This window comes from Myxocyprinus asiaticus, chromosome 5 (assembly GCF_019703515.2).
Source record: "Myxocyprinus asiaticus isolate MX2 ecotype Aquarium Trade chromosome 5, UBuf_Myxa_2, whole genome shotgun sequence".
NCBI classification, from domain to species: Eukaryota; Metazoa; Chordata; class Actinopteri; order Cypriniformes; family Catostomidae; genus Myxocyprinus; species Myxocyprinus asiaticus.
Genome location: NC_059348.1, coordinates 39,376,386 through 39,448,474, shown reverse-complemented (window position 1 = coordinate 39,448,474; position 72,089 = coordinate 39,376,386). Strand labels below are relative to the sequence as shown.

General features: G+C 37.9%; 4 protein-coding genes and 1 gene segment (V, D, J or C); 2 read left to right on the top strand and 3 right to left on the bottom strand.

Annotated features, from left to right (window-relative positions):
- The window catches only part of LOC127441564 (cyclin-L1-like), a 12,510-nt gene extending 2,701 nt beyond the window's left edge, over window positions 1–9,809 (top strand). The window contains exons 5-11 of one of the 2 annotated variants that reach the window (XM_051699137.1): window positions 1,712–1,776; window positions 2,857–2,956; window positions 5,925–6,029; window positions 6,176–6,317; window positions 6,409–6,508; window positions 6,647–6,736; window positions 7,949–9,809. In XM_051699137.1, the coding sequence (XP_051555097.1) occupies window positions 1,712–1,776; window positions 2,857–2,956; window positions 5,925–6,029; window positions 6,176–6,317; window positions 6,409–6,508; window positions 6,647–6,736; window positions 7,949–8,273 (927 nt within the window). In that variant the 3' untranslated portion in view covers window positions 8,274–9,809. Of the gene's footprint in view, window positions 1–1,711; window positions 1,777–2,856; window positions 2,957–5,924; window positions 6,030–6,175; window positions 6,318–6,408; window positions 6,509–6,643; window positions 6,737–7,948 lie in introns of both variants that reach the window. The other variant, XM_051699136.1, reaches the window with a different exon arrangement.
- A 13,267-nt stretch (window positions 9,810–23,076) lies between these two features.
- LOC127441562 (kelch-like protein 6) lies at window positions 23,077–29,283 on the bottom strand. Its single transcript, XM_051699133.1, has 7 exons — window positions 28,895–29,283; window positions 28,592–28,757; window positions 27,377–27,826; window positions 25,701–25,938; window positions 25,304–25,506; window positions 24,339–24,552; window positions 23,077–24,195 (listed from the first exon to the last, which is right to left on the bottom strand). The coding sequence occupies exons 1-7, from the start codon at window positions 29,164–29,166 to the stop codon at window positions 23,894–23,896; spliced, it is 1,845 nt and encodes a 614-aa protein (XP_051555093.1). The 5' UTR covers window positions 29,167–29,283; the 3' UTR covers window positions 23,077–23,893.
- A 579-nt stretch (window positions 29,284–29,862) lies between these two features.
- On the bottom strand, window positions 29,863–58,842 carry LOC127441563 (serine/threonine-protein kinase PAK 2-like). Its single transcript, XM_051699134.1, has 14 exons — window positions 58,638–58,842; window positions 39,250–39,482; window positions 37,757–37,860; window positions 37,294–37,438; window positions 37,061–37,185; window positions 34,866–34,998; window positions 34,629–34,692; window positions 34,425–34,473; window positions 34,170–34,282; window positions 32,860–32,977; window positions 32,675–32,774; window positions 32,361–32,557; window positions 32,022–32,159; window positions 29,863–31,153 (listed from the first exon to the last, which is right to left on the bottom strand). Exons 2-14 carry the CDS (start codon window positions 39,434–39,436, stop codon window positions 31,067–31,069), a joined length of 1,560 nt encoding a protein of 519 aa, XP_051555094.1. The 5' UTR covers window positions 39,437–39,482; window positions 58,638–58,842; the 3' UTR covers window positions 29,863–31,066.
- Window positions 58,843–60,600: 1,758 nt separating this feature from the next.
- Window positions 60,601–64,882, bottom strand: LOC127441567 (inhibitor of growth protein 5-like). The gene is made up of 8 exons (XM_051699141.1): window positions 64,706–64,882; window positions 64,265–64,336; window positions 63,990–64,156; window positions 63,801–63,912; window positions 62,020–62,113; window positions 61,215–61,350; window positions 60,996–61,057; window positions 60,601–60,886 (listed from the first exon to the last, which is right to left on the bottom strand). The coding sequence occupies exons 1-8, from the start codon at window positions 64,740–64,742 to the stop codon at window positions 60,847–60,849; spliced, it is 720 nt and encodes a 239-aa protein (XP_051555101.1). The 5' UTR covers window positions 64,743–64,882; the 3' UTR covers window positions 60,601–60,846.
- Window positions 64,883–72,084: 7,202 nt separating this feature from the next.
- The window catches only part of LOC127441577 (T cell receptor alpha variable 18-like), a 1,460-nt gene continuing 1,455 nt past the window's right edge, over window positions 72,085–72,089 (top strand). Inside the window, exon 1 of the V gene segment in view lies at window positions 72,085–72,089. This exon is cut by the window's right edge and continues 312 nt beyond it.

Below are 72,089 nucleotides of genomic sequence, written 5' to 3'. Positions count from 1 at the left end.
TCTCTCTAGATCTAGGGCTGCCAACGTAATTGACATTGTTCTCACACTCTCATGCCACATGTCCCTTTTCTCTTGCGGAGCAGTAGCCTGCATGATGCTGCGAGTTATTCAGACCAATTTAGGGGGAAAGCAGCAGCACAGCATCTCTCCTTCTCTTTCATAATTTAATCTGTTAACATTTTCAGTACATCTTGTCAATTTTAAACGGCCATTTTAAGGTAACTGATGAGTTTTTATTTGAGATATTTCACTCAAAAATTAAAATTGTCATCACTTACCTTTATGCTGTTGCAAACCTGTATGACTTTCTTATTTCAGTGGATATCAAAAGGAGAGTTTCAGTCACCATTCACTTACATTGAACGAAAAACAAGATGCAGTGACAGTGAATGGAGACTGAGACTAAACGTTTTGCTTAACATCTCCATTTTTGTTCCATGGCAGAGAAAAATTCATACAGACTCAAGGGTAACCAGTGATGACAGAAATTACATTTTTAAATGAACTGCCCTTTAACTACCTGTTAAAGTATTTGTTAAAGGTATCTGCCAAGAAAAAATATATAAATGTTCTTCAGCACATGCTAGACCTTATTCACAGCAGCGGTATCTTTGATGTTTAATGACAATGACAACAAGGCTGTGTGGGATAGATGTACAGTCTCTTCGATGAGATGTACTACAGTTTAAAGTGTTTTTGGATCGTTTGGCAGACAAAACATTGAAGAAATATTTTTTCAAGGACACTCAGTAGACAAAAAACTCCAGACAACATGAGTTGTGGAAAATCAGATGGGATATTGGAGCTTTTTACAGATTTATACCATGCATGCCATTGAAGAGATGGGAAGTCAATCCCTCACAGCTTCATTTCCATTCCCATTAAAAATCAAACATGGCGCTACTGTGAATAAGGTCTATAGACCAATCCTCTTGTTTACAGAAATGTCAGCGCATGCGCAGTAAGTGGTGGCAGAAGGCCCACTGACTATTGTGTTAGATTTGACGGATTAGATGATTAAATGAAAGTATGACACAAAACCATCATAAATACAAACATATTCTTAGCGATACAATTACTATAATAAAATGAGTTAATAAATAACGTAGTCATGTTCGCTATAAATGTTTGCTGCAAAGTTGAGAGTTGAAATGATCTCCACAGTCCAGTCAGCACTGTTGATGATCTCGAAGCCACAGCAGTCAACGAGAGCCCTCTGAATTATTTCAACAATGTAATCCAATAAATTTATTTTTTGTGCATGGTTTTTGCCAACACTTCCATGTTTGACATACTAAGTGGTGACTTTGCCAAAGCATTGGTCTATTGCGTCACGTCTTGCTGGAAAGAAAGTGACTAAAGAGAAGGGTCACAATATAGGCTACATGCATTCTTAATGATTTCATTTAGAGTTTTAATGTTGTATTAACTTAACACATAAATGCACAATAAAATGTATAAAAAATTAAAAAAAAACATGTCCAGAGACATTCAAATAGTCTCAGTGGTTTTGTATTTACCAGCTAATGAATTAATGTGTTTTTATTTTTTTATTGCGAAAATGGTCTTAAATTTTTCTTTTATTTGGCCTTAAAAAGTCTTAAGTCTTAAATTTCATTCCTTTGAACCTGCAGATACCCTGCTTTTTTGTATGAGAAAAACCTGATAGTCATCCACAATTGTATATGAATTTCATTTTCTTTTATTTCAGATTGTAGTAATGTACTTGCAAGTTCTTGAATGTGAGAAGAACCAGATGCTTGTTCAAACAGCATGGTAAGTCTGTTTTTTATGTCACTGGAGCTTATGAAAATGTGCTTAAAATTATGACATTGGAATTTTACCCCCTTTTAGAGGAAAAATTGGATCAGGTTTATGGTTGGACTTCAGCTGTTTCCATTAGTAGACCCAAAACGTTCATTATTTGCTGCTAAGAGATTGAAATTGTAAGAGAGAGTACCATGCAATGCTGCTGGGTGCTTGGGTATCAACAGGATCTAGTGGAAACACTGCATTATAAAGCATGAGTTTTATTATAGTTTGCTATACCTAAAGGTAAGATAGGTTCATGTTATTCTGGAATCAATCCTTTGTTTGTTTTTTGTTTTTTTTATATTAAAAAAAGTTGGTCTCCAGGTCAAATGCTGTTAAAGTTTTTCTCACATCATAGAGGTTAAGGCTTATGGGGAACTCTTTTTAACTTTGTCCTTTCTCTACTCCTTAATTAAAGGGTAGCCCATGGTGGTAAGTGTCACAGAAAACACCCCAACTCCTCAGGCACAAGACTCAGGAGCCCTCCCACCTCATTGGCTGGCCTTTTCGAGACTGCCAGCCAATCCAGTGAGAGCTCTCAGCGGAGATTCTCTGAATGGAAGGCCTTGGCCACCAGGCGCCATCAGCCTGTTTTGCTGGGTGGTCCAGGATTTGTTTTTGTTCTTTCCAGAGCTCAAAAAAGTGCTAGTAGTCAGTAATGCACTTTTGCTCTTTATATCCAAATGGATTTTTTTTCTTTTTTTAAGCATTGAAATGGTATGTTAATTTTTTCATATGAATCATATGTTCATGTGAATTTTGGTATAGTAAGTTGTCCCCTGACCATTGATTCTTGCCTCTCCTAACATAGTTTTGATTTGGGATATGACCAAGTTCGATTTCGTCAAGCATGCACGTTATTTGCGCTGTAGTTTTATAATTGATATTACTTATTGACTCAAATTAGCTTAGATTATTTGTTTCTCTCCATCATGGCTAAGTTTAAAAGAGAGGGAAAGGACATCAAGTTAAGAGTCTCCATATGAGCCAAATGAGAGAGAGAGAATGGCAGGTGTTGCATAGGTCTATCTCTTTGTGTTATAGGAACTTCATGAATGATGCCCTCAGAACTGATGCATTTGTGAAATCTGAACCGGAGACCATTGCATGTGCCTGTATCTACCTCGCCGCTCGAGTACTACAGGTAAGCCTTGTATTTCTCTCTGCAAAATGTATCTATATTTGTTTCTCTTAGAAATGTTATTAAAACAATTAATTATATAACAAAGGCATATTTTTGTATTAGAGGTCAACAAGTGAATTTTTCCAATACCAATAGCTAAGGTGGTTAGGCTGATAAACGATTAATCTGCCAATAGTTTTTTTTTTTATTTATAGAATGATCAAAGATTTCTTAGTCTTTCCTTACTATGATGGGCACAGACATTTAGGTTACACAAGTCCAAAATGAATAAAATCCCCAAAAAGCATTTTACTATGCAGCCAAAATTCAAATAATAACAAGAATAATTAAGATTTGGTGCAAAATGTGGGACTTTTCATTGTAAACAAGACTTTCATTTAAAAAATGACAGAATTTGCTCAGTTGAAATGCTCTATATAGAATAATTTAACAAGTAATGCTTTTTATAGCATCTATTCACCAGATGAAGAGTAATGTGTATATATACATATACATTATTTAATGTATGATTTTTTTTTTTTAGTCAGAAGTTTACATACACTTAGGAAGTCATTAAACCTCATTTTTTTAACCACTCCGCAAATTTCATATTATTTCATATCTATACTTTTGGCAAGTCATTTAGGACATCTGCTTTGTGCGTGACACAAGTACTTTTCCAGCAATTGTTTACAGACAAATTGCTTCACGTTTAATTGACTATATCACAATTCCAGTGAGTCAGAGGTCTACATACACTAAGTTAACTGTGCCTTTAAGCAGCTTGGAAAATTCTATAAAATTATGTCACGCCTTTTAGGCAGTTAGCTTCTGATAGGCTAATTGGAGTCAATTGGAGGTGTACCTGTGGATGTATTTTAAGGCCTACCTTCAAACTCAGTGCCTCTTTGCTTGACATCATGGGAAAATCAAAAGAAATTAGCCAAGACCTCAGAAAATAATTGTGGACCTCCACAAGTCTGGTTCGTCCTTGGGAGCAATTTCCAAACGCCTGAAGGTACCATGTTCATTTGTGCAAACAATAGTACGCAAATATAAACACCATGGGACTATGCAGACATCATACTGCTCAGGAAGGAGACTCATTCTGTCTCCTAGAGATGGACGTAATTTGGTGCGAAAAGTGCAAATCAATCCCAGAACAACAGCAAAGGACCTTGTGAAGATGCTGGAGGAAACAGGTAGATGTATCTATATCCACAGTAAAACGAGTCCTATATCGACATAACATGAAAGGCTGCTAGGCAAGGAAGAAGCCAATACTCCAAAACCGCCATAAAAAAGCCAGACTACAGTTTGCTAGTGCACATGGGGACAAAGATCTTACTTTTTGGAGAAATTTCCTCTGGTCTGATGAAACAAAAATGGAACTTTTTGGCCATAATGACCATCGTTATGCTTGGAGGAAAAAGGATGATGCTTGCAAGCCACAGAACACCATCCCAATTGTGAAGCATGGGGGTGCTTTGCTGCAGGAGGGACTGGTGCACTTCACAAAATAGATGGCAACATGGGGAAGGAAAATTAAGTGGATATATTGAAGCAACATCTCAAGACATCAGCCATGAAGTTAAAGCTCGGTCGCAAATGGGTCTTCCAAATGGACAATGACCTCAAGAATACCTCAAGTTGTGGCATAATGGGTTAAGGACAACAAAGTCAAGGTATTGGAGTGGCCACCACAAAGCCCTGACCTCAATCTGATAGAAAATTTGTGGGCAGAACTGAAAAAGTGTGTACGAGCAAGGAGGCCTACAAACCTGACTCCTTTACATCAGTTCTGTCTGGAGGAATGGGCCAAAATTCCAGCAACCTATTGTGAGAAGCTTGTGGATGGCTACCCAAAACATTTGACCCAAGTTAAACAATTTAAAGGCAATGCTACCAAATACTAACTAATTATATGTAAACTTCTGACCCACTGGGAGTGTGATGAAAGAAATAAAAGCTGAAATAAATCATTCTGTCTACTATGATTCTGACATTTCACATTCTTAAAACTAGTGATCCTAACTGACCTTAGACAGGGAACGTTTTCTACGATTAAGTGTCAGGAATTGTGAAAAACTGAGTTTAAATGTATTTGGCTAAGGTGTATGTAAACTTCTGACTTCAACTGTGTGTGTGTGTGTGTGTGTGTGTGTGTGTGTGTGTGTGTATATGTATACACACACACACACCAATCAGCCACAACATTAAAACCACCTGCCTAATATTGTGTAGGTCCCCCTCGTGCCGCCAAAACAGCACCAACCCGCATCTCAGAATAGTATTCTGAGATGCTATTCTCACCACAATTGTGACCACAGAGTGGTTATCTGAGTTACCATAGACTTTCAGTTTGAACCAGTCTGGCCATTCGCCATTGACCTCTCTTCTCGAGGCATTTCCGATTGGCTGATTAGATAATCGCATGGATGATTGTTTGTGCCAGATGGGCTGGTTTGAGTATTTCTGTAACTGCTGATCTCTTGGGATTTTCACACACAACAGTCTCTAGAATTTACACAGAATAGTGCTAAAAAACAAAAAAACATCCAGTAGGGGGCAGTTCTGTGGACGAAAATGCCTGGTTGATGAGAGATGCCAACAGAGAATGGCCAGACTGGTTTGAACTGAAAGTCTACGGTAACGCAGATAACTGCTCTGTACAATTGTGGTGAGAAGAATAGCATCTCAGAATGCTATTCGGATGTGCGGGTTGGCGCTGTTTTGGCGGTACAATGGGGGCCTACACAATATTAGGCAGGTGGTTTTAATGTTGTAGCTGATCGGTGTACACACACACACAGTATAATATTTCACAAGATGTTTATTGATGAAGAATAAAAAAAACTATCGGCATAGATTTTTTTCTTCCGATAACCGGAACAGATTAATCTGTAAAACCGATATATCAGTCTACCTTTAATTTGTATTGAATAATTTTTTATTGCTAAGCCTTGAACATAGTATGTTATTTCCTCAGATTCCTCTTCCTTCTAGACCACACTGGTATCTTCTGTTTGGCGCTACAAAAGAGGACATCAAAGATATCTGTATCAGCACAATAAAGCTTTATTCTAGGAAAAAGGTATCTTACATACAAATAACAGAAAAACAAACTTAGTTTGTCTTTAAATTTGGTGCACATTGTTCTGGAGTATTGTAAACCTGTCCTTCCTTATTTCTGCGTTGTGATTAGTTTGCTGTCATTAATACCCATTTTGCATCTCTCAGCCAAACAGTGAGCAGCTTGAAAAAGAGGTGGAAAAAATGCGGCTGACTCTGGAGGAGGCTAGACTAAAAGCAAAGGGACAAAATCCCAATAGCACGCCAGCTCTCACTGGCATTGGTAGCTTTTCCCCAGCATCAAAACCTTGTAAGTTGTGTCAGTTTGCCTTTTTCTATTGACTGAGCTTTCTGCAAGTACTTGTTGATCAACAGAGAACTAAGGTTTTTTCCTTTTCTAGCTTCTCCACGAGATGTAAAGGTTGAAGAAAAATCGCCAAACTCTAAACTAGTAAAGGAGTCCGAAACCAGACAGTTGTTTTCCAAAAGCCCCTTGAATGGGTAAGTGTTTTAATATACACTGCTCAGAACTAAACGTTATTTAGTAGTTAATTTATTACGTTATAATGTATATTATTCTATACTATATTGTCAGTCATATTGTTTTGTATTTATGTTTTATTTTTTTTTGTATAGCAGCATTAAAAAGGAAGAGAGCAAAGTGTTTCAGAATGGAAAGAACCACAGCCGGTCTCGATCTCGCTCCCTGTCTCGTTCTCCACACAGACGGTAAGTTTACAAGATGCAGTTTCACTCATCACCAGATATATAGACAAAAAAATATTTCTCTCACATGAGATTGATCCAGTCATGTCAGTAGCCTAATAAAAGCTGATTGTAAGCTGATGGTGCCTCATTGGGTCCACTATGTTGAGATCACATGACCAGCCAAATACTCGGTAACCTCCCTATTGTCTGACGTTTTAAATTAATCCTGGCTGACTGTGAATACTGCATTTCTACAATGTCATCTGTTACGTCCCGCACCAGTCTTGGGTTGGGGAGCAGTAACAAAATGTTGGAGTTCCCTTCTCCCATCCCATCACTTTTAAAATCAAATAATACTTTAGTTCAAGAAACAGAAAAAGGAAGTATCAAAGGCTTCAGGAGTGGGCAAGGCCAAAACAACAAACAGAAGTACAATTAATAGTGGGAAGTCAGAACTAACTTGCCTAACAAAGAAAATGCAAATAAACGACATAAATTTACCCTAGCTCCCTCACTAGTTAAACACAGGAGAAAATATAAGACTAAACAAAATGGCTCCTACCTCCCTACAACTTCCATATAATTTTACTATTTATAATATATACAAAAATCACAAATTGAGTTTAAATGAAATGAGATCCCCCTCAGTTATCAAGAGAAACAAGTTACCAACAACACAGTAACTTGCAACTACAACTATTAACTGCTACAACAATTTGCAGCCACAACACTACAACAATGTGCAGCAACACATGCACACCAACAACCATCTGGAGCGAGGGAAGGGAAGCTCCTTGCAGTAGAGATCTGCCTGGGCTTTATCCTGCTTCCCTCTCCTCATCAACCAGTCCCGACAGATGAGTGATTGGCAATCATTATTGCAAACACCTGGATGTTGAGTAACCTGCAAGGGTGAGAGCGAAAGATAACAAAAGAAAAACCAAGGAGGCAAAATCTCAGTTGCAATAAGGCCAAAGCCATACATCCACAAAAAAAAAAATCTACTTAAAATACATCCTGGGACGTAACACATAGGTAAATGAAAACCTTTGCTTTTACTGTACATCCATGGCGGCTCCAGTGTAGGCAAATGCAGTATAAACAAAAAAAAAATTGCTGGTTTATTAACACCTTTAAATTTATACATGCTGGCTTCTTGTTTCGAGAACTTATAACAGAATCCCTAGTAAATGATGAATACTGATTCACTGACATGACTTCCTCCTTTCTTAGTCGGAGAAGCCACTCGGGTACATACAGCTCTCACAGCAGCCACAGCCCATCTCCACGGCAACACAAAGGTCGCAGGGCATCACCACTTACTCAGCTCAGGCCAGAGCACAGACCGAGTGATTCAAGTCGGCATAGTAACAAAAGGAGGAGATCACGGAGCCGGTCTCGCAGTAATTCCCCCGAACGAGTCCGTGAACGTGACTATGTGAAAAATAAGCCTGATCGTGGTCACCACTGGGACCATCGTGAGCGTGACCGTTCACGCGATCACGGCCGAAGCAAACACGAGAGCAGTTCACATTCTGGACACAGACACAGGAGATGAGGCACCCAACACTGCTACAAGAAATGAAGAAAACTATGATGGCATTGGACAACAAGACTAAACTTTAGATTGGGGAAAAATGCTGGCTTCAAACAGTGATTTTCCTGAATTCTGGTTATCTTGTTAGGAAGTGGATGTTCTCTCGATAATGAATTGTTCTTGCTTCTGAGTTCAGTTAGGCAAGGTAGTGGTAAATTTGTATGTATTTGCCAATTGCATTTTACCTGGACTTGAAAGTGAATAAACTGTTAAACGTCCTCCTATATCAGGGATCACATTTGCACAGAGTAAGGAGCTTAAGAGATCTGTGTGTTAATTTACAAATAATGCACAACTATGTGTTTGTTTGTGCACTGTGTGTATATATATATATATATATATATATATATATATATATATATATATATATATATATATATATATATAGCTTATTTTTATGTCAGAAATGGAAGACATTGTATTTCTATACAAAATAAAACAGCTGGTTATAACTTCCAGAATTTGTGAAGTTTATGCCTGTTGCATGTATTAAATGATTTGTTCAAAAATGTAGATGTTGTTCAGAATCAAAAGGGTTAGTTCACTCAAAAATGTAAATTCTCATTTACTCGTACTGCCATATAAGATGGCTTTCTTCTGCTGAACATAAACGAAGATTTAAAAAAAAGAATATCTTATATTTGTTGGTCAATTCAATGCAAGTGAATGGTGACCAGGCCTTTGAAGCTCCAAAAAGCCAAAAATAATAAACAGTCCATCAAACTCCAGTGGTTAAATCAATATCTTCTGAAGTGATCCAGTTGGTTTTGGGTAAGAACAGGCCAAAATGAAACTTTTTCACTGTATATCTTGACAACAGTCTCCTTGGCGATCATGATTTCAAGCTCGATTACTCATCCTATAGTGCCATCTAGCGCTCTGTGCATGCTTCAAGCACTAGAACGTGCAGTCGAGCTTGAAATCATGATTGTGCTTAGAGACTGCAATGGCAAGATATACAGTGAAAAAGGAGTTATATTTTGATATAATGACTGGATCGCTTCAGAGGACATTGATTAAAGCCTATACTATCAGGGGTGTCAAACTCAGTTCCTGGAGAGCCACAGTCCAGCAGAATTTAGCTCCAACCCTAATTAAACACACCTGAAGCAGCTAATCAAGGTCTTCAGGAGTGCTTGAAGATTACGAGGCATTTTGGAGCAGGGCTGTGGCCCTCCAGCAACTGAGTTTGACACATATAGTTTCATATTGCATATGTAATTATGAATAGATTTGTCATGTCAGGTACACAATTTTTAACACAATTCACAACACTGGATCCTAAAATTCAATATAAAATCCCCACATCTTAAGGTTTAAGTGCTTGTACTATGTAAAAAGTGCAGTGTAGCTGGCTGAATGTGACATTGTCTGATTTACCTCTTTGCTCGTGGGGAAAATGAACATTCACAGTCCGAACTTGACGAATTCTCCAACTTTAGGTGATCAGACATTTGTAGCACCTAAAATCACAAAGGAAACATAAAAGTAATCTGTACGACTCCAGTGGTTAAATCAAGATCTTCAGAAGTGATATAATAGGTGTGGGTGAGAAACAGAACAATATTTAAGTCTAAATCTTTTTTTACTCTAAAATCTCCACTTTTACATCTGAAAGTTAAAGTGGAGATTTATAGTAAAATAGAACTTAAATATTTTGCTGTTTCTCACCCACACCTATTATATCACTGAAGATATGGATTTAAACACTGGTGTCTTATGGTTTACTTTAATGTTGCTTTTGTTTTATCTACTTTTTGGAGCTTCAAAAGCCTGGCCACCATTCACTTGCATTGAATGGACTAACAGTGCTGAAGAAAGTCATACACATCTGAAATCCATGTAGGTCCGTGTACTTTTCTTTGTTTTATCTTTTTTACTTTTTAAGCTCAAAAATGAAAAAACGAAAAATGAGGTTTCTTCTTTATTGGATTTAACACTGATGAATAGAATAAGCAGATACAAACTCATTTTCTGTTGAATATTTCATTTCCTATTTAAAAATTAATAAAGAGAAAGGGGGAAATGGCTTAATTTTCGTTTTCTTTTATTGTTTAAAAAATTAATTTACGACTTGAAAATATTATATGCACATGTGAGCGGCACCGAAACGCCCCTTTTATCTGATTGGTCAACTCACCCCGTCTTCTGTACTGCCTTAATCCTATCAGCCACAGTTAGAGTTGGGATTGCTCTGAAAATGTGTCTAAATTTTCATTAAATATTGTCCCGACCCGAACCACCACTAACTGTAACATGTATGCCATATGTATTAGAATCTTGCTGCTTGGCACATCATGGTGTCGTTGCCTCTTAACCTGTTACCTTGCGCCCCCACTTTGGTGAAAAATGGGGTAAATGACATACCCAAAATAAAAAGTTTACTCAGGGTGTAGTGAAATGCACTATTGCAGTCAAAACAGACGGATGTCATCATTGCTGGATCAAAATCTACACTGCTATACCAAAAAAATTACGTACGTACTTTGTTTTTGTGTTGTCTACTGTGCACTCTTTACACAAAATAAGAAATCGTCTGAAAGTCATTTAGATTGACCAATGCTTTCATTGGAAGGAATCTGCAGCCTTAGATCTTTTAAATGGTGTATTGGTTGAACAGATTACTTAAAGAGATACTAAACACATATGCTGAATGTAAACAATTGAAAACAAGGCCTTTGCACGGCAACAGGTGAGATATGGACGACGTGTGAGATCTCGCAAGCCACATCACTTGGCCATATGCTGACTGGGAGTTGGTCTATTATATATTATTTTTAATAACATTGTATGATTTTGTAGTACCTGTGTATTCGTGTCCCATTGATAAATGTAATTTAAAAAAGAGTTCTGTTGCTTTGGATAAAAGCGAATGCTAAATTAATGTTTAGGCATCATGAACATGGATTGGAGTAGACATACAATTCTAATAGCTAAGATTCGGACACAAGGCGTCCCGACAGTAAGTCCGTTGGGACGTGGGACACGGCGTGTGAAATCAGGACTGTTCCTCTTATTGGAACGTCTAGTCACCCTATCTCCATAAGTGCAATGTTATTTCTGCAAGCCGTAGATTGCTGATAAGAGTGTGCTGCAGACCTAATTGCCTCAGCCTGGATGAACATTTAGTAAATATATTATTAAATGTCACAAATTAACTTGTGTTAACTCATATTAACTTGTGGGGCTTTTATACAAAGTTACTTTTTTAAATTATATTTATCTATGGGACGCGGCACTACAGTCACTACAAAATCATACAGTGTTATTAAAAATAATATATAATAGACCAGCTCCCTGTCAGCATATGGCCCAGTGATGTGGCTTGCGATCTCTCACGCGTCGTCCATTAGAGGCACCTCGCAACAACACCATGATGTGCCAAGCAGCAAGATTATAATACATATGGCATGCATAGTTTACAGTTAGTGGTGGTTCGGGACAATATTTAATGAAAACTGACAAATTTGCAGAGCGACCTCAACTCTAATTCTAGCTGAAGGCAGTAGGATACAGAATACGGGGCAAGTTGACTAATCAGATGAAAGGGGCGTTTCAGTGCAGCTCACACGTGCGTATCAAATATTTAAGGCGTAAATTATTTATATTTTTTAACACTGAAGGAAAACTAAAATTGAGCCTTTCCCTCTAATCTCGTTTATTCCTTTTTAAATAGAAAATGAAATTGTCAGCAGGAAATGAGTTTGTATCTGCTTATTTTATTTATCAGTGTTAAAAGCAACAAAGAAAAAAAATTTTAGTTTTCCATTTTTGGGTGAAAAAAGAAAAAAGGAATGGACACAAAAGTACACGGACCGGGTTATCTGGAATCTGTGTATCATTTGTTCATTTCATATTCAATTAAGAGTTCAAAATCGGAAAAACAAAAAACGACTTATTTCATTATTCGTTTACAAAACCAAAATTAAAAAAACAAATAATGACTTGTTTTTCGTAATTTCAATTTAATTCTCAAGTTAAAAATAGAAAATTGGAAAAATAGCCACGGGACACTGTGTGTTTTGATTATTTGATTTGACTGATATATGGCTTGAATATTTGATTTGCACATATGGGTGGGCCTGAAACGCCCCTTTCGTTGATTGGTCAACCTGCACCGTCGTCTTCCTCAATGTTGTGAGACAGAAAAAAGTTTTCTGCTGTTTAATTGTTCAGATGAATTTGTCTCAGTTAATATTAAATTTATTCTCCAAAACTTTTATTGCCACGTTTATTTTAGCTGAGCTATCTCTCTCATCATACACATAGTCAGACACAGTGCCTACACTTAACCATAAAATGTTCACTGAATGCAGACAGGGTTTCCTTGCCACATGAAACAATAGATAAGATCGACACACACACACACACACACACACACACACACACACACACACATGCCATATGCCAAATGTGTTTTTACAGTTATCCTTCTTCATGCCACACGACTTGTTTTATTCATTTATAAGTGGTACCATGCAGTGCAGCTGATCAGTTGGGCACTGGTTGTCTACACTGCACTGGAGATCGGCTGCATTTGGGTATGGCATTCGCAGTTAGGGTGACCAGTCCCGATTTTACAAGTCATGTACTGCATCATGGTGCACTTACAGTCAGGACACCTTTTGTCCTAATAATTAGTCTAAGATAGCTATAGTTCCCTTACGACTCAGTACACTTGACATTGCGTTCTGCTAACGCATATGGGGAGTGTCCTTCCACATGAACTAATTGAAACCTCTACAATAATGCCAATATTCGAATATTGGTTATGGTGTTTGAGCCCCGCCCTTTTAGGCACGAAGCTGTCCGCTATAAAAGCAGGTGCGCAAACACCATTCCTCAGAATTTTCCTCCTTCAAAACAGTGATTCATCTCTCATCGAGAACTCCACTACTGCTTTGCCGTCGACTACACGAGTCAGCGGACAGGATCTTCACGGCAACGAGAAGACTCTCTGCTCCCCTGCAGTGCTCTGGCGAACATCACTCTGCCTCACCGCTTGATGCCTCACTGGTGAACGGGCCACTTCAGCATCCTGATTCCCCGTAACGCTTCGGCAGGAGTTGTGTATCCTTATAAGCAATTTTTATATTGTGATATTGTGTGTGTATGTGTATAAATATATATATATATATATAAAAGAGTCGCTTACGTGTTCGCATCTTTTTAAAGATGTCGTTCCGTAACTGTTCCTTGTGCAAGAGGCACATCCCGCCATCAGATCAGCATGAGAGCTGCATTCACTGTCTGGGCTATGCCCACGCAGATTCAGCTCCATGGAGACAAACAGACTGCCATCACTGTGAGAGCATGAGTCTCAAGACGCTTAGCCCGCGAATCGCCCTTGTTCTGAGGGACGATTCAGCCTCCCGTGCCCTTCCACCTGCCTCTTCTGTGGCACCCGATGGATCACACGAGGAGGCCGTGAGGTCGAGCAGGATGAATTTGAGGTGGAACTTGTGCCGGCACATGCCCCGCGAGCCCCTCAATCTCCATGCAACGCGTCTATGCCGATACATTATGTGCATGACTAGCTCCGGCCCTCTCCAGGAGCCTACACATTCTCACCTTGATGAATGGTTCCTGCAGTCCGGATGCCGTCAAGCAACCGCATACCACAGATCTGCCCCGTTCTTTCCTGAAGTTCATAACGAACTGTCAAAACCCTATTCAGCTCGCCCATGCAGTGATTCCATCCTCTCTAATGTGGATCATGGGGAAGAAAATGTTAGGCCCACCTACCCCCTGTGGAGGAGGTAGTAGCGGCACATGTCTGCTTATTGAGTAGCAGGGCTTAGAAATCACGCCACACTCATCCTTCCAAGCCGTGTCGACTGACGTCCGCACTGACTGGAAGAGCATACTCGGCAGCGGGCCAAGCTGGTTCAGCACTCCACATGATGGCGGTGCTCCAGGTCTTTCAAGCCAAGCTCCTCAAGCAAATGAATGAGCAAGGCTACAATCCAGAGACATTCAAAGAGCTCTGCGCTGCTACGGACTTAGCGCTGCATGCCACGAAAGTCACTACACAGGCCATTGGCAAGTCAGTGAGCAACCTGGTGGTTCTGGATCATTACATCTGGCTGACCCTCACGGAAATATGTGACAAGGAATAAGCCGCTCTGTTGGATGCCCCAGTGTCTCCAGCCGGCGTCTTCGGCGGCTCTGTGGATAAATTTGCTGAGCGTTACGTCGCAACTCGGCAACACACGCAGGCTATGAGACACTTTATGCCGAAACGGAGTAATATATCACAGCCGGTTCACTCCCACTCCTTCGAGCCAGCGTCTGGCCAAAAGTCCCATGCCCGCTGCCTCAGTGCCACCACCTGCTGCTGCCGAGCCATTGGTGAGGCCACGTAAGCCGTGGCCCAAACGGAAGCAGCCGTATCAGCACACGCCCTTTGAAGCAGAATGCAGAGCTCCCTGTTTCCTCTGGGTCTGCTCCGAAGAAGGCTTGATTGGAGATACTGGACATAGCACTCTTCCCCATCTCCCCACTCTTGTTTGTCGTGAAAGGAATGCTGCTGTTCACAATATTGTTCAAAATGTTGTTTCTGTGTCTCACATTCAAATAAATGCAATAAAAAATGCAAAAAAGAATACAGCGTTCGTTGCACATGCACGAGACGCTCACACATTCTCAATAAAGAGCTCTTTTCCTCTTCAAAGCCCACATATTGTTCAAAAACGCTTCCCACTGGCAAGAGGGCATTATATCATATAATGAACAAACTAAATTGCCCTCTGTCCCGTTACGTGGACGCGTATCGAGCCCTTATGGGTATTTCAGATTAGGTGATAAAAAATGATCGAACATGGGTATACAATTTGCACGTCGGCCACCCCGTTTCAATGGCGTTCTGTCTTCCATGGTTTTGTCCGAAGACGTGCCAGTGTTATGAGCCAAAATACACAATCTCTTCGTGAAAAGCGCGATAGAGATTGTTCCACATTGTCAAACCCAAAAAGGATTTTACAGCGGTTATTTTCTTGTCCCAAAGAAAGACGGCGGACTTCGGCCAATCCTAGATCTGAGACATTTAAATCACGCACTCGCAAGCGACCATTCAAAATGATTACTCAGAACCGGATCTTATCGCACGTCCACCCACACGATTGGTTTGTGTCGATAAATCTGAAAGATGTGTACTTTCGTGTCCAAATTGTACAAAATCACAGGATGTTTTTGAGATTTGCATTCGAGGGAACGACGTGCCAATTCAAAGTCCTGCCCTTTGGGCTGTCTCTGGCTCATCGCATGTTCACAAAATGCATTGATACGTTTCTCAACCCTGTGAAACTGAGTGGCGTGCGCATTTTGAACTACCTCTGATTGGCTGTTACTGGCCCAGTCAGAGGCTCTGTTATGCCAGCACAGAGACTTACTGCTTCAGCATCTAAACAGCTTGGGCCTCAAAGTCAACTGGGCGAAGAGCATGCTCTTCCCCAGCCAACAAATCTCTTTTTTTGGGAGTCTGCCTTGACTCAGTGAATGGGCACGCGCACCTCACGAGCGAGCATGTTCAGGCCATTCTGCAGTGTCTGTCACAGTTCAAACTAGGGAGAACACTTCCACTGAGGCTGTTCCAAAAAGCATTGGGGTTTATGGCGGCGGCATCCGCCATCATTCCATTAGGTCTTTTACACATGAGACCTCTTCAGCACTGGCTCAACACTATATCTCGCCACTGTATAGCTGCTCTAGCACCTTGAACAGCTCCTGCCTTTTACCAGCGAGGTGTCACGCTGGGGCAGATTTTCAGGCAGAAAGTGGTGACAACGGATGCTTCCAACACAGGTTGGGGGGCGGTGGACACCCAGCTTTCGGCACCTGGACAGGTGTTAAGAGGGCGTGGCATATCAACCGCCTAGAGCTACCGGCTGTATTCCTATCCTTGAAGGCTTTTCAGTCAGAAATAGCGAACTGTCATGTTCTGGTTCGCTCAGACAACGTGACAGTTGTGGTGTATATAAACTGCCAAGGCGGAATTTATTCACCGCCATTGATGAGACTGACGCGTCACCACCTCCTGTGGAGAGAGCGTCATCTCCTTTCCCTGAGAGTGACATATGTCCCAGGCCGTCTGAATTACGGTGCGGACCTATTGTCACGCCAAGGGGTGATACCGGGCAAATGGAGGCTTCATCCTCAGACTGTCCTGAGGATTTGGGAAATATTTGGCAAAGCAGAAATCTGTTTGCCTCAATAGAGAACGCCCACTGTCCCCTCTGGTACTCTAAGTCCCAAGCCCCGCTGGGAGCAGACGCAGTGGCCAACAAATGGCTGGCGAAATGCAAATATGCATTTCCCCTGGTGTGCCTCCTTCACTCTGTCATATGCAAAGTCCGAAAGGACAAGGAAATGATTCTATTGGTTGTGCCAAAAGGGCCCAATCAGCCATGGTTTCCGGAAATGTAAGGATGTTGTACAGCTCGCCATGGGAAATATCGCTGAGGAGGGATCTCCTCTCTCAGGCTCAAGGCACAATCTGGCATCCCCAGCCCAAGCTGTGGAACTTGCATGTGTGGCCCCTGAACAGAGCACGCCAGAACTGACACATTCAGTCATGAACACCATTTTACAGGCCAGAGAGCCATCCACGAGACGCCTCTATGCGCTAAAATGGAATGTGTTCACTGATTGGTGTCTTTCACATGGCAAAGACCCAATAAACTGCCCCATACATGAAATTCTCATATTTCTTCAAGAGCGAAGAGACGCAGGACTCACTCTGTCAACACTCAAAGTTTATGTGACAACCATATTTGCGTATTACGCACCTGAAGCTGGTGCCACTATAGGCAAACATGATTTAATCATAAAGTTCCTTAGAGAAGCAAGACGATTAAATCCAACTCGGCTGGCTACAGTCCCAAATTGGAACCTAACTTTGGTCCTAAAAGTGCTTGCAGGGCCCCCCTTTGAGCCTTTGGACTCTGTTGATTTGCGCATGCTCTCTATTAAGACTGAACTACTGCTGGCTGTGGCCCCAGTAAAACGGGTCAGTGACTTATATGCACTATCAATAGACAATTCATGTCTGGAGTTTGGCCCCGGACTTTCAGAAGCCATTGTCAAACCCAGAAAAGGCTGTGTGCCTAAGGTTCTAACCACACCCTTTAGAGTGCAGGTGGTTCACCTTCAAGACTTCTTCCCTCCTCCATTTAATTTGGATGAGGAACAATCCTTGCATTTGTTAAACCCTGTGCGGATGCTACACACATACGTTGAGCGCACCTGCCAGTTCAGACTGTCTGATCAACTCTTTGTGTGCTACGGAGAACACACAAAAGGAAAGTCCGTCTCCAAGCAAAGACTCTCACTGGATCGTTGATGCGATTGCCCTGGCTTACGAGTTGCAGGGAAATATTTGCCCAATTGGTGTTAAAGCACACTCAACTAGAGGCATGCCTCCTCATGGGCATGGACTCTTCTCAAAACACATTCACAAGGTTTTGCAACCTAGATGTAACGTCTCTCTCTTCACAAGTCCTCTCTGTTTCGAGCACTTTCTATTTCGTTTGCCAAATGTATACTTATCCCCCTACCTTAAGTATGGGCTCCCCATCATTTTACACAACCGCCTGCATTCAGGCCATTGTAATTTACCATAAAGTCACAAGCACTTTCATTGTAAATAAACTTCCTTCCCGACTGGGTTTGTGAAGTGGTTAATTCATACTATATGACTATAGTTCATATATCCATTCTGAATGCTCCCCTCCTGGCCCAACATAAGGGTCACTCACTTGTGGCATACTCATGTCGGTTGCCGTCCCGCGGGACTGCAGCATCATGTTTCCTCTATGGAAGGTTATGTCGCGTAGTGCGGCGTGATGGGATTTTGTTCCCCAAATATGTTAGCAGATCGCAATGTCAAGTGTACTGAGTCATAAGGGAACATCTCGGTTACTTATGTAACCTCAGTTCCCTGAGACGAAGGGAACGAGACATTGCGAATGCTAGCCAAACTACTAGACTTAGAGTTCTTTGAGGTGCGAGCGATGCTCTCTTTGTCCCTCAGTCAGAAAATTTTGAGGAATGGTGTTTGCGTGCCTGCTTTTATAGTGGACAGCTTCGTGCCTAAAAGGGCGGAGTTCAAACACCATAGCCAATATTAGAATATTGGCATTATTGTAGAGAGGTTTCAACTAGGTCGTGTGGAAGGACACTCCCCATATGTGTTAGTAGAACGCGCAATGTCTCGTTCCCTTTTTCTCGGGGAACTGAGGTTACGTACGTAACTGAGACGTTTGATTGCTTTAAATAAGCATTTTAAATTAACATCAGTGTTTGAAATGAGAAATCATCAAAGAATCATCAAAGGTGTATCCTGCTCTGAAATGTCTGCTCCCTGGACAATAAATTGTACTACATCCGACTCCAGCAGACTACACGGCGTGAGTTTAGAGACTGCTGCGTTTTTGTTTTCATGGAGATGTGGCTCAGCGACAGAGTTCCGGACTCCACCATTCAGCTAGACGGGCTCACCTCGTTTCGTGCCGACAGAAATGCAGCTCTGTGTGGTAAGGCTTGTGGTGGCTTATCTGTTTACATCAACACGGAATGGTGCAAGAACTCATTGCTAGTTTCTAGTTACTGTTCATCACTAGTGGAGTTTGTGACTGTTAGATGCAGACCATTTTATTTACAACAGGAATTCACAACTGTCCACATAATCAGAGTGTACATTCCCCCCAGTGCTAATGCTAAGGAATCGCTCTGTGAACTGCAGAACGCTCACCCTGATGGACTGAATCTCAAGTCAGTGCTCCATAAATTCCATCAGCATTGCAACTTTGCAATGAGAGGGCGAATATGCAAATATCCCCGGCGTGTACCAGGTGGAGCCCCGCCCCCACCTCGGCTACTCAGACCACATCTCTGTTATGCTAATGCCAGCATACAGACTGCTCTTTAGACACTCCAAAACAGTTCTGAAACCGGTGAAAACCTGGCCAGCAGGAGCCATCTCTGCTCTTCAGGACTGCTTTGAGCACACTGACTGGCACATGTTCAGGGAGGCTGCCACCAATGGCGACTCCACCAACTTGGAGGAATACACGCATTAGTGACCAGCTACATCAGCAAGTGCATCGATGATGTCACTTTCTCCAATACATCACCACACACTCCAACCAGAAGCCGTGGGCCAAACTGTCCCAGGTCATCAGAGGACAGCGGACAGCGGCAACACGCGGCACATCTGGCAGGGCATCCAAGCCATCACCTGCCTGTGACAACATCACCGTGCAGCTGAGTGCAATTACAGTAACGCCTTCCAAAACGGTCAGAAATCTAGGAGTAACCATCGATAACAATCTAAATTTCACAGACCACATCTCAAAGACCGCACGATCATGTAGATTTACACTCAGGAAGATAAGACCCTTCCTCTCTGAACATGCTACACAACTTCTTGTTCAGTCAGTTGTCATAACTAGACTGGACTACTGTAACGCTCCCATTACAGGCCTCCCTGCATGTGCAATTAGACCCCTGCAAATGATCCAGAATGCAGCAGCACGTCTGGTCTTTAATCAACCAAAGAGAGCGCATGTTACACCACTCCTTGTTTCTCTTCACTGGCTGCTGGTTGATGCACGTATCAAGTTCAAGGCTCTGATGCTGGCATACAAAACAGTCACTGGGTCTGCTCCAGCATACCTAAAATTATTTCTGCAGTGCTACGCGCCCACTAGAAGCCTGCGGTCGGCCAAGGAACATCGCCTTGTTGTACCAATACAAAGGGTCACCAAAACACTTTCCCGGACTTTCGGCTTCACCATACCACGTTGGTGGAATGGCCTTCCCAACTCCATCCGTGAAGCTGACTCACTTTCGGTCTTCAAAAAACGGCTAAAAACACACCTTTTCCATGAGCACTTAACCAGTCACAATATATATACATTTTTTGTTGCACTTTACTCTGTTTTGAACGCTATTCTGATGCTAGTGAAACTTTGTAATATGCCACTTTTCGTACCACTGTCTCCTTAAGATGATTCGCTTATGTGTTTCTTCTTTTGTAAGTCGCTTTGGATAAAAGCGTCTGCCAAATTAATAAATGTAAATGTAAACGAATAATGAAATAATTTGTTTTTTGTTTTTCCGATTTTGAATTCCTAATTGAATATGAAACAAACTAATGATACACGGATTATCTGGAATCTGTGTATTGTTCGTTCATTTCATATTTAGTGTGCATTTTGATTATTTGATTTCACTAATATATGGCTTGAATGTTTGATTCGCACATATGGATGGACCTGAAACGCCCCTTTCTTCTGATTGATCAACCTTCACCATCGTCTACCTCAATGCTGTGAAACAAAATAAAAGTTCTCTGCTGTTTAATTGTTCAGATGAATTCGTCTCAGTCAATATTAAATTCTTTACCATTTATTCTCCAAAACTCGCTACGTTTATTGCATCTGAGCTAACTCTCTCATCAAATAGGCCTAGCCAGTATCAGACAGCCCTACACATAAACCTGCTGTCTTTGAGGTTGCTCCGGTTTGAAAAGGCATGGTTTTAAATGAGATGTCGAAAATAACCATACATTCATAAGATTATTGAAGCATATGCCTACATTGTAAAGACATAGGCTTATGTTTAACTGCAGGGTAAAGTTAGGTTCGACATTTGTTGGAATATTCGCTTATGGTGCGTAAAGGACCGTCTGAAAACTCCACCCACAAATAAAACGTCACTGGCATCAGAGCAGTCATTTATTTGAATATTGACTTGCATGTTCTATCATTAAAAAAACATTATTTAAAAAAAAAAAAACAAGTTGTAGAGTGATGGCTGCGCATATTAGTGTACAGTATTCACTTATATTATGAAAAAACAAATCACTAAAATGAACGAAATCATTTTCACATTCCAAAGTTTTTAGTAAGTTCCCAGTGGGCAGACTGACTTACTACAGGTGAGATTTTTACAGTACGTCCAATAATATGAGTAGAATTAGATAATTAAAAAAATTAATTAACTAAAATTCACCTAAATGTTATTTTCACATTCCAAAGGTTGTAGTAAGTTCCCAGTAGATATACTTACTTACTACATGTGGCCAGTCTATTCACTGGGAAGTTACCATAACCTTTGGAATGTGAAAATAACATTTTCAGGAATTTTTATGATGTTTATCCTAAAATAACCTAACACTGTACTCATATTATTGGATTTACTATAATAATCTCACCTGTCGTAAATCAGTTTATCTACTATGAATTTACTACAAACTTTATTTATTTTAAATAATCCAATAGTCTATTCTATTTTATTCATATTATTGGACTTACTGTAAAATTCTCACTTATTATAGCTCAGTCTATTAACTGGCAACCTACTACAACATTTGGAATGTAAAAGTGTACTTTTAATGTTTTATGTTTAACTTGCACGTCAACTGAATGAGTGATTGGACACCGCTAATAGTGAGTGGAATTTTCAGATGGTCCCTTGAGTACGCTAAGCAATGAAAGCGCATTGGAGCATTTTCAGTCATAATTCTGCAGCCACACCAACCGACAGTTCTGAGTGCAGTGTTTTATGTCTGTATATTATAGTTATATACCATTTGTATTTATATACCATAACATCAAGCCAAGTGTGCGAAATCTTTGCAAACTTATAGCCGGCAGAGAGCGCGGGTACGATAAACTGAATATCAAAAAATATCGAACCTAAAACTAACTTTACCCAGCTCTGGGATCTTAGGTGTGGAGGGACATGCTCATCATGGAAATTATGCTTAAGGAAGTTCATGAATGCTCGTCTCTCAAAAGCTCGACCAGTGAATTTAAAGTCAGCATTTCCACATAGCCTTCAAATTTGTAAGATAATAAAACGCACACAAAACTGCCACGTATTCGACCCAGGCCAGAAGTAAAGGCTACCCATATTCCCATTCAAAAACATGGATGTCGGAATGATCTTTTGGCATACAGAGCGAGGGATTAATCTTAATAAAGATCTTAAGTGTGTGTGTGTGTGTGTGTGTGTGTGTGTGTGTGTCACTCTTATCAATTGCTTCACGTGGCAATGACTGTCCTAATGCTGAATCGCATGAAGATGAAACCCTGTCTGTATTCAGTTAACATTTCACAGTTATGTGTAGGCACAGTGTCTGACTATTTGATGAGAGAGATAGCTCAAATGCAATAAACGTGGCGAGTTTTGGAGAATAAATGGTAAAGAATTTAATATTGACTGAGACGAATTCATCTGAACAATTAAACAGCAGATAACTTTTATTCTGTTTCACAGCATTGAGGAAGACGATGGTGCAGTTGACCAATCAGAAGAAAGGGGCGTTTCGGGTCCATCCATATGTGCGAATCAAATATTCAAGCCATATATTAGTGAAATCAAATAATCAAAATGCACAGTGTCCCATGGCAATTTTTCCAATTTTCTATTTTTAACTTCAGCATTAAATCGAACTGACAAAAAAACAAGTCATTATTTGTTTTTTAACATTGGTTTTGTAAACGGATTATGAAATAAGTCGTTTTTTGTTTTTCCGATTTTGAATTCCTAACTGAATATGAAATTAACGAATGATATACGGATTATCTGGGATGGTATAAGGGTGATTAAATTAGGAAATGTTTTTTGGGTGAACTATCCCTTTAACGTAAGCATAAGTATAAAAACTAATATAGATATATTGATCATATTAGCAGAATAAGTAAATGTATCCATCTCTTAAAGCTGTACTCTTGATGTTACATTTAAATAAAGCAAGTTTTTTTTAAATTTTATTTATTTTTTTATTGTCAAGATTAAGAGTTAAAATGTAGCATAATGCATACATATAAGTATATACAGTATATAATCTCAATAGAAAAGCCAAAAGGGAAGAAAAAAAAACTTTAATGTAATTTAGCAATTTACAATGAAGTCAGTCTCGGTGGCGGAGTTATCAACACTTCTAAGGTTTGAGCAAGTTATTTGTGAATGGGAACCCTCAATATGTGCAGTCTGGTGACTGCTGCATGTGATGTGAAATTGGACAAATTTGTTTGTAAATTATTATTTAAACCAATTTTATGGAAAAATTTACATAAGGATGGATTCAAGAACAATTTGTGCAGAAATTTGTGTGTAAATTGTTGGTAAACTCATTCTTATGTAAATTCCTCCATTGAATTGAAAAATGTAATTAAATGAAAAAAAAAAACACAAGCGGAACAAACTTGTGTGTAAATTGTTAATAATAGCATTCTTCCGTAAATTTCCCCATTGAATTCAACAGGAAATTTACATGAGGATGGATTCATGAATGATTTTTACACAAATCCTTCTCATGTTTCATGAATAAGGCCCATTGTGTTTATTTTGAATCTCACAGAAACACTTACCCTAACCTTAGTAGCAGCTAATGTGAATCAAAGTTATGAAAACCTTTATATTATAATAACAATATGTAACGCTATTGTCTCTAAAGATTTTATTAACTTTAGGTTTTTTCTGTAAATGCTGAAACTAACACTTGTAGAGTCATATTTCATATGTTAATCACAAAACATTTGACAAAGTCTTGTCAGTAGAGCTGCGACATGTCATCCATTGACTGTTCCAGGCGTTATCCTGCGTATATGTGTGTAGGATTTCCTGAGTGTCACGCTACCATGATGAGACACTCCACGCGGCAGCACACACTCCTCAGTCAACTTTTTCACCTCCGGATCCCAGCACAATACAGTTGCAATAACCTCATTCTTGTCGTCACGACCACCAGTAATAAAGAGCTTGTTGTTGCAGGCAGCAATCCCACAGCTGGCCCTCTCACATCCCAGCTGAGTTATTAGTGTCCAGGAGTCTTCAAGAGGACTGTAGGAATACAAAGCCTTCATCGCTCCACCTTTATTGTAGAGAGTTGCATAGTTTACAGTCCCCAAAATGATTTAATCAAAATTAATGCAGTAATTCTGGTGGCTAGTGTATGGTGTTCAAGCTGTAACATCATAACAAAAAAAGGAGCAAAGAATAAAAAAAAATACCAACCAACAACATAGATGGAATCCTTAAAAGTGACAGCATTTGTGCATTTGGCCTCAGTGGGCATTGGGCACTTTAAGGTCCATGTATTTGATATTGAATCAAAGCACTGCATGCTGTTTGTTGCTAGCTTGCCATTGGGGCCTCCACCAATCACAAAGATGCACTTGTCATAGCTGGCAGCAGAGAATGAGCTTACACTCAGCATGAGGGGTGCTGCCTTGAAGGTGGATAAAAAACTCATGAGATTGCAATCAGTATTTCTTTAAGTATTTCTTATGTGAGATTTAATTTAACCTTTTTATGATAGGTTAAAGGGATAGTTCACCCATAAATGAAAATTCTCTAATAATTTAATCACCCTTATGATATCCCAGGTGTATATGACTTCTTTCTTCAGCAGAACATATCTTAGCTGAGTAGGTCCTTAAAATGCAAGTAGATGGTGATTAGACCTTTGAAGCTCCAAAAATCACAGACAGTCAGCATAAACGTCATCGATATGACTTCAACGGTTAAATGAATGTCTTAGAAAGATAAACGATTGCTTTTTCATGCGAGGCAGCGAGGGTGAGTAAATGATGAGAGAATTTTCATTTTTGGGTGAACTAACCTTTTAAAGTAAACATCAGAAATCCCCTTAAAAGATGTCATGATAGGCTGTAGAAGGTAGCTAAGGTAGCGTAGTGCTCATTAAGCCTTCATTCATTTTTACATAGCTGAATGAAAGACTTGAGGTTGGGTCTTTTAGTGTAGTACCTTAATAAGGGCTTATTTGACCTTGCCCTGAGCTAAATGTGGTGACCCAATACATTATGAACAAATATGGACTGCATAATGGACAATATGGACTTTCTAAAGAAGTGCATAACTGATACAGATGCAAAAGTTTGGGCACTCTGGAACTGTCCACATTAATTAAGCTCTGATACTGTACAAAAACCAGTTATAGTTGTGTCTTCAGAACGAACCTCTGTCCAGCAGTTGTGAAATGGATCATATGCTTCGACACTGTTCACTCTCTGGATTCCATCGAATCCACCCAATACATAAACCTTTCCTCCAACAACTGCCATCTTGTGTCTCCAGCGTCCAATGTTGAGATACTCTATCTGGATCCATTTGTTTAGTGATGCATTATACTTCCACACATCATGCAATGTTTCCTTGCCACCTGTTTTAGTGTAAGATCATAGCTTACATGAATCAATGACTTTTTAAGTTAGTGTTTTGCAAAAATGTATATTAGTAACCAGGCAAAGAAGAAATAGACTTCATAGTTACTGTCACTGTAAAACCACTTCCACTACATAACTTACAAAATGTGAACTCACCAAGTGCCTGACAATGTAATGTAATGTTGCTTACCAGATATGTACACTTCATTTCTGAAGGTGACACAGGCAAACTCCACCCACTTTTTATTTTCATTCTCGGATTCCATCTCAGTGTTTGGCAATTTTGCCACCTCTAAGCGGCTCCTGCGCAGTGGGTCCAGACAGGTCACCTCTGACACAAACTTCTCATCCTTTGTGCATCCTCCAATGATCATGAACACCTCTGACTGGAACTCTCGCACTCTTGGTTTGGTGCGCTCAGAGATCACCTATAAACCAAAATGTAGGTCATTTAATGTGTTTGAAGAATGGAGCTGCTCTCTCAATCAAGGATGCAAAAAAGTGTGTAATTAAGCAGTAGCACATGGGCAAGGGGGCTGTTGTACATGTTTCCCAACTTTTCACCATACTACTATGGGATGCTTAAGCATTTTGGCGCTTTAATACGAAACATTATAGCTTCAACACAGGATGCTGGGTATCCCCCTTGAGCATTTCGCTGCTTAAAAATGGCCTTAATCACATTAGAAACATCTTTCATTATTGACGAGAATGACAATGATGCAGTGAGGGACAGACTTACAGTCTTCAATGCTCTACTGTTTTTTTTTTTTTAAGTGTTTTGGATCGTTTGGCTGATGAAATACTTGAAAAAACATATTTTCAAGAAATTCCAATAGACAAAAAACCCCCAGAAAACACGAGTTGTAGAAAATGTTATGTGATCTATGAGCTTTAGACAGTGCATGACATTGAAGAGACTGTAAGTCTATCCATCACAACCTCTTTTTCATTCACATTAAAAATCAAATATGCCGCCATTGTGAATAATGTCTATAGGTGTCCTGTTCAGGACAATGGCAAAATACGGTACATCCCAGCAAATGCGGGGCATTTGGCAATCCTAGTTGTACTGAATATAAAATAAATTTGTCTATTTTTGCTCCGCTAATGAAAATAGTTTCAAACAAAGCCAAACAACACACATCCTGTTCGGAATGCCACCAACAGACAAAATAGTGATACATATTGATTAAAGCCTCCCAGTACTGTTATACTTAATAACTGTGATGAACAAAGCTTTCTGAAACTGAATCAATTGAACCAATCAGACCAGATCAATATTAATATGTTTTCGTTTTGAAAATGCATTGATGTCACTACATTTAAGCATCTCCTCCACACTAGAACGGTGTTTTCCTCCACCGACAACTGAGACTTTCAGAAACGCACTCCATTACTGCATACTTTTGAAAATTATGACATTAGGAAACTGAAAATTTAGTTTTTCAGACTTAAAAGGAATAGTCTGGACGTGGCCTTACTTAGCACAATGATTCACTGTTTGGAAGTTCCAAGTTGGAATGTCGCCTTTCCAATCAGATTACAGGACTGGAATTAACAGTTGTGTAGTTGCTTTAATATTGTTAATTGATAGGTCTGAAGTGGAGTATAATGTTTGTGACAACACTGTTGATTTTCCTAACTTTCTCTGAAACATTTTCTGATAAAGATCTCCAAAAACAGAAGATTTTCCACGTCATCATAACAGTTACATAACACTTCCTATATTTTAACGAAATGTTTCGTGTTCTGACCACTATAACAATATGACACAAACTAGAATTCAGAAGAAAGGTCACCTTGAAAAGACCATTAAAACTGATTTGATTTTGAATTTGAAAGTAATTTGCCTTTAATACTGACCTCTTTCCCTGAGAGATGATACAGTCGGGCCTCCTGCAGAAGTGGGAACACCTCGCCACATTTGCGTATTAGGGGGTCTCCTTCCACCCTTTCTACAAAGTACCATGGGTCCAACAATGGAAGCCGCACATGTGTGAGGACAAGGGACAGCAGAGCCACCCTGTCGTGCTCATGAGCCCTCACCCAACGTATAACTGTCTCAAACACCTGCTCCTCCTCTGTTACCCCCAAGTCATCATGTTGGAGCAGACTGACCAACACGTCTACAGGAAGCTCCAGGATCTCATCATGCTCTACTATTTGGGAAAAGTTTTGGATAATGAAGCTGTGGACCTGGGTTTTCAGAGACACCAGTGAGTGGACATCGGCTAGGCGCAGGATGCCCACACAGTTTTCAGGGTGTAGGGCCTCCGCAAGGTAACCAGCACAGGCGTCAACCATACGTGGAAACTGCAGTAAAGATGGATTCAGCTGGATGTAATTACAGAATATAAAGCTATTGTATGCATTTTTAATTAATAAAATCAAACAGATCTGTGGTTTGGTAACAGGTTAGCATCATGTAAAATGGATTATACCATAAATTCATACAGCTACAAGAGTCGTACAGCAATTACATCGGAATGCTCAATTTGTGCATTAAATCAACAAACTTAAAAAATAAACCTACTTAATATCCCATCTCCTTGAATATATATCTGCATTGTTGAAATTCTGTGTGATATAACTGTCTTCAAAGTAACTGGAAGGAATTATATTTCAACAAACAAAATGTAACTATACTGTATATACTATACCAACTATATACAGCAAACATTTGACCCCACCTAGCTACCTAAGTCCAGATGCGACTACTAGAACCGAAATGGAAAATTATGCTCTCAGCAGACAATGTTCAGTTTCACTTCCCTGTTATGCTACTTTTGTGGGGGTTCTGACATCTTCACCACCATGGGTGGAGGACACGTTAAAATACCACAGATGTGGAACTGGGGAAGTAAACAGTAAAATAATTGTCATGTGCACCCACAACAAATATAGAACATAAAACTGGTGTACTTTGCATAACAGAAACCTTGTTAATTTTATTTTTGCAAGTTGTTATTCTAGCATTTAAATGTACTATTCTCCATAAGGTCAAAAAAAAAAAAAAAAAAAAAAATATATATATGTTTGATAAGTAGTTATGATAGTTAAAGTTGTGATAGTACTAACCTGAAAAAGGCTGGCTGCCTCAAGCGTTCTCTGAACATTGTCCTTGGTTATGGTGACTTTGCTGGTGTAAGTGTATTCTAAGAGGTTTCTCATAGTCTCGGCATCAAGGCCTTTAATATTTACATTCTCTTCATGTTTTTCTCTGTGGTCATTACAAAACATTGCTCTACACAAATTAAAATAAGATTAAAACAATTACTTAACCACAAACAGTGCTTTCCAACTTTTTGAGATAAATAAAATGAAACAAAACTAAAGTTTACGTATTCCACATCAAATGAAATGATTGCACTATCGGCTAACCTGAAATAATGACTGGCTGCAGCGAGGACCACTCGATGGCAAGGAAAGCTCTGGCCCTGTACATGGAGAATGACATCTGTTAAGCTATCCTCTAGCCGAAGACTGTGTAGTCCATTTTGCAAGTGAATGGCAAACCCGAAGTCTTCAAATGTAACCTGACCATCCTCCTGGCTCTTTTGCATTGAGCTCTCCAGCATGCTGAGACCACCAGCAGAGGCTTCGCTCTTGGCAGATGAAGGGCATTTGGATTTATTCTCCAAAGAGTCACCCATGATTTGATGACCTATCTCACCATGAGATGTCTAGATGTTGGTGAAACACTAGAACAGAAAGCTGAATTGTTCTTTCCTAACACGCAAGCTTCCTGTTTTCACAACGGCTCTAAATTCACACTCAGTGAATTGAAGAGGTCTGGTGTTAAAAGAGGAAGTACTGAAACCTCTCAAATCCAGCTCTAACAAACAAATCCAGTTCATTCCTCTGTTGTCCATTTTGTAAAAATGGATGCTTTTAAAGAACATGTTAGTAAAGGAGAAAGTGGAAATTAAGGGGAAGGTGGAAACAGAATATTTCACATTCTGGGGCCTTTGAAGATACAGTATGTCACTACTTCATTAGAATCAAGAAAATAAATCTCTTAATTATGCTGCCATAAACAACCTCTAAAAAAGCATTTGTAATAAAGCCTATTTTGGGACAAACTTTATATTATGGTTCTATTTGCTAACATTGGGAACTATGAACTAACCATAAACAGTATTTTTTCCACAGTATTTATTATCTTGGTTACTGTTAATTTATTACAAAATACAACTGATCAATGTTAGTTCATAATGCAGTAACTAATTTTAATGTATAAAACTTATAATTCTAACTTCTAAAACCTATTAGTTAATGTTAATAACTGCTGTAAAAGTATTGTTCATTGTTAGTTCATGTTAATAATTGTTAACAAATACAACCTTGTTGTAGTGTAACCAATACTTTAATCTGACCAAAGAGTGTTAACTTAAATGCTATTTTAGATTTCATCTAGAACTGTATTCCATACAACTATATTTAATAGAAATAACAAAAGAATGTTGGATGATGCATTCAGCAATACAAGTTAGAGAAATTTACTTGCTAATCTTTCAAATTCAACAGTCTTTGCAGATTTAAAAGTCTATTTTAATAATTTATAAAGGATATGTTTTAAGACATTTTCATCAAAAAAAAAAAAAAAAAAAATCCAATCTCAGGAAATAAGCAGAAAACAGACAAAAAGTGTGTTTACTCTAATGGAATGTATGAACATTTGAAAATGTTTCTTGGTGAAATGTAGTTAACTTGAAAAACAAGTTCGATTTAACATGCAAAGAATATAGCAAATTATTTATTTCTAAGACAACAATAAATTCTGGTAACTTCTGTCAGATTGTTAGTTAAAATATAAAATACTGTATTCATAAATAGAAGACAGCTAGTCAAAAATGTCCTGATTCCTGTTTTTGTTTTTTCATTTTGGCATGCTAATCCAAGTACATAATATACAAAACGATTTAATAAACTTTAGGTGTTTAGGTTTTTGTTTTAACCAAGTCAACAAAAATGTGGAAATTGTTCATTTAATTTCATATAGCAAAATTGTTGAATTTTCTTAAGACAAGTGAAGGCAAATAGGTAGTAGGCACAAGTAACAGGTCATTATGAGATGAGGGGGCAGGAATATAACAGTTCAAGTATTAACAATACTTCTCTTAAAGATTAAAAAATGGCAAAGTACTTTGTTTGGTAAGAACACACCAATACTCACAACTAATAAAATTCAACTGAATTTTGACAGAAATTCATGAAACTTTCAGGTACACACAGACCAATGAAACGGTGACAGAACCGTTTCCATTATACAAATAAAATGAGAGATATCAGCAGAAAACAAGAGAGGTCTACACTTTGTGGATCCTCTGGTATTTTAGCTCCTTCAGGCACATTAAAAGAGAGTTTGGCGTGAGGAGGCATGACATGGTGATTGTGCAATTCTGATGGAGATGACTAAGGTCCTCAGGGCTGAATAGCAAGGTCCTTCACTGGGCTAGAAGGGGGACTCTGCTGGAGTGATAGACGTCTTCACAGGAACTGGTCGTGAGAAGGAATTTCGGCATTGGCACATAGTGACAAACTGTTCTGAGGCTAGCGATTACTCTTCATTGCCTCCTTGGCAGCAAGTATAAGAGGAGTGAGGCTGGAAAGGGGCTTTGCCAACTTGAGGAAAGGATGCTGCAAAGCGGACAATGGATATATTGAAATTAGTACATTCTTCATAAGATTACCTATTCATCAACAACAGATATCTCTAACATCTCTATCAAGTTGATTTGTAAACAGACAAAACTCATTTAAAGGAATAGTTCACCCAAAAATGAAAACGCTCTCATCATTTACTAACCCTCATGCCATCCTATATGTGCATGACTTTCTTTCTTCAGCACAACACAAATTAAAATTTTTAGAAGAATATTTCAGCTCTTTAGGCTCGCACAATGCAAGTGAATGGGTGCCAAAATTTTTACGCTCTAAAAAGCACATAAAGGCAATCCGTATGACTCCAGTGGTTAAATCTATATCTTCAGAAGTGATATGATACGTCTGAGTGAGAAACAGATCAATATTTAAGTCCATTTTTGCTAGAAATTCTACTCCCTGCCCAGTAGGGGGCATATGCACGAAGAATGTAAATAACCAAAAACAGAAGGAGAATGTGAAAGTTAAAGTGGAGATTGACTGAGCAGGGGGGAGAATTTATAGTAAAAATGGACTACAAAATTGATCTGTTTCTCACCTACATCCATCATATCACTTTTGAAGATATGAATTTAACCACTGGAGTCTTATGGATTACTTTTATGCTGATTTATGTGATTTTTTGGAGCTTCACATTTTTGGCACCCATTCACTTGTATTGTATGGACCAAAAGAGCCGAGATGTTCTTCTAAAAATCTTACTTTGTGTTCTGCAGAAGAAAGAAAGTCATACACATCTGGGATGGCATAAGTGTGAGTTAATGAAGAGAGAATTTTCATTTTTGGGTGAACTACTCCTTTGACTATTGTTGGGGGTATTACAGGATTCAATTTTGCTTCTTACCTGCAAGAGTTCTTTTCCTCCACCTCTCTTCTCCACATCCATTTCAAGGCAGCGGTTGAGGAAGTCTCTAAAAATGGGCGACAGCTTCTCAGGGTTCTGCAGCTCTGGGGTGCCATTAGTGGCAATGAGGTACAGTGCCTGGAGATGGAGATGATGAACATTAACCACATTACACACAATGGTATAAATACATAATGTTATGCAGAAGTTTTACAGATTGCTCAAAAGTACTTTTACACTCTTCTTCTGAATACTTCCAATTCATATTATTTAGAATCAAACAAGCACTGTCTTCACAAATGACCTCTCATAGTATCATGTAGGACAACAAAGGCTTACCCTTAGCGGATTCTCATTGAGGTAAGGGGGTTCACCCTCTACCATCTCAATGGCCATGATACCCAGGGACCATATGTCCACTTTGGGTCCATAGGCCTTACGTGTGACCACCTCGGGGGCCATCCAATAGGGTGTTCCTACCATGGTGCTCCTCTTACTTTGCTCAGGTGTGATTTGAGCACAGAACCCAAAATCAGCTAAGAAGAGACAAAAAGATACACAAATGTTAGTTGTGTATCCCAAGAATGTGTTAACACTTTTTCCACTTTTTATTTTAAGGAATACAGCACTTGACTGTAGGACCATGAACTAACTTAGTTTGACAGATCCATCCATTCCTAATAGAACGTTGTCACTTTTGATGTCTCGATGAATGACCTGGTTTGCATGCAGGAACTCCAGGGCTTGTAAACACTGCGGAAGAGATACCCCACAATACTCAGACAAAAATGGGAAAAACACACCATCTGATCTCAAAACTATGCCAGAAATACTATACCTCTCTGCAGACAGCAGCAATCTGTGCCTCATCCATACAGGTTTCTGTTACCACATCGGTAAGAGACCCTCCAGCAAGGTACTCCATCACCACAAAGAGCTCATCTCCTACCAAGAAGCTACACCAATGCAAAAGAAAACCAAAGGTAGGTAATACTGTGATTGACTGGATTGGTAATACATTAAAGGAATGCTCCAGGTTCAATACAAGTTAAGCTCAATCGACAGCATTTGTGGGTTAGGAAGCAGAAATCCCGTTTACAATCAGGAACATACAATGGAAGTGAATAGGGCCAGTACATAAACATTAATATACAGACTGTTTTAAAAGTATAGCCACAAGATGTAAATATTATACATGTTAATATGATTTTAGTAAGATTAATATTAAATATTTATTTAAAATTTTTTTTTTATATTTTTTTATTAACATCTAACTGTAAAGACCAAGAGGGAATTATAAGAGACATTATCAATGACGAATGGATTACATGGATCTCACATTTGGACACACATTACAACCAAACGTTTACTCTCAACACGCAGAGAAAGTATGCTGAACTCGGTGCTGAACTGGTGAGCGAAATCTGAAATATTACCAGGCAGTCGCTAATTACAGACATTTAAGGCGCGTATATGAGTGATATATTCTCAATGTAAAGTGTTGCGCATAGAGTAAAAGATTGCTTTTGGGATTTTAAGAATCGATATCGATATAATCAAATGAAGATTGCAGTTAGCTGGAAAATCAATATTTTTGCACGGCCCTGGTGTTAAACGTGTGAGAGGACCAGAATATCCGTGAGAGAAATGTGCTCAGTTTCAGTCTCTCTCGTGCCTCATAGAAGCGTCTCTGAGTGCACTGAGGAACGCTGTTCTGAGTTTGCACTTATTTAGACAACCTGCTTCATCTTTACTGAACTGTTGGACATGACGTGAATACAGAAATAGTTGAAGAAAAATATTGATACAGGGATCTAAAGTAGTGATACAACACTGTAAGGTAAAAGTATTGTGATATATTGATATTTGAAAGTCTTGGCACAGCCCTAATTTGAATGTTTTTGGACTGGCCCCATTCACTTCCACTCTAAGTGCCTAACTGTAACCATGATTTTTTTTTATATAAAAGTCAAAATATTTTTTTCCGGTAATCAACATTATGCCACAAATCCTGTCGATTGAGCTTAACTTATTTTGAACCTGAAACATTCCTTAAAGGAACATTGTGCATAGCGCAATAATGACTTGATTTTACAAGTTTGATTTCATTTAACTGGGAGACTTTACATCTTTAAACAATGTGACTACCTGTCTACAAAGTTGACAATGTTTGGGTTCTTCAGCTCCTTCATTACTAAGATCTCATTAATGATCAGCTCCTTCTTGGGCTGCTTCTGAAGGTTAATCTGCTTGATGGCAACCTAAAGAAACACATCACTGTTAGTTCACATAAGTTCACCAGTTTATTTGGCCTATATCAGCTTACTGAGAAAGGTAAAAAAATCAACTAATAATTCAATAGTCAAAATACAAAATAATCAATAGAGAGAGAGAAAGAAATACCTCTTGGCCAGTAGCAACATCAATGGCTGTGTACACCGTGCCAGATGCGCTGTGGAGACATAACATTCACTTCAAGCAAATGATTCTAGCTACAACCAATGCAGCTGTTGACTAATAAATTAGTAATCAACTGTTCCTGAGATAAAGACTAACAGTATGAATGTAAAACGTTTAAAATGAGAACATATCATTGAGTATATTTACCCTTGTCCAATTTTTTCATATCGTGTGTACTTTTTCTTAGGGTCTCCAATACTGACAATAGTTCCTGAGATCAACCAAAAACAATCATCATGCATTGTTTGACACTTTTACATGGCATTGTGTCATTGTGCAAGTGTAATTGTGCTAATACACATCTAATGTACTGAGATGTGTTTAGTATTCCAGTACTGTAAGAAAAACAATCAAGGCTAAACAGGGGGAGTCGGAAAGACATACTAAGTTTCTCTATGATCTCCTCGTCGGTCATCTTTCCCTTGCCCTTCTTCTGTTTATCAACGGCTTTGGAGGCTTCTGTGTCTGCGATGGCTGCAGGTGCTGGAATGGGATCGATGACCGAGCGAGTGTATACCTATCCAGACAATGGAAAAACAATGGTTTTCACTCCAATCAATAATGTATGAAAGGAATGTAACAAAGTAATCATGACTATTTTAATCAATTATATGAACTGAAATCTTATCATTACGTGCTGATGTGACAATGGGGCTAAAAGACATGGCAAACAACCAGGGTTAGAAATTAACCAGGTCTCAGGTCTTAAAAATGTTAGGGCAAAAATGTCCCCGCAGAGAATTTTTTTGATTTTAATTTGTCATTTCAAATTTGATATATTTCATGATATGCTATTTTGATTTGCTGTGGGTACAGTGCTTCTGTAGACACCGTAGTGATATGTCTCTATAAGGTTCTTTCGCTGTCTTAGAGATGAGTGTTGTTGAATGTGTACCTAATATGAAATTGACTGATGAAAATGTCACCCTGAGGACAATAAATGTGAAAAAAAAAAAAAAAAAGAAGCTCCCAACAACTCAAAACTTGAAACAGCAATTATATAAAAAAATGATGGATGGCTGTATAATCTAACACAGGGACAATCATTAAAAATGTATTATGTATTATTTTTTGGTATGATTAATTACTCTTGTATTTAATGTTGATTTGATTTACAGTACTTTGCAAAAGTCTTAGGCAAATAAGATTTTTCGCAAAAACATTTGTCTTAAGATGGTTATTTATATTTTCAGCTTTAGTGTGTCAATAGGAAATATACATATTAGACAAACTTTTATTTTACAAATTGAATAGAATAGAACAACACGGGAACCCTGCAACAGATGGCATGGTCCCCACAGAGCCCCCCACTGAACATCGAGTCAGTCTGGGATTACAAGAAGAGACAGAAGCAATTGAGACAGCCGAATTGATAGAAGAACTGTGGAAAATTCTCCAAGAAGCTGGGAACATCCTCTCTGCCAACAACCAAGAAAAACTGTATCCAGGTGTACCTAGGAGAATTGGTGCTGTTTTGAAGGCAAAGGTGGTCACATCAAATATTGATTTAGCTTTTTTTTTTTTTTTTTTTTTTTTTTTAAAAAGTTTACTGGACTTTCTATGTTAATTGATAAATTAAAACCATTTATGGCATTATTTTTGAAGACATCCTCACTGTGCAACATTTTTCCCAAGTGCCTAAAACTTTTGCACAGTACTGTATAGGTCAGGTAACTGCCATAATAGAGGTCTGCATTCCAGCAGAACTCCCGCAGGACCCATGAGACCCGATTAGATTTCTTGTGGAGTGGGATTTAATTTCCAGGTTGAAGGTGGGAGCAGACGGTAAGTCCACGAATTGTGGGCGACAGCGGGCAGTTAAGAGAATATCCTGAAAATCCAATGTGGATAACTTTTTTTATTTATTAAAAAAAAAAAAAGGAAAAAAAAAATAATAATAATAATAATATATATATATATATATATATATATATATATATATATATATATATATATATATATATATATATATTTTACAACTAATTTATTTTTGATTACAATAAACATAAAATATGACGAAAAAAAATATAATGTCTCAAATTATCCAATATTTAGAGTAGGCATGCAGGTAGTTCTTTAGAAAAATTAGCTGAGCAAAGTGTGGACACAGTGTCATCAAAGGACATGAAACTCAATGTGTTAAGAAATCAAGGCAAGTCATATGGACATCATGTCATGCATCAACACAGCAATTAGCTGCACAGCTATTACTGAAAAATTTGATGTTTTTTTGTGTACACTTGATGTCTAATTGTATGGCTTTTGCCCTATGTGGAAAACAAATGCGGGGTTGCGGGAATGGGAGTGGTCGGGGAGAAAATCGGGCGGGTGAACATTCATTTGCTGAAATTGTTTGGGTGAGGGATAGATACTTGTGGGTGCGGGATGGAAAAAACTGTCCCGTGAAGAACTCTATGCCATAATTATTCAAAATGAGAGTTTATTTATTTGAAATACTTAAACTGATACTAAAATATTGTGTTTATAAACAGTATGGTAAAAAAGGCCCCTGAAAATAAATTCCAGGGGGCAAATATTATCCCTTAAAAACAAAGTTTCTGACTCTGTTCTCCACTCACAGAAATGGTATGTTGTGGGCGTGGTGCGACAATAGGGGGAGGGGCTTCATCATCATCATCATCATCATCAGGGTCTTTGACTGGTGATTGCTCTGAGCCTTTTTTTGCTGGTGGTGCATCTTTATCTGAAATGAACAGAGAAGCATAGATAGACATTGTGCATGTGTGTGTGTGTGGGGGAGGGGGAGATACAAACACAGATTAAGAGGGGGCATGAATATGTTTTCATTTACCTGTAAAGCTGAGGTATTTCTGTCTGCCGTTGCCTGTGGAGTCGTAGAATTTCAGCACATCCAGTACAGCCTGAGGGTTTTTCTTCTGCTCTGATTTTGTGATATTGGAGGTCTGCAGCAGCCGAGCCCACTGCTCTGGCATGCCCTGAGCGAGTAAAGAAAGAGGGAAAACAGGGTGAGATGGAGAAATAGGGAATGGGAGAGAAAACAAAGTGTGTATGTGTGAGAGAGAGAGAGAGAGAGAGAGAGAGAGAGAGGGAGAGTTAGGACTCATCTAATAATTAGATTAATTAAACTCCAACAGGCAAATCAAATCAGTTCACCATTACAGGCAAGAGACAGAGTCTGTATGCTAAACAATTTAATTAAAGATCCTCTGCAGTATTTGATGGATTAAGATACAGATCAGAGGCAGCATGGGGAAATTACACCAGCGGAAAGGAGGAAAGTAGGTGTCACTCACAGTGAACTCCCCTGTGACAGAATCAAAGCCCACGTGTATGGTGTGCTCAAAATCTGAAGGGCTAGAAATCTCTGGACGATCTTTATCCTTGTCTTTTTTTCTTCCTTTAACAGAAAGAATAGTTATGGTTAGATGATTCTGGTTACTGGCAAAAAGACAGATTTCTGTGGACAATCTTACAATGAAAAAAAAAGTCTGCGATGAGTACACCTCTGCTTCCAAGACTATTCAGGGTTTATCTCTCTAAAGTTAGAACAAAAAGTGATCAATTACAGATAGGAACACCACTTTTTCTTTCCTGATCTCGATCCAATTCGTGTTCTTTTTTTCTTGATCAGTTTAAAATATCTATATAACACTGTGTGAAACTGATTGGGTGTACTGTTTTATGTGTAAAGAAACACATCATGAGCCCGGCGAGTGCTCCAAGTATTTGACACAACAGGGCGCTGCTCATTCATTCTGAAGTGCGCAGTGCATGCAGAACATGTATTTATTTATTAACCGCAGCCTTGCATGATACACCAAGGTATCGTATGGCTTTAAAAGCCTTTGAATGGACCCTTTTTACAGACTGTGATGACGCATTTCCACCTTTTTTAGCAGCGTAAATCTCGCAAAAAAATGTTTTACGTTTTTTTTAATTTTTTTTTATACATTTTTAACATTATAATTTGTGTTATTTTACCCTGGAATTATGTTAAAGGGTTAACAGCTGTGATAGGGTTCCTAATACATCAGCTGAGTGTGTGACAGTCAATTTAGCCCCTTTCTCTATTCTGACTGTTGTAATCCACATCTCTCTATTTTTTTTTCTTTTGGAAAGCTGTGAAAGCATGATAGGGATTTTTTCTTTTGCTGTTGGAGCAAACGGGTTAGCAAATTATATTTGCTGTTGTCTCCCATTCACCGCTATACAATTTTACCCTGCTAGCGTTTACTTCCGCACTCCAAAACCAGGTATGTGAAAAGGTTCCATCTAATGCAAAAGTTATATACTGTAGACTTATTTAATGGGGCTTTTATGGTTCTTTTATGTTATATTTTGAAGCTTGACAGTATCGGATTTGGATCGGTCTCGTCGGACCGACACCCCGCTTCAATACAAGTTATGCATCATCTACATTTGTGGTATACTATCGATTATCACAGAGATTTTTTTTTAAGTAAAAATGTGGTAACAGTAAGACACTTAAAATGGAAGAAAACCAGACAGTGCAAGAAATGCTAAAAGGTAAAATGTTTCATTTCTGCAGAATTGCAAATATTTTACCCTGAACACATGTAACGCCTGTTTTCCGTGGAACACAAAAGATGATGTCAGGAACAATGTTAACTCCAGTCACCATTCACTTTAATTGCAACTCTTTTTTTTTTTTTTTTTTTTTCATACAATGAAAGTTAATAGTGACTGAGGCTAACATTTTGGGAACAAAATGAGGGTGAGTAAATGATGACATTTGAACTATCTCTTCTCAGCCCACTGGTCTTACCTTTGTCTCCTGCAAGCATGGATATGATCCTGTTGCGGTGTTTGTCCTTCTTTTCCTCAGGGAGGGAGGGTAGGGGTTTAGAGCTCGGGCCTGTTGACATGTTGTCCTTGTTGCCTGTGTTAAAGGTGCTGCTCATTCTGACCGGGGGGGCAGGGGGTTTGTCCTCCAGCTCTCCGTTGTCAGACATGACAGGGAAACACACGCAGAAGGGTTATAGGGTTTCAGAGATCAACCTGCAGGAGGCGGCAGAGAAACATGATTGCTGTGTCAGGACTTTATGTACTAATGACGATCAAGCTACGTGTTATCAAGCTAGGGTTATTGGACATCTTTGCTCACTGAATAAAGCATGGCTGACTGTTATACAGAATCGACGCTGCTAGGTGTCAGTGTAAGTCTAACACAACTGCCGTAGCGACCAGAGGTGCATCTTTAATTCAACATAATAAAACATAATACAACATAATAAAACATAATACAATTGAAAAAGAGCAAATCTGATGCATACAAAATTTCTAAAGTGAAACAAGCACTAATTTTATGCAATATTTAAACAAATTTGCATGAACGTGAAAAGAAAAACCCTTTAAAACAGAAAGAGTTATCTATTTATTGGCAAATCTTTGGGTAGATTTTGGAACTGACACAAGGGAAAGTTAAAAGTATGCGTTGTTATATTATCCTAGCATCAATTAAAAAAAAGTTACCACAGCAATGATAGAGTTTCAAATACACTTGCAGAGGGAGTCCGTAAATTTGCCATCTTTCTCTCTTTTACTGCTGTAATCCACCACCAGCTCTATTTTTTATGACTTAAGATCGATCACATTCTTGCACTAAAAAAGGCTAGACACAGTGCAACAAATACTGTTTAACAGAAAGCAGGTGTCTCAAGATGCTTTTAAAGTTCTTTTTAATTAGAAACATCATCTAAAAAAACAGCACTCCTGCACGAGACGCTGAATAAACAAAAACAAAGTTAAACAAAGATGTTCGTCTAGCACGCGTTTACATAGAAAAACAAATGGATGGTTGCAAAAGCGTTCGGTGTGAACAGCCTCTTACAGTTGGTGGAGGTCCTTGGCCATGGCGTCTTGCTATCTTATAAGCGTTTCTCAGATTAAGCAATGAGTTGTTTAAATGCTTTGTCAGGAAAAATGTTCAACTTGGAAATGTGTCTCGAGATCCTCGCATTCAGTTCCTGTCTGTTGTGTTCCGTCTGTTTGAACAGCCCCTGGCCTGGGCTCATAGTCTGAGCTTCACCACTGAGTTCAGCCGAATACTACTGCTATCTGTGAATATTGCTAGTCTACATACAACTGTACTGAATAAAAAACAATGTGGCATTTCACTGTTATTATGAAGCTTGAGTCTGGTGTAGCAGGAATCAGTGCAAGTGTAATACCATGTGAACTGCCTATTGAAGCGCTCAACCCCCCATTTTACATTTGACTTTAAATTTGAGATTATGCACGACTAAAACTTTATTTTATGCACATTAGTTGAAAATGAACTGCTCTTTTTAACAGCCAGGATAGGCATTTCTATGCAATTATATAACAGTGCTGAATGGTTTATGTATTTATTGCACCCTCTTATGGAATAAGGAAACTATGTCAATTTAAAAATCAGCTGACTTTAAAATTAGAATATTAGTTAATATATATTAATATTTATTTCATTTAAAAAAGTACAATACATTTTCATGGTTCAGTCAGTATTGTTTATTTTTGTAAAAAAGTTCAGCACTATTTTACTTTGTTATTTTTCATTCAGTATCAATTTGTAAAATTGATTAATCAGTTATCGGCAGGCACTGCCCAACTTAGTTGTCGTATCGGTAAAATCCACTATCGGTCGATCTCTGATTAATACTCACTTTAATGCATATTTTGTTTAGATAATCATCAAATTTTCTAAATTGGTTATTATTGGGATTTCGTTGCCACAATAAACTACATCTGAGATTTCATTCAGTTTGATCTCTTGTAGCCTCTATGTCTGTGTCTGTCACAGTAAGGAAAAACTTGAAGAAAATTGTCTTTAAAAATATTTAATAAATCGATTTTAAAAACTATCGGCTTATTAATCAACTTTTTTCACTGCCTTAGTCATCGCTATTGGCAAATTCCAATATTGGTTTAACTCTACTCCCATTCACCGCAGTTTACCATGCTATTATTTACTTCAATGTTCCAAATCTAGAAGTGTGAAGTGTTCATATGGCGGCTGTAGTAATGGGAGTACAGATTTTTAACTCAAGAACATGCATTAACTGAACAAGCCTGATAAATAATGTCTGTTTGCGTGATTTGAGCTAAAGAAGGATAATTTATGATCCCATTGTTGTCAGATTTTTTGCCAGTTTGAAATATGCTATTGAAACAATCTTGACAAACAGTTTTGTACATTTTGTTTTTCCCCATTCAAGTAGATAGGAGCTGTACTTGCATGCCTATTGCCAACATAGAAAATAGCTAGATGGCTGCTGAGACAACTGACCTGCCTTAAAGTGAATTTGGTGTAGCATAGCTGCGCTCTGACAGCAAAAGTGCGTGAATCATCGATTCATCTTGAAGTGCTGAGGTTTTTAAGACATTTCAGTTTAGAAGTTAACAGAATATGTGTGGTTGGCCTCAATTTATACAAAGGTGTTCTTGCCGACAGTCTGTCAAGTCGGGTTAGAAATCAGCCATCATGCAGCTGCCTGTATCCTCTCCACCCCTGTCATCAACATGTCTAAATAAGGTAAAATCCTGTAACACTTCCGTGAGGTCAATGCAGCAAATCAGTCATATGCAACAAAACATCAACGTGACCACAATGTCTTCCTGTCTGAAAGCACAGTTCTACTTTACCCCAGCACTATTCATACAACAAGGAACCTACAAACTGTGATTTAAACTGCACAGAGAGAAGAAGGTCTTACATGATGAGTCTAACATGACCATGTAACATGATGAGTATTTTAGGTGTGGTTGCTTCATGCATCCCTGGCTTAAACTCTTGCTACTGAATTTGTTTCAGATGTAACTGAGCAACGGAACTATAAATAAATAGTTCGGGCTAAATAAATTTGAATGTAAATTACTGACAGTGATGCAAAATTTCAACTTTGTTTGAATGGTGCTTTTCATCTGGTATTTGGTTTAACTGTTATAATGGGGACCTAGTTAAATTCTGGTAAAATACTTTCACCATGAAAGCTTAAATTAAAAAAAAATCTTTTTTTCAAATGTTAAAAATTAAATAACAATAAAAAAATCCCCAAAAGACAAGAAAAACAACTAAGGCCATTCTGCATATAATGACAACACTGCAGAGTTGAGAATCAATCAATAAAGTGTAACTATTGCAAAATTTAGTTTATTGCCAGTCGTCATGAGCCAGTTCCTGTTTCCTTATAGGGAACAAACATAGCCAGAATAATGCCCAGTGCAGCCACTAAAAGACAATGTTTAAGCCATTAGTACTTTCAGAAAGAAACACAATACTCAAAGACTGCATTCCAACAAAGGAAAAGCTGAGAGTTCCAAATAATTGTTAACCGAGACATCTTTGCAAACAAAGAAATCAACATTACCATAAATACATCAAGAAGTTGCAAGTGAAAGTCTGTTAAATTTAAAATCCAACTTCTAAGCAAAACACTTAAACTTGAGAAAAAGGGACATCTAACCCCTATACAACACAAACTCCAAAAACAAATCAAGGAAAAGGTTGAATTCGGAGTGAATTCACAGTGCCATCACTATCACTATCTCACCCTGAAGAACCCTGATGGAGATATCCAGCTGATGTCCCTGGTCCGGTTCTGGCACACTCCTGGGACATGGAGGGTCTTCACTATGATATGTCCACTGTATCTCTCTCTCTTTCTGTGCTTCCACTGAAGTGAGTTGAGAGGGAGGCATGTTGATGCAGGCATGCTTCATTCCACAGCAGGATGAAATGCTGCGAGTGCAGTCATGCCTTTGTGCTGCACATTGCTATGGTGATATACCAGCCCCCAGGCTTGATGTAGGCCCTACATTGGAGACATTATGCTGGACATACCTTTACACACTACTGCCTCTCGCTCTGAAGAACCATGCACGGCCACCACCACCATTACAGATAACAACACACTACTGGGAATGGAAAGTGTTTAAATCTGGATTATAGGAGCTGTTTAAGTGTCTTGGTTAAAGAGCACTGAGAAGAAAATACGGACTTTTTTCTTGAAGTGTTACTTTATTGCAAATTGAACAGGCTTAGCTCTTCACAAAATGCCAGATCCTTGGAAATCTCCAGTATGAAATTATCCACTTTTCCCCCTAAAGAATGTTATTTGGGATCATCAAGTCTTTAATTGCTTTTCCCATAATGACAGTGATTTGAAAATGGGTGTGGCTCACCAGCACACAGCGTTTTATAGGCTCAAATCCACTTACAGTTGAAGTCAGAAGTGTACATACACTTAGGTTGAAGTAATTAAAACTAATTTTTTAACCACTCCACAGATTTCATATAAGCAATCTATAGTTTAGGCAAGTCGTTTAGGACATCTACTTGGCAGCATCATGTTGTGGGGTGCTTTGCTGCAGGAAGGACTGGTGCACTTCACAGAACAGATGGCAGCATGAGGAAGGAAAATTACATGAATATATTGAAGCAACATCTCAAGACATCAGCCAAAATGTTAAAGCTTGGTCGCAAACGGGTCTTCCAAATGGACAATGATCCCAAGCATACCTCCAAAGTTGTGGCAAAATGGCTTAAGGACAACAAAGTCAAGGTACTGGAGTGGCCACCAAAAAGCCCTGACCTCAATCCGATAGAATATTTGTGGACAGAACTGAAGCGTGTGCAAGCAAGGAGGCCTACAAACCTGACTCAGTTACACCAGTTCTGTCTGTAGGAATGGGCCAAAATTCCAGCAACTTATTGTGAGAAGCTTGTGGAAGGCTACCCAAAAGGTTTGACACAAGTTAAACAATTTAAAGGCAATGCTACCAAATACTAACAAAGTAAATTTGTTAAAAACAAATGTAAATTTCTGACCCACTGGGAATGTGATGAAAGAAATAAAATAAATCAAATAAAGACATATATCATTCTCTCTACTATTATTCTCACATTTCACATTCTTAAAATAGTGATCCTAACTGACCTAAGACTGGGAATGTTTTCTACGATTAAATGTCAGAAATTGTGAAAAACTGTGTTTAAATGTATTTGGCTAAGTTGTATGTAAACTTCAACTGTATGCATATTTCATTTCATGAGGTATTCTCCACTTGCAGCACAAGGTTTCATGTTTCTCCATCATAAACTGTTGGCCTGACCTATCACGACTCCTAACGCTTCAGGCTACTGATTCCAAAACCCTTTATGTCAAGCCATGTATAACCTCACAGAAACTCTGAGCTAATAGATATAAGCAAACTGCAAGTATGCATAATATGTGCAAAAAGACTTTGACATAGTGCTGCACAATTAAAAGGGCTGGCTCACCAGCACACACCTGAAAGAGCTTTTCGCTGGGAAAAAGGCCAATTGCATGATTTTGTCATGATGCGAGTATAACTTGCTCAAGCCAGATATCAGCATTAATCCTGCCTCTAATTTGAAGAAACATATCATGGTAAATTTCATATTTCTGCTTACTAGATTCTGTGTCTATAACGTAGCCTGTAATTTAGCTATCTATCACTGAGATTATTGGGTTGATGTGAGAGATTAAGGCAACGTTATCAATAGGGCTGGGCGATAAAACAATCTTGATGTTTATCTGAAAAAAAAAAAAAAAAAAAAAAAGAGACATGTCCTTGATATCGATGATAAACTTTTGAGTAATTTTCTATACTTTGTCTATGTTCTACATCTAGACCAGGGGTGTTCATTACATCGATCACAATAACAAAACAACCACTGGTTGGTTGATCTAGATAAAATATAAAAGATTTACTTTTTATAGTAGCTGCGCACTGTTTGATTGACAGGCGGCTAATGCGCCTAAATGGTCAAATACACTTTATAATTCCACCAATGCCCGTCTTGGTAAGGCATTAATGTAAACGCAGTCGGTTTGGTCTAAAGTGAACGTAAACAGTGGGACAAAAAGTGTATTTGCATCAAAATGTCGGACTTGAAGTGTACATGTAACCGAACTGAGCACTGTCTAGTAGGCTATGTCATATAAAGGCTATTAATCAAACAATAACAAGGAAACGAGAAAACCACTCACTACTTTTGGCTGAATAATTTGAGTAGCTTTAAAAGTATTGATGTAACAGAATAAAACAGTGACATTTTTAATAATACTATTTTTTTAATAATACTGACCCCTGATGTAGAGAGTGTGTTAATTTGTATAATAAATTACCAGGAATGTAGAGATGATAAAATAATTTATAATTATGCTTAGCATTTATCAAGTTTTTTCTAATGCCTGATAGAAAAGTATCAACCTTTGTAGAGCAATACTACAGGCAGAACATTCCACCAGTCACAAACTTCAGAAAATTGTGCATCATGCATTAGAATGAGAACAACTATTGCTGGGCATAAAAGATACAAGAACTAAATCAATATAGAACATTGTATCTCAAAAGGAGTACATTGTGGCCCCTCATGTGCTACTTAAAGAAATAGTTCACTCAAAAATGAAAATTCTCTCATTATTTACTCACCCTCATGCCATCCCAGATGTCTATGACTTTCTTTCTTCTGCAGAACACAAATTAAGATTTTTAGAAGAATATTTCAGCTCTGTAGGTCCATATAATACAAGTGAATGGATGCCAAAATTTTGATGCTCCAAAAAGCACATAAAGGCAGCATAAAAGTAATCCATATGACTCCAGTGGTTTAATCCATAACTTCTGAAGTGATATGATAGGTGTAGTTGAGAAACAGATCAATACTTAAGTCCATGTTTGCTAGAAATTCTTCTCCCTGCCCAGTAGATGGCGATATGCATGAAGAATGTGAATCATCAAAAACAAAAGAAGAAGGGAGGAGAATTTATAGTAAAAATGTATCTGTTTTTCATATCTCTTCTGAAGACATGGATTTAACCACTGGAGTCACATAGATTAGGCTAATTTTATGCTGATTTATGTGATTTTTGGAGCTTCAAATTTTTGGCACCCATTCACTTGCATTGTATGGACCAAAAGAGCTGAGATATTCTTCTAAAAATCTTAATTTGTTTTCTGCTGATGAAAGAAAGTCATGTACATCTGGGATGGCATAAGGGTGACTATATGAAGAGAGAATTGTATATTTTTGTGTGAATTATTCCTTTAAAGCCCGATGTGGCCCCTGTACCAAACAACTGCTCTACTGCCTCTATTGTGAGGGACATGACGCACCCCGCTTTTTTAGTGTTTTTTTTTTTTTTTTTGCATTCCTTGCATTGTTTTGAACATGTTTTATGCGCAACAATAATCTTCTTAGTCGGCATTAAGGGAAATTTAGACCCTACACCTGTAATTTCTCATACATTATGATATTGAAAATAGCCTTTTCATCTTTTCATTTCTGTAGTCATGTCACCCTTTTATTTATTTTTTAAATAAGATTCATGTAGTGTTTACAGTATCATAGATAAGTGATGTATTTTAAAAGCTGTCAATCACAAACACCAATAAAATATCTATATTTTTTATTCTTTCTGGCAAACAGCCATAAAAGGGTATGTAAATTATGTGTGCTACATTTTTAAATTGCAGCATAGAGTTTTTATTATAAAGGGGCATAGCTTTCGCAACTCAGTACTCAATACTCACTACTCATGAGTACTTTTAAATGAGCTACACTTTTACTCTAACTTGAGTAGTTTTTAGGACAGGTACTTTTACTCAGACTACATTTTTATGAAGTAACAGTACTTTTACTTGAGTATTATTTTTCAGTACTCTTTCCACCCCTTCTTGTGACTTTCTTCTGTGTAACCAAATAAAAACAAAAGATATTTTGAAGATTATTTAGACAGTTCTTTTCCATACAACAATGTTCATAGTTACCATGGCTGTTAAGCTCTGAAAATAACAGCATACAGGTTTGGAACAACATGAGGAATAACAATGACAGAATTTCATTTTGGGGTGAACTACTTCAGTTTAATTAAAGCTGCACTACGGAACTTTGTGCTCTCTAGTGACACCTGTGGTTAATACCTAAAATTGCAAACAACTTGTGGAGGAACATTTTACGTCAGCTGTGATTGGGCACTGCTCTTCCGCTTGGATCAATCTCATGGTTTGAGGACTCGGAGATATTTAAGAGGTGAAACTCGTGAAAAGGCTGATATGAGTTCAAACAATAAGACTGTAATATAAAAAATGCAAAATGAGGCTTCAATAGACAGCGATGAAACAAACTTTATTGACCATGTAAATAATATGCAGAAATATGTCAAATATCAATTACAATAATAAACGTTCAATCATTTCTTTGGCAGTTAAGTTATTAGAGAGATGGTTACACACTAAACAAATGAACTTACATTCCTATGCTATGAAATCGGTGCACCATAAACAACTTGAGATGAGCATACATTCATGGGGAACTGCCTTGTACCCAGGGCCGTTTCTAGGCATAGGCGAACTAGGCGGTCGCCTAGGGCACCACCTGCTGGGGAGGGTGCCAAAGAGGAGGCCGCTGCCACAGACACCACCCCCCCCCAACCCCCCCCCCAGCAAGGGCGGCAATGGGTATCTCACCTAGGGCGCCAGAATGGTCTGTAACGGCCCTGCTTGTAACTGCAGTGAAATGCGGAAGTAAACCTTTGCAGGGTAAACTGTGACAGTGGTGAATGGGAGATCCCAGAAAATTTTATTTTCACTTTCCCCTCATTTCACTCATTTGCTCCAAGACCAAAAGAAAAAAAATCCACTATTACATTTGAATGACTTTCCAGAAGAGGAACAAACTAGAGAGCGGTGGATTAAGACAGTAAAATGGGAGAAGATGCCAAATTTACTGTCACTCAGCAGCTGTAATAGAAACCCCCTCGCAGCTGTGGTAATTAGTTTTATAAAACTAATTTCAGGGTAATATGACACAAAGCATAATGTTATAAATTTACACTCAATATTTTAAAAAATGTGCAAGATTTATGCTGCTAAATAAGGTGGAAATGCGTAATCACAGCCTGTGAAAAAGAGGCAAAACTCGATATTTCGAAATTTGAAACATTATTTTCTGCCACGTGATCATAAATGAAATAACCCATCAAACATCACAATCTCTTTATTGCTTTATTTAACCCCACTGCGCTTTTTTCTACACTGTTTACAGGGTTCGCACAAGGTCCTTGAAGTGCTTAAAGTGCTTGAATTCAGCTTTTAGAAATGTAAAAACTAGAATACCTGGAAAATAGCCTTGTTTTGTTGAAAAATGCTTGAGATTAAAACTGACCATTTCTTGGTGTAATGTGTGTCCATCAAAGACGAAATCCTGCACTCAACTTTCATTGAATAATGTGTCTTAATATCCTTTTTGTTCTTTAGAGTCAGATAAAAAAGTAAAAAGAAATATAAAATTTTAATCTCAAATAGCTCATATGCGCTAAAAAAAACGAGACTTCTCTCTTGTTAATGAATGAACCGTAACAGCTGTGAACCATTAAACTCTTAAAGTGACAGTACCATTATAGCGCTTGTTATACAAATGAATTGAACTCAATGTTATTACTTGTAAATTGTATACATTATTTCAAACACTGACAGCTCATATAATTATTATATATACAACTTTAAGAAATAATAATAACTGTTAGAATTATCAGTTATCATGTGGCTTGATTCATGCATCCTTCACAAAGACGAATCTGCCCGATTCCAGCATTGCTGAATCACCCCCAGATCATCACCGATCCTCCACCAAATTTCACAGTGGGTGCGAGACACTGTGGCTTGAAGGCCTCTCCAGGTCTCCGTCTAACCATTAGACGACCAGGTGGAGGATCGGTGATGATCTGGGGGTGCTTCAGCAAGGCTGGAATCGGGCAGATTTGTCTTTGTGAAGGACGCATGAATCAAGCCGCGTACAAGTTTATCCTGGAAGAAAACTTTAATGAAAAACTCTTTAATGCAGTTCTATTTAATGCGTTATAGCTTTATTAAAGTTAAAATAATAAGGAAACTGGCATTTCTCTGTGCGGTCAGCACCTCTTCTATGAGTTGCGCAAAGTGTTCCGATGTAAGGGGTAAGAGATTGAAACTGCACCCGGCTGAGGTACACTCTGTTGCGGGGACGCTCATCCCAGGTGCGCGCGCTTAATGCAGCTAGATTATAATGCGATGGCAATTTATTGAATCATAATATATGTCACTGTGCCACAACCAGGTGGAGGATCGGTGATGATCTGGGGGTGCTTCAGCAAGGCTGGAATCGGGCAGATTTGTCTTTGTGAAGGACGCATGAATCAAGCCGCGTACAAGTTTATCCTGGAAGAAAACTTTAATGAAAAACTCTTTAATGCAGTTCTATTTAATGCGTTATAGCTTTATTAAAGTTAAAATAATAAGGAAACTGGCATTTCTCTGTGCGGTCAGCACCTCTTCTATGAGTTGCGCAAAGTGTTCCGATGTAAGGGGTAAGAGATTGAAACTGCACCCGGCTGAGGTACACTCTGTTGCGGGGACGCTCATCCCAGGTGCGCGCGCTTAATGCAGCTAGATTATAATGCGATGGCAATTTATTGAATCATAATATATGTCACTGTGCCACAACCAGGTGGAGGATCGGTGATGATCTGGGGGTGCTTCAGCAAGGCTGGAATCGGGCAGATTTGTCTTTGTGAAGGACGCATGAATCAAGCCGCGTACAAGGTTATCCTGGAAGAAAACTTGCTTCCTTCTGCTCTGACAGAACTCTGTGGATTGTTTTTTCCAGCAGGACAATGCTCCATGCCACACAACCAGGTCAATCAAGGTGTGGATGGAGGACCACCGGATCCAGACCCTGTCATGGCCAGCCCAATCTCCAGACCTGAACCCCATTGAAAACCTCTGGAATGTGATCCAGAGGAAGATGGATGGCCACAAGCCATCAAACAAAGCCGAGCTGCTTGAATTTTTGCATCAGGAGTGGCATAAAGTCACCCAACAGAAATGTGAAAGACTGGTAGAGATCATGCCAAGACGCATGAAAGCTGTGATTGAAAATCAGGGTTATTCCACCAAATATTGATTTCTGAACTCTTCCCAAGTTAAAACATTAGTATTGTTTTGTTTAAAATGAATATGAACTTGTTTTCTTTGCATTACTTGAGGTCTGAAAACACTGAATCTTTTTTGTTATTTTGACCAGTTGTCATTTTCTGCAAATAAATGCTTTATATGACAATGTTTTTATTTGGAATTTGGGAGAAATGTTGTCAGTACTTTATAGAATAAAACAAATATGTTCATTTTACTCAAACACATACCTATAAATAGTAAATCCAGAGAAACTGATAATTTTATAGCGGTCTCTTAAAAAAAGCTGTATATAAAAAAAAACACTTCAACATACTTTCACGACAGGTTCTCTTCAGTTATATGGCTTGTTCTGCATCTGATCAGCATGTAGACCACTATTTTTGAAGGCTCAATTGTTTGTGATCTTTTCTTATAGTGAAAGGTATATGAGAAACTCTTTTTATATAAACTTTGTGCATTTATATTGTGTATTAAAGAACTTTATTTTGATGAGAAATTATGTGCATTTTGCGCAAACATTTTCCAAAAATTAAACACAATTTTCTGCCATACTTTAAGTGTTATCAAATCGAGTCGAGATAATATCGAATCGTCAACCTCATATCGTTCATCGAACAGAATCATGAGATAACCATATCTTCCCATCTCTACTACTCTAATATAGAGCTGCACGATAAATCGTTAAAAGATCGCAATCTCAATTCAGACACCCACGTGATCTCATTTCTAAATGACAATGATTCTGCAATGTATGTTATATATATATATATATATATATATATATATATATATATATTTTATCCCCTTTTCTCCCAATTTGGATTGCCCAATTCCCACTACTTAGTAGGTTCTCGTGGTGGCACGGTTACTACACTGGGTGGCAGAGGACAAGTCTCACTTGCCTCCGCTTCTGAGACAGCCAATCCACGCTTCTTATCACGTGGCTCGCTGTGCATGACACCGCGGAGACTCACAGCACGGAGGCTCATGCTACTTTCCACGATCCACGCACAACTTACCATGCGTCCCATTGAGAGCGAGAACCCCTAATCGTGACCACAAGGAGTTTACCCCATGTGACTCTACCCTCCCTAACAACCAGGCCAATTTGGTTGCTAAGGAGACCTAGCTGGAGTCACTCAGCACGCCCTGGATTCGAACTCGTGATTCCAGGGGTGTTAGTGAGCGTCAATACTCGCTGAGCTACCCAGGCCCCATTCTGCAATGTACATAAACGTTCCAGTAGCATGCATTTGTAAGGCGGTCAAATTTAAATTAAAAATTCACTTCAAGATGTGTTTTTAAATGTTGATATACTTTATATAGCATCTACAAATCACAGCGCTCCTGCACGAGATGCTGAATAAACTAAAACGCAACGGCCAATAGGGATGAAACGATTAGTCTACGTTATCGACAACGTCGACAATAAAAAATTGTCGACAAAAAATTTCATTGTCGAATAGTTGTTTGATCTTAACGTAACATAAATCATATGAAACTCTAATGATTGCACACAAGAGCAGTACTGCAGCTTGCGCCTGACTGAGGAGAGGAAGAAATCACATCTCACAGTCCAGACACACTCTAAACTTTCCAAACAGCTTCAGGTGATGTAGATCGCAAAGTATGAGGGAATTATAATGCAAAAATACAAAATAAGTAAATACAGAAGCACTCTTGTTGTGGAATAAGTAGAGCCGGAGCTGACGCTCAGCTTAAGGAAAACTTGCGTGTCGAGCGTCTTTAAAGGAAACACCCCGGCGTTACATCTTTAATGCAGTTCTATTTAATGCGTTATAGCTTTATTAAAGTTAAAATAATAAGGAAACTGGCATTTCTCTGTGCGGTCAGCACCTCTTCTATGAGTTGCACAAAGTGTCCCGATGTAAGGGGGAAGAGATTGAAACTGCACCCGGCTGAGGTACACTCTGTTGCGGGGGCGCTCATCCATCGAGGGCGCGCGCTTAATGCAGCTAGATTATAACGCGATGGCAACTTATTGAATCATAATATATGTCACTGTGCATTTCTTATCGTGAAGAAAATTGGCAAAACACAGCTTTATTAATAAGAGAGAGTTTGTTTTTTTGTGAGTTAAAGATGGATTGAAGTGAACAAAAAGGTGAGAGAGGGTAGTCTTCACCCCATTATACACTGCAAAAAAATATTTTTTTATTTGTTTTTGTTTTGGTTTGTTTTCCAATATAAATATCTAAAACTCCTTTAAAATAATGTACATTTACTTTAGCAGCTATACTGCAGAATAATTTTTTTTTTTTAATTATCTGAGAATAATAAAAAAATACAAATATTTTAAAATATCTTAAAAAAAAAAAAAAAAAAAAAAAAAGATGCATTCACCTGAGAAGCAGCATAAGATATTTAGACTTGCTTTTAGAGAACAGATATTGAATATAAGTGTATTTTGTCTTTACTGCACTCGCAGAAGTATAACCAAATGAAAAAATACACTTATATACAAAATACATTTATATTTAAGAAACATTCTCTTAAAGTCTAAATATCTTGTTACTTCTCAAGTAAATGTATCTTGTTTTAAGGATTTTTAGACAATTTTAAATGGAAAAAAGACAAATACACTTGATAACAATAGGATTTTTTTTGTAATGAAATTTTTACTGAATTAAACTTAATAAAAAGTATTTTTTTCCCTTTAATTCAGTGAATGTCATTTGGAGGTATTTTTAAAAGATGATTTTGTCCTCTTTATTGTTAGCAAGCACATTTAATACAACCTTTTAAGTCGGGGCACAAGCTGAATAGTCGGTTTAGAGCTAATGATTAATCGTTGCAATAATTGCCCGAATAGTCGAATAATCGTTTTAATAATCATTAGATTAGTCGATTATCAAAATAATTGTAAGTTGCAGCCCTAATGGCCAAAGACGTTTTTCCAGCACAGTGCTTTACAAACTGCAGGTTGCAGACACGATTAGCTAGGAGTGTGAGATAATCTCTGTTCAGTTCAATATTTTAATAGCCACCGATGCTACTAAAATACCAGCATTACCAATATCTGACTAAATTCACTACCTGTGCACTGTTTGATCACAGCCAGCATCTTTCAAACGCTTACATGCATGTCTGCCCATGCACTTGTGTCTTGTGATGAATGCAGCGCACCTGCACGAGACTCCGCACAGTTTTTTATCAAAATACCCCTCTTTAGGTGATACTAATGTAAACACAGCTGTTAATGAATTACCAGTGTAAACAGACGGGATTAAATCTGCACTGTTTTGATGAGATATTAAAGCAAACACAGCCATTAATGTATAAGCAGACAGGACAAATTCCTTCAAAATGTTAGATTTGTGCGATGTCTGTTATAGGCATTCAGGCATTCTTACTGCATCAAATCAGTATTAATGTAGATCTCTCATACAGTAAAGAGTGTCAAGTATTTTAGTTTCGTTTTGCATGAAATTACCTTTTTTAATGTTTTATATTATAATTTTTTAAATGTTTAATTGCTACTGTTGCTAAAACACTTAAAGCACTGTTTACTCTGTTCTCTTTAATTACTGGCTCTTGAATAATTCCTTTACAAGCATGAAGCAAATTTTACAAGGGAAAAATTTAAGGCCTCATTGTTTGAATTTAAATTGTTAATATTTATAAAAAAAATAAAAATAAAAAAAAATACTTTTGTAAAATAAGTGTTTTATTGCATATTTGCTTAAAAGTGCAATACCAAGTTAACATAGAACTGTTAATGAAGCTTTTTTTTAATGAAGTTTTTGAACAGGATATTTTATTTTATTTTTTCACAAGGTGCTGTTTGGTTTATAATGTATTCGTTGCACCCTCTTGTGGACTTGGGACATTTTACATTTATATATTTGATTTACAACTTTATTGCATTTTTCCATAGATTGAAGCAGAGAACATTTTGTCAGAACCTCTAGTAAATTATATGTTACCCCTTACATCCAGGTTTTGTAAATCACTGAAATAAGCATTTTTCTTCAGAATTGTGATCTTTATTCTAAATAAAAAAAAAAAAAACATGATTCTCAATTTATCCAGAATCGTGCAGCTCTACTCGAATATTGCAAATTCATTTTCCTTTCTGCATTTCCCTGCCGTGAGCAGCGCTGAATTACACTGATCCCTCACCAAATCTCACAGTTACAATTGAGTGCACTGGGGGGCGCTGTGGATATGTGCTTTTGAGGTGTTGGATGAGAGAGGTGTAATTGTGTCTGTGCAGTAGAGCTGTCAATTGAGCAGAGAAACTAAATTCACATTTTTACCTTAAATATTTTCAAAATTTGAATAATATTCCAATTTTAGTCATCTGATTCTTAAACTGACGTTGTTTCCTTAGTCCACAAGAGGGCACAATAAATACATAAACCATACAGCACCGTTATATTATTGCATAGAACATTCCTGGCTGTTAAAAAAAAAAAAAGCATTTAGTTTTCAACTAATGTGCATAAATAAATAAATAAAAAGTTTTAGTTGGTCCATATTCTCAAATGTTAAGTCAAAAGTAAAATGGGGGGACGCTTTAATAGGCAGTCCACATGGTGTAACACTTGCACTGATGCCACAGTATACTACCCCAGACACAAGCTCCATAATAACAGCAAAATATCACTTTTTTTTTTTTATTCATTACAGTTGTATATAGGGTAGCAATATTCACAGACAGCAGTGGTATTCGGGTGAAGCGGCTCAGACTATGAGCCCAGGCCAGTGGCTGTTCACACAGATGGAACACAACAGAATGGAACAGCACGCAAGGATCTCGAGACACACATTTCCAAGTTGAACATCTTTCCCGACAAAGCATTAAAAACTCATTGCTTAATCTGAGAAATGCTTATAAGAGAGCAAGACGCAACGGCCAAGTACCTCCACCTACTGTAAGGGGCCGTTCACACCAAACGTGTCGTTTTGCAACCATTCATTTGTTTTTCTTTGTAAACGTGCGCTAGACGAACGTCTTGTTTCGCTTTATTTTTGTTTACTCAGTGTCTCATGCAGGAGTGCTGTTTTATATGCTGTCTTATTCAAAAGAACTTTAAAAAGCATATTGAGACACCTGCTTTCTGTTAAACTGTATTTGTTGCGCTGTCTAGCCTTTTTTAGCACAAGAATGCGATCGATCTGAAGTCATCGTCAGTGCTTGGCACACAAATTCGACTGCACAGTTTTAGCATTTTAATGTGCATTTTTTTTTTCTTAAATTCAATGAATATTCAAATCTTAATTTGACAGCCCTACTGTGCAGAGCCCTTCTGGTCTGTGCTTCTAAAGCAAAGCGAAGTTATATTACAAAGCAATACTTGTAATATATTGATTCGTATCGAATCATCCTCTATATGTGTTTGATTCAAACCAACTGATGAGGATCTGCTTTTATTGGTGGAAAGAAATGGGAAGCAAACTCAGAAGCTGATGAGACCGGTGTGTGTTTGTGTGTTAAATCTCTGAACAAAGGCAGAGCACATTTTATAAAAAGCAAACTTTCACCATTTGTTTTTCTAAATAAGAACGTCTGAAATTATAAAAATGTGATAGCCTTTATGTAGACTAAGAGTTTATATCTGTGCATTACCTCATGCTGTTCAGTATATGCCTTATTCATGCAAGTGCCATTTTTTATTTTGAATGGGAATGACAAAGAGGCCGTGAGGGATAGACTTACCATCTCTTCACTGGCACGAACGGTATAAAGCTGTATAAGGCTCCTTGATCACATCTGATTTTCCACAACTCACATTGTCTGGAATTCTTTGTATACTGATTGTTCTTGGACAGATATTTTATCAATGTTTGGTAAGCGGAATGATCCAAAATGATCAATGGTGATGAAAATGATCATTTAAACTGCAGTACAGCTCATTGAAGAGACTGTAAGTCTATCCCTCACAGCCTCACTGTCATTCCCATTCAAAATCAAAGATGGCGCTAGCGTGTATAAGGTCTAGTGGTTTCTATGTAAGCTCCAGGTGAGTGCAAATATTTTTTACTGTTATTTTTAAATCTTTTTTATTTTCCAATGTTATTAATATATTGTTCATTTAATTTTTTTCCAAAAGGAAAGCATAGTTTGAAACCATTCTTGGTAACGTTTGTGAATAAAACAAAATATAAGATACACGTACGTGTAATACAAATTTTTTTTTTTTTTTTTACGTGCATTTAATGATATAGTAATTGTGCTTGTTTTCTGTGGGTTAGAGTACTCGACTACAAAATTACTTAAAAATGCCCATCCCTTATTGTAACCAAATAAGTCTTACATAGTGCAGCTTTAAGAAAACAAAGAAATAAACAAACAACAGGCTACACCATCTTTTCTCCAAAGACATCATAAATGTACTTTTACTTTTTCCATCCATAGCATGCATGATAATTAGGTAGGAGCTCAGCCAAAGCCTGCAAGCTGAAAAGGGGAAGCTAGAACAAAAATGCCAGACAAAGCTCATGGGGAAAGCCACACCAAGCCTAAACTAACCAGCATACTGTATATTTGCTTTTCACAGTTAGAGGCTTTTCGGGCAAAAGTAAACATAAGGTGCAAGTGACTATGCATGAGATGTGGGCCCTCGATATGAATGCAAGCTTTAAACCAACAAAACATGATGCACTGATAAATCTGCATAGATCCCACTCATAATCAAAGATCCTGAGTGGCTTGAATTTCTGATGCATTACCTAACATATTCTAGCAATGTTAGTTTTGATAGTGCTGATTAAAATCTTCAAGCAGCCACTTGAGACAGTGAACCAAAAAACACATCAGCAGAGTGCCTCCACTTCCTATTACTCACTTCCCCTCAGCTTCTGATTGGTGGAAGGTAACAGAAGCATTTCCCGATCCCAGGGGTGCCACGACCACTATACTGTAGTAGGTCACACACTTGAACTTAATCTCACCAGCTGGACCAAAACAAAGCTATGTGAGCACGCCTCTCTTTTACAGATGTGGCGTTGTGTAGAGGAACTGTTTACAGGAAGACAGACCAGGGGCCTTTTGTATTTGCAGCTTCTATAAAAGGAAATATTGAGCAAGGCTTCCTGAACTACCTCTAGCGGCCCTTCTCTTTCTTTGCTATACACCTTATACACACTAGTGCCATCTTTGGTTTTTGAATGGGAATGACAACGAGGCTGTGAGGGATAGACTTAGTCTCTTCAATGAGTTGTACTGTAGTTTAAAGTGTTTTTGGATCATTCTGCAGACAAAACATTGATAAAATATCTGTCCAAGAACATTCACTATACAAAGAACTCCAGACAACATGAGTTGTAGAAAATCAGATGTGATCTAGGAGCTTTATACCGTTTGTGCCATTGAAGAGATGGCAAGTCACAGCCTCGTTGTCATTCCCATTTAAAATCTAATATTGCGCTAGCGTGAATAAGGTCTATTGGACAATGTAGGCATGTCAGAGCTTCCTTACTTCCCAATTCCTTCTTATAATTCATAACATAAATACAACATCCAAGTGACTTTGCATAGGACATATCATGTCCATATTAAACAAAAAAGGCCTTGTGGTTATAAGACATTAAAATGGACCCGTAGAAGGTTTCCAGTCTATGTAGTACATAGTGTAGAAGGTTGAGAAACTTCACATTCTATCTTTTTTTTTTTTTTTAATAAAAGCATGCCTAGAGTTTATAGCTTGCATATTTAAGACACCTTTACAATGCCAGCTAAAACATGATCTACTTGGAATTCTAAACTCCAATTTACAGTACAGAGTAGAACTGAGACACTTGTTTGATTGCAGTTTGACATGTGAATTTTACAGGGTCATATACAGTTTTTAATAAGGTATTTGACAAGCATTTCAGAAATGTAACTACAGATCATGTATACATTCAAATATTCTTGTGATCACTTAAACCTAAGATTAACACTTTGCCATGTCGCATCCACGAAGTAGTAGTCAGTGACCTTAATAAATATTATCCACAGGGTTTGGACTTCTCATGACACATCATTTTGAAAATAAATAAATAAACAGCCAACAAACATCTAATCGGAGAGGCGCTTCGTCTCAAACAGCTCTGCATTATCGAAACAAGGCTGTCCATGTGTTATAAACACAAGCTCAATGATAAGCCAGCAATAAACATCAAACTTGGAGCTGATGCTGGCCGAGCAGATGCCAAGATTAGACCAGTTTAGCATGTTCAACTCACCAGAACTCCAGAAGACCTCTTCAAAGTGTTAGCTCCGCCTTTTTCCACCCTGCTAAACTGATTTTTTTCTGCAAGTAAAACGAGGGTAACTCCCTGGAGAGTATAGTTTGGGAAGCCGTATCAACGTGCTTGTGAGTTCTTTGGAGTTAACAACTTCTTGGAGCCGGGATCTGTCTGCTATGGCGGAGGGGAAGCGGAACTGTCGACCCAGCCCAATCTTTGGACTAGTGTTGATTTTTAAAATGGCCGTTTTTATGCTATTGGTTTAAAAACCTCCACAAGTATTCATAAATAAAGTGAACTATTTATTTCACTTATTATTATATTCTTGGACGGTTTTTTGCAAACTCAAACTACTACTCTGGGTCTGCAAAATGGTTCCGTCCATGAGTTCTGACGGCACTGTTGCATGACGGGAAACGTATTCCAGACTTTAATGAAGGGAGCTGAGATGGAGTGCTTAGAAAACTCCATTTCCACATGTCGATTTCCAACTTTGCCAAAAACGCATTTCATTCCACACCGGGTTGAGAGGCGTTCTAACGGGTTTAACCCTTAAATGCACGGGTGTCTCGCCAAACATTATTATATACCTCGGGTCTTTAGAAAATGGATCTACAAAATGCCCAATGTAAAATAATAATAATAATAATTATAATGACAAGTAGTAAATAATAGAATAGAATCTATTCTGACACATTTTTATGTTTTATCTTTTATATATCAAAGAGATAATGCAATAAATATAGAACAGGATTCATAACTTCCTCAATAAAATTTGAGACTAAAATTGAGCTACACATAGCACACAAGCATTTTCTGAGGCCCCTTTTGAGTCTAAATAGATGCACAACTTACATAATTTCAGTAGTACACCCAAATGACAATAGCCAAATCATACTGTTCATGTGTTACACTTGCTATAGTTTACTTCCACGTTGCTTCTTCATCAAATAGCAATGCCAAATGTAAATCAAGTCAACCACTGAAAAATCAGCGCTACATTGAGCAGCAAAAAGCACATTTAAGTATGTGTAGACGCATATGTAATATTGATAAATCACCATATTCACATAGAAAATCATCATGATATCCAGTTTTCCTGAGCAACCACTGGCCAGCGCCATGATGATTCTGATAGCCTGTTTTGTATTTCTGGTCTCGAGACACCAAGTAAAAACTGCCAAAACGAGTGATCCAGAGGAGAACAACTATTAAGTGTTACTTGGAGTAAAAATGAATTTTATTGTCACCTTGTGCAGTTGTTGGCTGTCATAGCAGCTCAGAATAATTAATGATATCAACGTAACTCACCTCAGATCATCGCTTTATGTCATCTACACACTCAGGTTAGGCACTGTATAAATAAAATAAAAAAATGCTCATCTGAACTATGTGCATGTTTTTTGACAATCTTTATAAATGTAATACCTTAAACATTACCTGCTAAGAATATCAGCTGATGCGAGTGAAAACACTGGAGACCGGATATTGAAAACAGTCGAATCGTGGAACACTTCCGCGTTCAGAAAAATGGTGGATAGTAGTCATCTGTAGGAATGTACTAATTCATCTTTTAATCAACAAATAAATATATATCCTGTGATAGTAAATGTATTACTAGACACTATTACATATGCCAGGTCTTTAATTACCCTAAACACTTCTGGTAATTATTAAGCAGTTATAAAAAAATATATTTTTGTTTTTGTCTTTTCTTTTTGTTGCACTATTCAGAAGTAAAAGGTTGAGGAATTCTAAAGAGGTATGTGCATAACTCCAAAAAATAGATAAGGTACAGGGGATGGAATGAGGTCCCGTGTCACTAAAGACTTGAGGTATACATTTAAGGGTTAAAGTTTTGTAAGTGTGAGATATTATTTACCTAAACTTATAAACAGACGTTTCAGCGACGTAACTTAGAATGAGACAAACGTGTAATACAAATAAGAGGAAATAAATGTGTGCATCATTATAAATAAACTTTATTTAGAATTCCAATGAAAAGAGATCCAAGCTCTCTGCAGGCACCAAAGTAAATACATTTAACATTCTTCCTTGTCATGACATCCCCAGTCATCTACTGTATGCATAGCAAAGGCACTGATCCACAAAGATTATTGATTTCCCAAATACAAGATACAAAGAATAATTTGTTATTCCATAAAGTGGCTGTATCTTTGATTTAGGATGCATGTGGGAGTAGACTTTATTTTTTTCTCATATCTTGGATGCATCGTGGGCAGTACCTGTTAATAGAGAACATGACTCTAAACAAATGCAGCATTTTATTCAAAAGAAAGTCTGTGTGTGGAGAGTCCACATAAAAGGAGGACACAGTAAGGTGAGTCGTCTTACCACTTTCCCTTTGGTTTAGTTGTTAGGCCGACACAAGCAAAGTGAAACCATTCAATAGGACACTGTTAGAAGAGAATGAACCCATTAATTCTTTAACATAGCAATAATAACATACAACATGACTTTCCACGATTATGTATTACAGTGCCTAGTCATTCTCAATGGACTGGCAGTACAGTAAAGTACAGTACAGTGGACAGATAACTCTGGTATACTCACATCCGCATTGTCACATCCAATCATTTCTCCATATGAAACTTGACTACACAAGCAGTATGTGGGTTCATTAGGGTCCACCGGCATATCTAGGACATCTGATGGGTGCATGGAAAGGAGAGCTTCACTTACACTCGGACTATGAAGAGGGCGTAAAAGAGAAAATACAAAAGAAAGAGTTGAATACAAAGCCAGAATAAAACGTTGTCCTAATTTCATGTTTTCTAATAATGACTTTTTGTATGGCAGACCATGTTATTGTTATATGTTAATGTGCACTCAGTAATTTTTTCCTCTTTAAAAAAGTTTTACTCCTAAATACATTTTAATTTTGAAACATATTGAAAGATTATGAGCACTCACATGAAATGAGGACTGTAGTCGTATCAGTAACCTTATAAAAGTGGTTTTATTCTACATGTGGCAGGAGTGTCCTCATGGGGGCTGCCATTTTAGAATTACATGACCAGCTGAATACTACTCACTTAATCTCAGTAACCCTTTTGTTATTGGACACTTTCACGCTTGGATTAAATTAATCATTGCTGATTGTGAATAGCGAATTTCTACAAAGGCATCTGTAACTGAAAACTATTAATTTTGAAGGATGCTGCATCCACACCACTAGGTGTCACTAAGTCCAAAATGACACGAACAAAAAGTTACTGAGTGCACCTTTAAAGTTATGTATATAGTGAATGTAAATAATCCATTTTTTTTTTTTTTTTTTTTTTTTAGAAATGGCATAGTCAGATCTAAATAAAATATACTTAGACATTAGTCAAATGTAACCATTTAATCCCAATACCTGTTTTTCTGTCTTTTGAGTTTGGGTGACTCTTGATCTGATTCTTTCTTGTCTCTCCCATGGGATCCCCTCTTATCTTTGATATTTGTATCCTCTGAAATGACAATTTAGTTGGTTTATTCTTATCATATGTTGCTTGACACACAAATACAGCAAAGGGATTCACTGGGTGATAATTTTATTCATGTGTGCATATATATATACAGGTGCATCTCAATAAATTAGAATGTCGTGGAAAAGTTCATTTATTTCAGTAATTCAACTCAAATTGTGAAACTCGTGTATTAAATAAATTCAGTGCACACAGACTGAAGTAGTTTAAGTCTTTGGTTCTTTTAATTGTGATGATTTTGGCTCACATTTAACAAAAAAATTAGAATACATCATAAGACCAATAAAAAAAAACATTTTTAGTGAATTGTTGGCCTTCTGGAAAGTATGTTCATTTACTGTATATGTACTCAATACTTGGTAGGGGCTCCTTTTGCTTTAATTACTGCCTCAATTCGGCGTGGCATGGAGGTGATCAGTTTGTGGCACTGCCAAGGTGGTATGGAAGCCCAGGTTTCTTTGACAGTGGCCTTCAGCTCATCTGCATTTTTTGGTCTCTTGTTTCTCATTTTCCTCTTGACAATACCCCATAGATTCTCTATGGGGTTCAGGTCTGGTGAGTTTGCTGGTCAGTCAAGCACACCAACACCATGGTCATTTAACCAACTTTTGGTGCTTTTGGCAGTGTGGGCAGGTGCCAAATCCTGCTGGAAAATGAAATCAGCATCTTTAAAAAGCTGGTCAGCAGAAGGAAGCATGAAGTGCTCCAAATTTTCTTGGTAAACGGGTGCAGTGACTTTGGTTTTCAAAACACACAATGGACCAACACCAGCAGATGACATTGCACCCCAAATCATCACAGACTGTGGAAACTTAACACTGGACTTCAAGCAACTTGGGCTATGAGCTTCTCCACCCTTCCTCCAGACTCTAGGACCTTGGTTTCCAAATGAAATACAAAACTTGCTCTCATCTGAAAAGAGGACTTTGGAACACTGGGCAACAGTCCAGTTCTTCTTCTCCTTAGCCCAGGTAAGACGCCTCTGACGTTGTCTGTGGTTCAGGAGTGGCTTAACAAGAGGAATACGACAACTGTAGCCAAATTCCTTGACATGTCTGTGTGTGGTGGCTCTTGATGCCTTGACCCCAGCCCCAAATTCTTGAATCGATTTTGCTTGACAATCATAAGGCTGCGGTTCTCTCAGTTGGTTGTGCATCTTTTTCTTCCACACTTTTTCCTTCCACTCAACTTTCTGTTAACATGCTTGGATACAGCACTCTGTGAACAGCCAGCTTCTTTGGCAATGAATGTTTGTGGCTTACCCTCCTTGTGAAGGATGTCAATGATTGTCTTCTGGACAACTGTCAGATCAGCAGTCTTCCCCATGATTTTGTAGCCTAGTGAACTAAACTGAGAGACCATTTTGAAGGCTTTGCAGGTGTTTTGAGTTGATTAGCTAATTGGCATGTCAAAATATTCTAATTTTTTGAGATAGTGAATTGGTGGGTTTTTGTTAAATGTGAGCCAAAATCATCACAATTAAAAGAACCAAAGACTTAAACTACTTCAGTCTGTGTGTATTGAATTTATTTAATACACAAGTTTCACAATTTGAGTTGAATTACTGAAATAAATGAACTTTTCCACGACATTCTAATTTATTGAGATGCACCTGTATATATATATATATTACATACACACTTGAAAGTTCTGATCAAACAACACTTACTTCGAGATAGCTTTTCATCTGAGCTATCCTGGCTTCCTGGATCCAGTTTCTCCTTCAGGTCATTCTCAAAGCGTGCTAGATCAGCATCCAACCGACGAATATGTTTATCCACCTGGAAATGCAAGCAGAATGGTTTACTTGATGTATCGTTGTAAAAGCTAACCCAAAACTCAGAACTCTGCAACTTACCATTTCATATATCTGCAGTGCAAGCTGAACTTTGTCATCGCTGAACTCTTTGCATTTGTTGTAGGCATTTTCAATCTTCTTTAAATGCTGGACACGTTCTTCAGATTCCAGATTCCTTACTTTTTCAATATACTCAGCAGCTAGTTCACTAATCTCAGCTTTTTTCTCTGTGGACAACAGCAAACACTTGATGGTAAGTGGGTATGTTAATTGTAATGAACTCGATAATCTGCAGTGCCACTAGGTACTTATGATACTGATCCAAACACGCATACCTTCAGTCCTATTATCCAAATCGCCCATCAATGAAAAGTTTCTCTGCAACTCGAAGGGAAGTCCCTCAATACCTGGAGTAAAGAATTGGTTGTAAAGAATCTTTCAAACTCTAGTTACTTAAATGGCTGGACGACGACGACGACAACAACAACAACAACAACATGAATCAGCTGCAGTAAGCCAATTTTGCATACTAGCCAAGGGCGTTATAAGATATAAAAACATGATACAGGCACTCATTCATTTACATTTCAGAATTCTATCGTAACTTTTACTTATTGTGCACTAATAAGTGGCCAATCCCATCGTGAACATTAACTTATCAATGGTAGTTTATAAGTTACTCCTCAACTCATAAATCGACCGCAAGAGGACTCGATCATATTCACATACAAATGTGTCCGGCAACATGTTTAGAAGAGTGTGATTGAAAAACTTACTGTCTAAATAATGTTCTAAATACATTCCTTTTGCCATTTTTTAGTAGTGTTGGCTTTTACTGCATGCGTGGACGATGATGAGATTTATTTAACCCGCGCCGAATTTCCCTGCCTGGACTTGCTGCACAACTTAATAGACCTTTATATAAAAATGATAAACCTAACAGCTCTAAAGTCATGACATTAGACTAGCAACATGGTTTATATATCATGTATATCCTGTATCATCTTCATCTTTGGTAAATATAGTGACTAGTTGCTCTACATTGCCATCTATCCCAGTGAAGGAGATTTTATTTTTATTTTTTATTTTTTTTATAGAAGCGCTAGTTACAAGATAAATGCATGTTAGTGGTGATTATATATTTTTAAAAGTATAATATATCGATAGGTACTGTAGATCTTCCAAATATTAACTGCAGCTTTAAAATTTTTGTTAACGTTTTAATCAAAATTGAGTGACAAGACAAACTTACCACAAGGTGGCAGTGTCGTCGTAGGTACTTACTCCACCTTATAATAAAAATGACATTTTATGCTGACTTAGAGCTAAACCAAAGGATTGTTTGGTTGGAGGTGAGGGCATTAACAGCAGATAACGGCCTTATTTTGTTATTTTATTTATTTCATTATGTTGTTTTAAAGTTAATCTAGGCCTACCCTCAACATTTCACCATTTCAGGCTTTGTGATTCACCATAATTTAATAGCATTGATGTTCTCCTTTCTCCAAGCTGCCAATCACAGGAATCAGTTAGCAGAAGCCTGAATTGCTTCAGAAGATCAATATACTGCATACTGCAACTTTCCGCTGTACATATGAAGCTACTGCGTTCTCATACCTCTTATAGTATCAACAAAAAGTAACTGGATTTCCAAAACACTTTCTGATGAGAACTTGACAACGATAAAGAGAGACTTCATTGGATCAATCTCTTTTTACAGATCACTGTTACTCCAGAATCTGCTGTGCACTAGAAGGCCACTGTGACTAAAACACATTCAACACTCATACAAAAAAGGAAACATGAGTCATATGCCATAAAATCATGCTTGGACTCCACAAAAACAAAGTTCTAATGTAATTGTTTTTAAATAGGGTTAGGGTTAGTGCTAAAGTGAAAATTAGCAAAAACTGGATAGACTGGATAGCCCTGGATTATATTCCAACATCATACAGAACAATCAATTGGAATCCCTCCCAGTTAAAAAGAAATTGTCTCTTTGGATTTTATACCTATATATATATATATATATATATATATATGTATGTGTGTGTGTGTGTGTGTGTGTGTGTCTTTGAAACAAGCCAGATGTGATATTTATAGACAATAAGGAAAATCTGTTGTTTATAGGTGAATGACTCCACCCTGGCTTTTCATTTAGCACTTGCAAGTGATGGAAGCAGTAACAAGACCTACCACAGGTGTTTAGAGCTCGGAATATCTTATTTTTATATATTAACTACATTATTCACACTGCAAAGATATGACATTGTGGAACAGGAATATACTTTTTGTGACAGTATTTATTTTAGGTATGCATTTGTACTTTCTTGGCATTTTTATTCATAACGTTAAATATGCTCTTGTGGACAATGATTTATGTTTGATTCTACAGGATGCACAGCACAGGACGAAGTATTACAGTCCAAAAGAGTTATGACAGCTTATGAAAATGGAACAGTCACTCTTAATTGCACTTACAAAGCAACAAGCACTCAATTTCCAAATCTCTTCTGGTACCAACAGAAGATAAATGGATCCCCTAAATACATGCTGATAAGACTTTCTGGGTCTGCCAACAATGATGAAGAGTTCAAGGGGAGATTTAATGCTAGTCTAAACACATCTTCATTGTCAGTTCCTCTGACCATCCAGAATCTGCATGTGTCTGACTCTGCTGTGTACTACTGTGCTCTGAAGGCCACTGTGACTAAAGCACATTCAGCACTCATACAATAACCCTCATTACTTTATTTCTAAAGTTTGTTTTTAACTGTGTAGTGACAATTCCTTGTGTTTTAAAAGTAGTTTGAAAAGCAGTCATATTTTAGCAATTTATATAAACACATTTTATGGTGGTTTCAATCTTGTAAATTGATCTGTATTAATATTTTATAATAATTGTGTAATGGCTATACCAGAGGGGGGTAGAATATATCACACAGCCAACCCTGAGCCTGGGAGGAGATATAGGTGCATAATATTTCTGTTACCAAGAACAGTCACAGAGACTAAATCAGATCACTCTACTTGTACTTGGATGATTCTTCTTTACTTCAGTCTGCAGGTGGTAATTTCTTCAATCTAATTTACTAAAATCATGATGCAGTGGCTGAAGAATTTGTTTCTTTTTGCTGTGCTTCTTTTAGGTATGGTAATATTTTTCTTATTTATCCTTGAACATTTTCATGGGCATTTCTGTCTAGATGACATTGCCTTATGTAACAAAACTAATTTAATATGTTTTTACAGAATGCAGAGCGGAAGAGACAGTCAGCAATCCAGTAAAACATCAGACTGAATCTGAGGGAGAATCAATAACATTACAGTGTAAATATAACTCTGCTTCAGTAGCACCAGACCTTTTCTGGTACATCCAGAGAGCAAATGACTTTCCTAAATACATCCTGAGGAGAAGTAAATATGGAGGAGATAATGGCACTGAGTTCCAGGAGAGATTTCACTCAGAAGTGAAATCATCAGAATCAGTCCCACTGACGATCCAGAATGTGCATGTGTCTGATTCTGCTGTGTACTACTGTGCTCTGAGGCCCACAGTGACTAAAGCACATTCAACACTCATACAGCTATCCTTTACGACTGATCATTTGAGTCCTGATTTGTATTTCAAATGTTAAAAATTGATTTTGTAATTAAAATGTCAGATATACAGTATATCAGAAATTGGTTGACTGCTGTTAAATTTGTTGTAATATTTTCTTAAGCTATATACAGTATGATTTCATCCATGGATATTTAAACTCAACATAAGCATAACATTCTCATTTGTTTTACTAATAGAAATTCACAAACATGATAAATAAAAGCAAAATGTTCAATACCTTGGCCTAATTGTAGTTAATAGAAAGTAAATTCGGTCCATTCTGATTTCATGTTGACTTCAACCTTTCAAAAGTAACTTTGTGAACAACATTTTTATTATTCTTATGATGGTCAAGGAAATTCTCTTTTTTAAATGTAGTGACAAATGACAGTGCTTGTAGAATTTGTTTGTTGCAGTGATGGACGTACTGTATATGAACTGTGTACATTATTTATACAAACACATGCTAACAAGTATATATTGTACACATCTTTCCCATTAAAAAATGTACTTTGGAATTCTCTCAGTAAGAACACAAAAATGCTTGTCAAAATCTTTTAAATAAAGGCTGTTTCAAATGTCAGACTATTTACCTTAAAGTGCACAGAAAACAGAAGGAATCATTAGTGAGTGTGATTGAATCCGTTTTCAATGAGTGAAATGGGAAACTAAGCCATAATGTGACACAGAGAGGAGGGACTTACTGTACACAGATCCGAAATGCATGATCTAAATGCCTCTGACAGAGACTGTGATTAAAACTTTTCATTCAGACTCCACTGAGATTAAACACCAATGGTTCTTCATTCACTTATTCTGCTCTGTGCTTTAGCAGGTGTGTAAAATTATTTAGTTACAGTAATGATATATCTCCTGTTAATAATGAATTGTATTCAAAGCTAAATGTAGCCTACTTCTTTTTCAGCTGCTGCCTTTGGAGATGTCATCACACCAAACAAAACAAATGTATTTTCAGAGGAGGGTTCAGATGTTATTTTGTCCTGTAGTTATGCCTCTGCAAACTATCTTTACTGGTACCGTCAGTATGGTGGATCACAACTTGAATTTCTTGTACTCACCTACAATAGTGCTCAGGTATCTGATGTAGATCCAAGACTCTCGGTTAAAGTTACAAAAACAGAACAAAACTATGTGGATTTGGAGATCTCTTCTGCTAAAGTGACAGACTCTGCACTGTACTACTGTGCCCTGAAGCCCACAGTGACAGGAAACCCATTAACACAGTACAAAAAATCTTTTCTTATTACCCAGTGAGAGATTTAAAAAAAAAATAAATAAAATAAAGAGGCACGAAACAACTAAGTGAGAGACTGTAAATTATAGCTGTGATTCATATGAAGGATAAATGATAGAATGATACAATCAAGAGCTATATAAAGGGATAAAATCTATTCAGTCTATAGATTTTGCAAAATTGCAGATAAAAAAAGATAAAATATTTAAATCATTGTAACATTCACAAATGAGCAGAGCAGTCAAATATGGTTAATGAAACCAAATTCAAACAACAGACCTTTTTCACAGTAGCACCATCTTTGATTTTTGACGGGAATGAAAACGAGGCTGTGAGTGATAGACTTACCGTCTCTTCAATAGCATGCACTGTATAAAGGTATTAAAAAAAACTCCTAGATCACATCTCATTTTCCACAGCTCATGTTGTCTGGAGTTTTTTGTCTACTGAAATTTCTTGGGAAGACATTTTTCAATGTTTCTTCAGTGGAACGATCAAAAAAACACTTTAAACAACAGTACAACCCAGTGAAGAGACTGTATGTCTATCCCTCACAGCCTCTTCATTCCCGACAAAAACCAAAGATGGTGCTACTGTGAACAAGGCCTATTGTAGCCTTTAGTTTGCAAAGCTTTAGTCTTAATCATGTGACACATTGTGAGGGTATAGTATGTCACAAGGTGGCAGTGTTCTCAATTAAACTGCAGCAACAGAACATATAATTTTTTTGTATTTGCACTACTTTAATATATATATATATAATTTCATGTTCATGAGGTAAGAGGAAAAGAGGACAAAAAGAAGAAAAGAGACAGACTGAAAAGCATCAAGTATTGAATCTATGTCTTCACAAATTCAAAATTTGATTAATACTGACCATGCTGTTTAACATGTCATTAACTTTTTGAATTGTACAAACTTAATACACAAGAACAAATAAATAGATTCTTTAACCACATTTGAAGGATTTGTTTAAATTTCTCTAATTTAACGTATTAACTTTGCAAAAAATAAAAAAAAAATAAAAAAAAAATCTTTGTTGTACTTTCTGATTAAGCATCTCGATGCTTTGTTGGTGGATTGATTTTCTAACAGGTTTAAACCTGATCTTGTATGTATATCCAACTGTATAATCAGTTTTTTCTTTTATCAGAATCAGAATCAGAATCAGAATCAGAATGAGCTTTATTGCCAAGTATGCTTACACATACAAGGAATTTGTCTTGGTGACAGGAGCTTCCAGTGTACAACCATACAAAAACAATACAATACAAAAACAGCAGCAAGACATAGATAATAATAATAAAAAATAAAAAATAAAAAAACTAATTATACAAATACGTACAGACACACACATGCATACATACATACACACATACACATGGGTAATGCAAGTCTAATACAATCTGTTATGTACCGTGTAAATACAAATCTGTTATGTACAGTGCACGTTTTTGTTTTTTTTTTTCAGAGGAATGAAATGGCAGAAGAGGTTGGATGTGTTGGATAAATATAAGAAAGACTAAACTGTGTATTGCACATAGTTATTGCTCAGTGGGGCAATTTAACTGTTCATGAGATGGATAGCCTGAGGGAAAAAAATGTTCCTGTGCCTGACAGTTCTGGTGCTCAGAGCTCTGAAGCGTCGGCCAGAAGGCAACAGTTTAAAAAGGTAGTGGGCAGGGTGAGTGGGGTCCAGAGTGATTTTTCCAGCGGGCAACCAATAATCCTCTCAGCAGTCCGAGCTGTCCTTTGTAGTCTTCTGATGTCTGATTTCGTAGCTGAACCAAACCAGACAGTTATTGAAGTGCAGAGGACAGACTCAATGACTGCTGAGTAGAACTGTATCAGCAGTGCCTGTGGCAGGTTGAATTTCCTCAGCTGGTGAAGGAAGTATAACCTCTGCTGGGTCAATGTGGGTCTCCCACTTCAGGTCCTTTGAGATGGTAGTGCCCAGGAACCTGAATGACTCCACTGCTGCCACAGTGCTGTTTAGAATGGTGAGGGGGGTCAGTGTTGGGGTGTTCCTCCTACAGTCCACAATCATCTCCACCGTTTTGACTGCACCAGACAGCCAGCTGTTTAACCTCCCTTCTGTATGCAGACTCATCGTTATCTTGGATGAGGCCGATGACAGTGGTGTCATCTGCAAACTTCAGGAGTTTGACAGAGGGGTCCTTGGTGATGCAGTCATTGGTGTAGAGGGAGAAGAGTAGTGGGGAGAGCACACATCCCTGGGGGGCACCAGTGCTGATTGTACAGGTGCTGGAAGTGAGTTTCCCCTGTCTCACAAGCTGCTGCCTGTCCGTCAGAAAGCTGGTAATCCACTGACAGATAGACAAGGGAACAGAGAGTTGGTGTAATTTATTCTGGAGTATAGCTGGGATGATGGTGTTGAAAGCCGAACTTAAGTCCACAAAAAGGATCCTTGCATATGTCCCTGGTCTGTCCAGATGATGCAGGATATGATGCAATCCCATGTTGACTGCATCATCCACAGACCTGTTTGCTCGATAAGCAAATTGAAGGGGATCTAGAAAGGGTCCAGTGATGTTCTTCAGGTGGGCCAACACCAGTCTCTCAAATGATTTCATGACCTCAGACGTCAGGGCGACAGGTCTGTAGTCATTAAGTCCTGTGATTTTTGGTTTCTTTGGGATGGGGATGATAGTGGAACGTTTGAAGCAGCATGGGACTTCACACTGCTCCAGTGATCTATTGAAGATCTGTGTGAAGATGGGGGCCAGCTGGTTAGCACAGGATCTAAGACATGCAGGTGAAACGCCATCTGGGCCATCAGGTGTTGGTGTTTGTGTGAAGTGAAGGTCAGAGTGGGTGTGGGGTGTGAGATTGGGCCTTTCAAATCTACAGTAGAACACATTCAGGTCATCAGCCAGTTGTTGGTCCACCACAGGGTTGGTTACTCCTGTAATTCGTAAGTTGTTTCATGCCACTCCACACTATATATATATATATATATATATATATATATATATATATATATATATATATATATATATATATATATATATTCTTGTTAATGCAGTGCTTGATTTATTTCACACTAATAAAAGTCATTGTTTGTTTCTGCTGTTCATGGGTCTTGAATTATCTGATTTTCAATTTTTTTTTAATAAAGCTGCACCTCTCTACCCGAGCTCAGCGATACACTTCCTTTAAAAAAAAAAAAAAAAAAGCCTTCTTATAATCCCTCTTCAAAAAAGCCTTCTTCCATAAGACTTCTTCCAAAGTACCTGAAGAAAAAGATAATTTAATAAAATATTATAGCCATTTTGCTTAA

Excerpts from the sequence above, each read along its gene's own strand:
- LOC127441567 (XM_051699141.1), bottom strand. The coding sequence starts at position 64,742 with ATGGCAAAAGGAATGTATTTAGAACATTATTTAGACA. Across the intron at positions 61,351-62,019 it reads CTCAAAAGACAGAAAAACAG|TCCGAGTGTAAGTGAAGCTC; the intron begins GTATTGGGATTA and ends CCCTCTTCATAG. Across the intron at positions 61,058-61,214 it reads TTGGATGTGACAATGCGGAT|TGTCCTATTGAATGGTTTCA; the intron begins GTGAGTATACCA and ends CTCTTCTAACAG.
- LOC127441562 (XM_051699133.1), bottom strand. The coding sequence starts at position 29,166 with ATGGGTGACTCTTTGGAGAATAAATCCAAATGCCCTTCATCTGCCAAG. Across the intron at positions 25,507-25,700 it reads AAATGAAGTGTACATATCTG|GTGGCAAGGAAACATTGCAT; the intron begins GTAAGCAACATT and ends ACACTAAAACAG. Across the intron at positions 24,553-25,303 it reads TTCACAACTGCTGGACAGAG|GCAGCACCCCTCATGCTGAG; the intron begins GTTCGTTCTGAA and ends TCCACCTTCAAG.
- LOC127441563 (XM_051699134.1), bottom strand. The coding sequence starts at position 39,436 with ATGTCTGACAACGGAGAGCTGGAGGACAAACCCCCTGCCCCCCCGGTC. Across the intron at positions 34,999-37,060 it reads GCCCACAACATACCATTTCT|GTATACACTCGCTCGGTCAT; the intron begins GTGAGTGGAGAA and ends TTGTCTGGATAG. Across the intron at positions 34,474-34,628 it reads TATGAAAAAATTGGACAAGG|CGCATCTGGCACGGTGTACA; the intron begins GTAAATATACTC and ends ATGTCTCCACAG.